A 69,029-nucleotide genomic window follows, 5' to 3' on the forward strand; every position below is an offset into this window, starting at 1 on the left:
AATGAGAGATGTAAAATTGCCATTAAGGAAGGAAAGCATAGAAGCCTTGTACCTATGCTTCGCAGTGGGCTATGCCTTTCGAAACCCAGTATGCCTTTCGAAACCTAGTATGCCTTTGAAAACACTTGGTTGGTTTATGAAACGCTACCAGGAACACCTAATGGGCGTTCTTGTGTCATGACGGAAAGACTACACGCGCACACTAACTCTTCTCAAACTATTCATTTTAATGGGCCCCTTTCTCTGCACGACGGAGATAAAGATGGGACTTAATGTGTATATCCTATTTTGCACACTCTTTCTTGATTTCGAAGATATTTATGTGAAGCAAAGTCTGTTAAGGTGTCATATATTGCACAATGGTTACTGAGAATATGCACAACTAATGAAAGTCCTTTCATTTGCAGTTTCATGAACGTGCGGACAGGACATCAGTGGACACACCATTTGACTCCTTGGTCAAATTAAAGTACTCAACGCCGAAGGTGTCGCCAACGAGAACCAAACGGACGTATTTAGAGACGCGACTTTATGCGTCCTTTCCTAGAAAATGACAACTTAAAGGGGAACTAGGAACGTATTTGGCCAGTTCTTCGTTGTTTTCTTGGTTTGCGCTCGCATTGAGCTCCCCCTACAGTTTCGGAGGCGATATTTTTCAACACTGTCGTAACAACTGAAAAGAGAAAACTTAATTTTTTTTAGTACATGAACTTGAATATTCCCTTTTTCCGCCAAGATGCGCTAGGGGCAGGGGTGCATTCTCATGCGTGTATGTGCACATGTATACATACTAGAGCTGTCAAGCGATTAAAATATTTAATCGTGATTAATCGCATTAATGTCATAGTTAACTCACGATTAATCGTGATTAATCGCAAATTATTTTTCTATGCTAAATATCCCTTGATTTTTTTGTCCCATAATTCTTCTCATTTTAATTCTCCTATCAACATGGTGAATTGCATCGGCTTGCCTTGTGCAAATGATTTTTTATTGATAACAACATTGGCATATACTGATCAAAACAGGACGATACCAAAAAATAGCCTATAGTGCAATTAAACGACTGCTTTGAACAAATGTCATTTGAACATAGAAAAATAAACATGAATTTCTTCTTCTTTTTTTTTATAAAATAATTGCGTTAATCGCATTATAGTTAATATTTATTTTTTCAATTCTCTATTTATGGTTTCATAATGACTGAGTCACCGTTAAAAAAATGAATTTCAGCTCTAATGCTGCTGTCTGTAATATGTTTCTATTTAGATTATTTGTCAGGATATTTAGTAATTATTGCCGAGTCTGGTTTTAACTAATGCTGGGCTTATGCCAAAAGTTTTTCACAGTCACAGACTAAAAACTGCAAGAGAGAATTTAGCGTTGGATCAAGTGTGATATTTAACGGGTTAAAGTTTTTTTTAGATCTGTAGATATGGGGGGTGGAGATGCAGCGACCACAGGAGGTCTGTTAAAGGGACACTGTGTAATATTTTCAGTCATTTATTACCTCAAATCAACGTATCCATTCATAAATAAGTCCTCATTGGTGTAAAATTGTCTCTGCCAAAAATCTCACTTATCCTCCTGAGCGAAGAATAATTAATATGTAGTTACATAGGACGGGTAAGCTTCATGGAGGCTTCCATGTTCTTCCGGTCTATGAACTGCCGAGAGGGACAAAAAGCACTACGTGGTACAGGAAATGCAAACGCGTTTTCACTCTGAGCCAGCGTGAATGATGACTGAAATACTTCACTATCTTGCTCGAGGAATAATTACTCATACATCATTAGCTTACACTAATGATTCAATGCAGTTTGAAATTTGTTTGAAATAACGAACCTCATCATCACTCGAATGACTCGATGAGGTAGCATTGGATGTCATGACACAGCTTCTTGGCACATAGGCCTACTGCCCAGCTGAGCTTTTGAACAAGCGCGCACTATTAGTATGAATGCAATATACAATTGTACCACTAGATGGGAGTAATTATTACACAGTGTCCGTTTAACTTCCTGTTCGGGTTTCACGCCTGTCTTGTCAGCAGCACCAGAGACACAAACTTGAAAAACAAAAACAAAAAAAAGCAACAACTTCTATTTAAAGTGCTGTACTATTATTCGGATGCATGTACTTGATCAAATTGTTTTAATCTAGTACATGCAGGGTTCTTCCCGTTCATCTCATCCCACCCCTAGTGCTCAGTGGGCTGGTCTGGACAGAAAATGCCAGGGCTGAATTTCTGTCCCAGTCCACCCCTGGCTAGGGGAAGTCGAAACAGCGACCAATCGACCCAAAAAGTGTTATAGAACCATCACACTAGCCGCGTTTACATGGCACATCTGATCCGCATAGATTTCTATGCGGAATAGATCTGTTCCTAAAATGTGATCCGAATGTACTGTATACATGGCAGTAACAAAAGTGTCCATTATGTCTCTCGCGCACACCTGACACATCTCTGGACCGGCGGCGACATAATGGACGTCTTATCACTATTTGGCATTGGGAATTTGATTTTAATGAAAGCACAGCAGGAGAGAGCTTTTCTCTGCCTGCTCCTTCAATTAAGAAGGAGGAGGACAGCAAAAAGTCAATTTCTCGTCCGATCTTTATATTTACCCCCACCTCCAAGCGGACATTTGTCTCCTCGAAGGTCCAGTTGCGAACTAATGCAGCTTCCATCTCTCTAAGTTAAGAAGTATTTTAACGTTCAGCCTGCAAAAGTACTAGTAATAGCTTACTAATTTACAGTTATCTCGGACGCACGCGGACACTACGATACGCAAACACGTCATTAATAAACACACAGTCCCGTCGCTAAGTAACCGGACACGCTTACCTGACTACTTACGGAGTGGTAACAAAGACGTGAATCAGGCAATAAATCCACTTTCCTTGACAGTGGTCAAGTTCGGTGTGCATAAAAATACAGACGGAGTGGTCCAGTGCACCAATTGCGAACTACTGCAGCTGCTCTAAGTTAAACCCCAATCTATTCGGAATAAGTGTATAGGCCTACATGTCGATTAAAACGGACTACACCACCTCTTCTATTCGGCATAGAATTCTATGCCGAACAGATAATTGTGTTCCGAATGAGGCGTATATGTGATCATTTTCTGTTCCGCATAGAAATCTATGCGTATCCGATGTGTCCATGTAAACGCGGCTACTGACTCTTAACCTGTTATATTAAGGTAAACTAAGCCGGAAAAGTTGCATAGTTCCCCTTTAAACCCCATCACTTGCCCTTTTAGTCAAATTGTGGTCCCGTGAATGACTACGAAGTTATGGAACATTTCTAGAAACTTTGGTGACAAGAGTCGCATTGTGGAGCCACAAGGAAACGATAAATACAAATCGAGCGTTGTTTGTGTGACCGGGGAAGTGACAAGAAGAAAAGTATCAGTTGTTTGTGCTGTGAGAGGATCTATGTGGATTGTGACATCATTTACAGTTCCCAGAGGGGCTTCATCCATCTTTGGATGGATGAAGACTACTTACAGACTGACTGTCAGCTGAGGGAATGGTACCCGCTAGTAGGCCGACAATAACTCCCAATTTAACTGGATCGTAGAAGCGCTCAAACAGTGGATATCAAGGGCTTCAATTTATGGAAGACCGGAATAAGGGGGGGGGGGGGGGTGCTAGGTGCTACAATGGGGATTAAACAATCGTTTCTCTGTTCGACGCAAATAATAGCTAGAGACTACGAACGCCCCGCAGCTGTGTTGCTGTGCCCGGTTGTCATCAAGCGTTAAACCAGTAAAATGAGGACATCTAGCGACGTGTAGAGGAAGTGATTGAAATATCAAAAAGGACAACTTTCTATTTCTATTTGTAGTTTAATCAAAAATATAAATATATAAAAGCAAAGTCAGTGTGTAAAGACACCTGTTCATCTTTTTTTTTCATCATTCTCACACAAATGGGTACACCCAACATCAAAAAATAAATTGGACACAAACCACTACAAGAATTGACTATGAGGAAGGATCAAATTAATTATGATACCACAAATTGAGTGTCACAATATAACAAAAATGTTGGGAATAAAACATATTCCGGCCATAAAAGAAAAACGCCTATAGACATGGAAGATACATAGACTATGGATTGGAAGCTATGGTCTGACCCATGACGACATGTATCATTAGTTGACCAGTAGGAGGCGATATATACACATTAGTCTACCTCGATAGGCCAATAGTTAGAAATGCAAGAAATAACCTAGAAACTTCGCAAAACATATTGTGTGAACAAAAGAGTGAGATATTAAACAATATACAAAAAAATACATGAATGTTTTGTAGCAAACATCCAATTGGGATTACTACTGAAGGCACTCTATTGTGTCGGTGTTTTGCATAGAAGAGCCGACCAGAAAATGTCAGTCAAAGGGCTTTTGCCAAACTATACCCTAGCTCCCACCGTTACTGTTGTCTTTCCAGCGTCCACCTGTGTAACAGCGAGCATCCAGGGGGGAGAGAGGGTGTGTTGATTGAGCAGCAGTGCAGATAAATTATGAATGTAGGGAGGATTAAAGGAGAACTTTATCCCAACACCACTTGTATATGGGTTTACATTAGATGAATCCTTTGGAAGACTCCCTCTATAGGTTAAAACACGCTATTGCATGCATGCTCAACCTCTGATGGCCTGATGCGACACACTTGACCTCTCCTGGGGGCTCGCCTGTCAACGGCATCCTTTAATTCGATTTCCTATCTGATGACAGGTGTGCCGTATTGATGCGTAATCAGCAGATGACCGGATAACCAAATGCATGTTTAACCTGGGCTGAGAGATGGTCATGAAGTGTAGCGTTAGTGTCTACCGCAATGCAATTTCAAATTGCATAGGAACAAATATGATTCTTTTTGACAAAGGATTTGACAAAGCATTATACGAAACGTGTAACAAAAACAGATTTGTCTCTCTATCAGTATCCCTCCCAGTCTCTCACCCCCGCCACTGAACCATTAAAACTGAAATTCACCTTCTCTCCCTCATTGCTAATCCTTGGAAAATGACTGCCCTATTGCTAACAATGTCATTGAAAGTCCCGCCCCCTCTCTCTCTCGGCAAAGACGCAGATTTGGAGTCAGGAGATGAGAATGTCAGGGAACGATTAAGTTAGTTTGACCAACAGAGGGCGCCATCTACAATGCAAACCGAGGTACAAGTGATGGTTTCTCCATGAAGCACAGATGGGGACGGCCGGGGGTGGGCGCTGAGCGTGGGGTCTCCACCTCAAATCATGAAGGACTGGGTGTGTTTGTAGTTCTTGGGCTGTGAGAGAAGCGAGGAGAGACGGTACGATCGGTGAATCATTTCCTGTAATAAGTAATCCCAGGCCATTGTTGTGTACTGCTTATCATCAAAAACACAACCGACAACCACTGATAAACGTCCGGGTCCAGAGCATGCGGTATCTGAAGCGCGTTTGATCACTCACGTTGCGGGCTGGAGGCGGTGGGGGGGGGAGGCTGTAGGGCTTCAGACTGTAGAGAGGAGGAGGAACAGTTATGGACACCCCGGCTCACATGGTTTAAAGCGACAAATGCAAGCAATACACAGTTCGGGGCTGCAACACTTACCACTTTTCCTGCTTTTCTCCTGTTTGAACATAAATGGCAAAAAAAAGAAAAGAAAAGACAGGATTATTTTCGAGATACTTCAAACACGTGTGTGTACTTGTTACTATTCATCAGTATGATAGAGAGACCATCCTACTCCCTCGCTCACACATATCCAGAGAAACACAACCACAAGGTAATGTTAACGCAAAAAACATTAGCAAACATTGCCAACAACACAACATACACAAATGCATGCATAAATCTCCCGCACCCACTCGGACACACACACAGTAAATACAGCAGCACACACACACGCACGCACGCACGCACACACACGCGCACACACACGCACACACACACACACGCACACACACACACACACACACACACACACACACACACACACACACACACACACACACACACACACACACACACACACACCATTCTGTATCTCCCCCTCTGTCAAGCACAAACACACAGCCCCAGTGTCCATGCAGCAGCAGTTGTCTACTTACTCCTGCAGCAGCCGCGCTGGCGGCGACACAGACACACACACAGACAGGACATGAAGAGGAGCAGAAGCAGGCCCACCCCCCCGGCCGCCAGCGTGGTCACACTCAGCTTGTCTGGAGCGCACAGGGAAACACGGCGTTAACACCAGTCCAACGGTAGGTAAACACATGGGTATAGACACAGGGAAACACATCATAGACCATAGGTAAAACAAGAAGGTAAACACATGGGTATAGACACAGGACACCCATCACACACCAAAGGGTAAAACAAGTAGGTAGAACACACAGGGAAACACAGGATTAACATCGATACAACAAGTAGGTAAACATATAGGTAAAGACACAGGAAACACATCACAAACATAGGGAAAACACATTACAAACCACAGGGAAACACTTACCAACGATAGGTTCAACGAGTATGTAAAACACATCACAGACCATCAGCAAAACAAACACACACCCCTACATTTACATGTTCAATAATACTTAAACCCTATTTATACGCCTTGATACAGCAAAACGAACCCCCTGGCAAATAAAGATTCATCTTTATAAAAGGTCCAAAAGTCACAGTTTCCTTCAAGATCAATAAAGAAATCTTAATTAAACTAATCTCAGAATCTCAAAGCCCCTCAGTTCTAATGTCTATGTATTGCTTGCTCTGTTAGTGACGCGCTCGGGGCTCGTCCTTCCATTAGCACCCGACAGTAAACGTGTGAGGAAATTCCCCTGTCCCCCTGCCCCCCTGCCCCCCTGCCCCAGGCCGGTGAACTCACACTCGACGACGGCCAGGTGCTGAGCCACGCAGCTCTTGGGCGAGCCCACGCTGTTGGACGACTCACAGCGGTACATGCCGGCATCTGAGATGGACACGCTGTTGAACTTCTGCTCCGGGAAAATCACAAAGAGAGGGAGAGGGAGGGTGTAAGTATGTTCTGTAGTTTGTGGTGTTTGTGAAAGTGTACTTGTGTGTGTGTGTGTGTGTGTGTGTACTCCCATTGTTTTCAACATGTAAGTCTGTCATGTGTGTGCTCACATTAATGCCAACGTTTGCCTATGTATGAGCACATGTGTGTGTTCTTTAGCATTCTACAACAGTGTGCGTGCATGAACTTGTGCAAGTGTGTGTGTGTGTGTGTGTGTGTTGGACTCACCAGTGTGCATGTGTGTTTTGTCTACCAATGTGCGTGTGTTATGCTCAGCAGCGCTTGCGTGCGCGCGTGCGTGCGTGCGCGCGTGCGTGCGTGCGCGCGTGCGTGCGTGCGTGCGTGTGTGTGTTTGTGTGTGTGTGTGTGTGTGTAACTCACCAGCGTGCCCTTCTTGATGTCGGCGCTGTAGGCGGAGTCTGTGGAGTCAGCCAGGACCTTGTTGTCCTTGTACCAGCGGTAGGTCGCCGGGGGAACGCTCAGCGCGTCCTTACACACCAGCTCCAGGTCCGAGCCAGCGAACACTGTGCTGGGCACCTCGCAGGACGGGACGTGGGGAGGAACTACCAGGGGGGGAGGGGTGGAGTTAAGTGGTGGACGTCGACGGGGCGGAGCGTGTGGATCTCTAGCATATCAGGAGAGATCTGATGACATCAGAGGTTCAAACATGAAGGGTGCACGTGTTTTTGATGCACCCATTCCTGACCACACACACGCACACACACACACACACACACACACACACACACACACACACACACACACACACACACACACACACACACACACACACACACACACACACACACACACACACACCGCAACTGGCATTGATAACCACACACACACACATGAACCTTGTGAACACTTAAGCACACATATAATCCCACACACTCACTCGTCCTACCGAGCACGTTCAGGGCCACGGTGGTCTCCCCCAGGTTGACGTGGTCCTGGCTGGCGGTGACCTCACAGCGGTATTCCCCCGAGTCCTTCTGGGTGATGGAGTGGATGGTGAGCGTGGCCCCCTCCATGCTGGCGCGGCCCGCGTACGACCCTGAGGGGCACGGAGAGAGGCAAAGTGTGTGTGAAGCCCGCTCCGAACCCCCGGAGGTCCGCGGGGGAGAGGAGCAAGTCAGGGAGGGGGGGGGGGGGGGGGGGGGAGAGGAGGATATGAAGGGTTTTAAGGGGAAGGGGGGGAGGGGGTTTCGAAGACGAAGGAATCTTTAAACAAGGAGGGCAGATAACGGAAAGATCCTTGGAAAGTGTGGCGGGGTTTGGGGGGTCAGAACGGCCGGCTCACCGCTGAAACTCCCGTCAAAGTAGACGAAGGTGACACCCTTCCCCTTCTTCTTCCACTCGATGCGGGGGTTCTGATCCTTCTCCGTCTTGAACTCGCAGGCCAGCACCGCATCTACAAGGGGGAGCAAAGGAGAGGGGAACACCGCGGTGCTTGGTTTAGGAGACACAGCCAAACCTTATTAAGGGTTAGTTACGGTTCCACGTCGACGCAACGCAAGGGGGTTTATGGACCCATTACGTCCTTGCGGACCCTCTTCGCGTCCACCGCAAGTGGCTGACGTGCGCCTACCAAATGTTATCGAAGCGTCTGCACGGTCATTGCGTTGCGTCGATGTGGAACCATAACCGAGCCTTTGGTCTCAATTATGAAAGTTATGAAAAAACATTAACAGTTTATGGGTTATGAATAACGCAAGGACAAGATTACTAGATTGAAAAGAGGGTTGTTTAATTAGCAATTTAATAAAATAATATTTCAATAATTAACAAATAGCAATAAAAACAACCTAATAATGCCGGGGGCGATGTATGATGATAATATTGTAAATGACCCTACTTTATGACAGTCCTTATTTTATCATCATCATCATCATGAAAATAATAATATATTAGAATAATACCAAAAATCAAGCAATTGACCCCACTATTTTTCAACCCTGGCTACAGACTTGGTGCCCAGTGCTCACCTGTGTGCTCGTGGACGTCCACCTTGGGCTTGCTGCTGGTCACCGTCACCGACCGGGTCGTGGGGGCTGGGGGAGGGGCAGAAGGGTGGGAGCATTACATTACAATGCTGTTCAACCCACTACAATGCATAATATAGTAAGAACCAAGAACTCCTTCAAACACACAATCAATCGTTTCTTTTGCATCGATCATTAGCATATTTATCTGTAAAAAAAAGGAAAACGAATTAAGTATACAATTAATGATTGAGTCTTTAATGTTTTGTGTTAATTCAAAAAGAGCCATCCAATCCCAGTACTTTACGAGAGACATTTGTTTTATTTTCTACTCTCCTTTTCTTCTTTATTTCCCGATGGTTAACCTCAGTGTGGCTCTACACGTTCCAGAGGGCTTAGCAGTGAGATAAGGCCGACAGGGCAGACAGGGCCTGCATCCAGGGGTCATGAGAACAAGGCTCCCTGGCACGCTGACGTACAGCTTTACAACCCGCTCGGATAGAAGCTCTCCCAGAAAGATCGGAGGAGAATGCTGTTGTGAGTGCATTGCACACACACACATACACACATACGCACACACTTACGCACGCACACACGCTGGTGGTACCAGGAGCGGTGGTGCGTGATGGATGGACACAAAGCTAGTTTATCCTGACCTGATAACCTCAGCTTGGGATCACTCATTTAGACACATACAGGCACACACATGCTCACACACATACACACCAGCCCTGCACAAGCCCATTTAAAACAGATTTCTGTTAACGGCTGGAGGAACATTGAGGCTGGGAACAGGGGATGGGATAAACTGTGAACATTTACTCCGGTTTAATGAAAAATGCATTGAGAAATTAAAAGAAGAAGAAGAAGATAATGTTTAAATGAAATGTGTTTGTTTGAATGCATGTATGTATGTGTGCATATGTGCATGTGTACGTGTGTGTACGTGTGTGCCCGTGTGTGGGGGTGTAAGTGTGTCTGTGCGCGTGTGTGCTTGTAGAATCCTGCAGACCTACAGAGCTCCTTTATCACACAGTAACCCTATCCCCCTCAGCTGGCGCAAAAGATTTCCAACATAATCACACGTGTTCATATGCTGTCAACCCATCTCTCTCACACGTTGACACACGCTCTCTCACTCACACACACACACACACACACACACACACACACACACACACACACACACACACACACACACACACACACACACACACGCGCGCGCGCGCGCGCGCGCACGCACACGCACACACACGCACACACACACAAGACACACACGCTTACAGAATCGCTTACATGCACCCCCTGCAACAGTTGTGCCATGTAAGCTGCATGTCATTATTGTTACAACACATGCTTACGGTTGCCTCCTGCTCTTCAAACGCACTTTTAAGATAATACTGCAGTTAGATTTTCATCTGCCGGTTCTCAACCACTACCCGCCCGCGCAGGGTCAGGCACAGGCTATCTCCTCTACTACAGTTAAAAGATCTCCTGCCTCAGAGTCGTAAGCTCTCCGCCAGGGACGGCGGGTGATTCATCGCATCGTGTTTTGGATCTTGGTTCACGCACAGCAACAAGCATCAGAGTGGATCCCAGTGTAAACATCCGCACCCCCCGTCCTTTTCATCCTTCACTAGACCTCCCCTGACATCACACACACCAAGGCATCAAACTCATACAGATAAAGTCACCAACGGACGTGATTCCAGCAGGTCCAGCAGCTACACTCGTTTAACGATGTTCATTTTGCATAATTATAGTGAAATATTTCCACTGTTGTAATCCAATAATGCAAAATGTCACTCTTTCCATGTATTCATGCAAAGCCTATAATAGGCTTATATAATTATACTGATTATGTGCATTAATTATAGGCCTTCTGATAAGAAAGCCTTGACCAATCATCACTTAGGCAATTAAGCGTCTGCTGCTTTTAATCTGATATGTATACACATTTCTAGAGTAGTAGAAGTAACTTAATGGGCATGATGCGTCAATTTTCGTTGATGCAATATAGAACATTATCTTCATTACGACTATTGTAAAATAAATGTATTAGTGGTCCGATATCTCATTATATATCTTACTCTGCAGCAGCGTGATGAGAAGCGGTATGGCCAAAATCTTCATGGCATCCATATTAAATACGTCCACGAGTTAGGGAGAAGTTGAGCACAATCCAACTGTTGAGAGGATGAGTGCGCTTCGACCGCGATGATGCAACCAGTGGGATTCAACTGGAGTAGTGGTCCTGCTGGAGCCGCGACGGGCTCTTAAAACTAGGTACTGATTGGAAGCGCGTCCATGTGGGACGGCGCGCCTCGGGAGGTCGGAATTGTTCTCAAGTGGCAGCCGGAGTGACCTATTGGCCCGGTCAGGGGAGGGCGGGCATGTTGACGTTATCCTGTTCCTCAAGCATGAACGCTATGGATAAACAAGCAAGGTATTCGTTATTTGACATATGAACACCTGGGTTTGTTTTTTGCTCTAAACATTGCATTGAAGTTTTCATATAATTTTATTCATGAGAATGAGCATTATTCCGGGAAGCGATATTAACTGATTTCTAATCATCTTTGGGTTAATTTAGAAAGACAGGGATAAAAGATGGCATTTCAGACTAGCTATCAGCACTTAAGACTCAGATACATAAACTAAAAAGGTATTTTAGTTCTAGATTCGATGTTAGGAAACAAGCAAATTAGAAACCATTCAAATAGCATAATTTGACCCCAAATGTCTATGTGTGCCAGAAACGCCTTTTCAATGAGCGCATATGGAGGAATAAAAGAAAATACACCTCTGTTATTGACAATTCAGTAGGCAACACATGGCTATTGTTCTTTTGGGAACAAACTGTTAGGTTGTAACTGGAGGCCGTTTGAGGCTGGGGGGGGGGGGATTAGAAGCGGGCAGCTGGGCAAGCTACTGTTCCCTTTGCTTTTTCAATATTGTGGCTATTAGCTTTTCCATCATAGTGTCCCCCCCAAACACAAGCGCACATTGTCCCTGCAGGGCTTGAGTGCAGCGCAATTGTGGCCCCACGCACAGGCCCACGATGCATATGTCCCCCTGCGGTATAGGCTGTTGGACGCTACACTTGTGCAAACGGGACACACGGGCTGACAGGAGGGCATAACAGACCTTTAATCAGAGGCACCTGTCGAAGAGCCAGCTGCAACGAACAGTACCCCCGTTGTAACATATCATATGCACGCATGTGCTCACTCGCGTACGGACACTTACGAGAACAGACGTTTAGCATGGACACACACACATACACATTCAAGCATGAACACACACACACACACACACAAATACACACATGGACACACAAATACACACTCAAACAAACACACACACACACACACACACACACACACACACACACACACACACACACACACACACACACACACACACACACACGCGAACTGAAAACTACTTTTCCACAGCACAGGTCAATTGTATTTTCTTGCACTAAAATCGGTTTTATAAAAAGGGGTCCGAGGGTCGAGTCATCTTTCATAACGACACAAGGCTAAGGACGGCAAATGCGAGATATGTGACAAGAATGTCGACGTCTGAAACACATCCGTGTCACTGCTCTATCTGAGTGTAAGCTGTTTAACTGAACAGAAGGGTCGAATTGGAAATGTGGATTGATGTTCTTTCTAATTTCAGGGTTTTGATTGGCATTGTGAAATTGTATTTTTTGGAATTCGGAACAGGAGTGGTCACATGTTTTTTACTTTCATTGGGATTGAGAAGAACATGTTCAAAAACAATCTCTACATGTTATAATTGTTCTTAATGATATTCTGAACGTGCATAATTAAAAAGATTCACAGGCTACAAAAATAATAAGAAATTCACCAAAATCGCCACATCAAATCTTTAGACCAAGCCTCACAAAGATCCTCAAACAGAATTAGTTTTATTTAGTTCCATTTGAGAAATATTGGCCAATAAAGTTGGAGCAGTTATCCCATTTTTCTTATTTGACCATTTTGTTATTGTATTAAAAAAACATACGATTATATAGGTGGATACCATGGGTGGATACCAATACCCAACAAACCCAAATTGTGGTTGGCTACTGCACCCAAAGGTGGCGCTATTTAAAATTTGTTAGTTAAAATTTGGCACCATACAAGTTCGCCTTAAGGTCCCACAATATTGAGTTTCAACAAAAAGAGATGGTACAATTCTTTAAGGTTGGTTTCTACATATTCATTGACCCATATGATATATAAAAATGATTTGTAATATTCGATTTTTGCCACAAGATGGCTCTCTTGCACTGGTATTTATTGGAAATGCGCTGATGGACCGGCAAATGAAATGTAGGCTACTTCTGGGAGTAGTTGGACATTTAAACCCAATTCTACATTTAAACAACAGCGGCTACTTCATAGGAATCCCGATAGGCCTACATTGTATTCGAAAAGTATTTTTTTTTTATAAAAAAAATAGCTTAAAAATGCAAATGAGCGCGTGCGTGTGTGTGTGTGTGTGTGTGTGTGTGTGTGTGTGTGTGTGTGTGTGTGTGTGTGTGTGTGTGTGTGTGTGTGTGTGTGTGTGTGTGTGTGTGCGCGCGCGCGTGCGTGCGTGTGTGTGCGCGCGTTAGTGAAAGATATGAGTGGGTGCAACCATGCTTCTCCTATCCCCACTGGTTGGATCCTACCAGCGCCAAAGCTTTTCACAGAGGCGCTGTTATAGGATAAGCACACGTGTAGCTCATAACACCAACTATGGGTCTGAATATGGCCCGGGTCGTACGATGACATTTGGTCATGACATGAGAGAGTACGATAGCCAGTGGACATGTCCTGCTGCTGTGATTCTGCAGTTCTTACTCAGATTTAGTCTTTGGTCATTTAACCCATTTAGCTGATTTATTTGAGCACCAAATTAAGGCAAATCTTTAACTTTACACTAAAAAAAACACTTTCACACTCACTTGAAAGCCAGTTTGATTTTGTGATTTGAAGTGTCGTGTGTGATATATGTGATGTGCGGAGGCCTGTCAACTATTGTGAGGCTTCAAGTAAATCTGAATTTCAGGGAGTGAATGTGATTTGAACCATGTGACAATTGGTCACAACGAAGCAACTTCCAAACGCCGTGATGGAGATGTGTGTGGAGAAACAAGCAATGTCAACCTTTCCCCAATTAGATTCAGATGAACATTGTTTTGGAACAATTGACCACCACAACAAATTAAAAACTGCAAATTATACATTTCTATCTGGATGAGAATGAAACACTACAAAATCTGTAGTGTCAAAGTCTCTTGTTATTGTTTTATTCATCTCTCTTTATGCCTCATTTACAATTGTATTGTCTGTCTTTATGTTTACATTTAAAGGAACACCGAATAACTATACCCAATCACATTGTTTATATCCCTTGTGTTATGCAATGTTTAATATTGTTAAATTAAAACCAATTAATTAAAACTATGTACCTGTGCGCTCTGTCCAGTGGGTTCCTAAAGCACTACAACATAGAAACCCCACAGAAAATGAGCCCCACCAGCTGGGTACAAAGGGCCTGCCTGAATCAGTTGGGACCGGTTTGGTCTGGTTTGTTACAAAGTTAGTCTTACAATAGAATCCCCTCAATATTCTCAATGGGGATACATCATTTTCCTGTGTGGTTGACCAAATCACAAATGGATTTCTGTTAGTTAGTCCTAGGCTAGGCACATTTATGGTGAATCCCTTAGATAAGTATTAATGAATATAAGTTAGCATTTTAACTGTAATGTTTCTTCTTGTATTACATCTGGCTGGTTTGGACTGTGACGGCGGCCCTGCGATCCTCTGCCGTCCTCAGCGAGAGTCTGTGTTCGGCTCTGGACCGTCATGTTGAAGGGGAGACAACAGGGACACAGTCCTGGGCCGAGACACTCCAAAATGAGGTTGCAGTGAGGCACGCGGCCCCCGTGCATACCGTTCACTCCACCAATCACCCGGGGCTCCCCGGCAGCTTGCCTGTCATCCCCGGGATGACAGAACGCGCCTTCCATCCAAAGTACTTAACTGTCTATTCCCTACTCTATTCCATTGGTCACTTGTGTTTACCCCCGTTGTATTTCAGTGTTCATTGTTGACCTGCTGCCTAGTTTCCTTTTGTGTCCTGGTGCAGTTCTGTGTACCTCTGTAAACACGGCGATGATGGCCGCTGGATTGCAATCGTCCCCCGTGCTTTCCCATTAGCAGGGATTAACGGCCATCGAGTTGCGCATTAACACACGTTGGCCACGCGCCGCCGCCACCGCCAGATCCTATCTGGACCCAGGGATGACTCACTTTCCACTAGCCCTAAATCGAGTCCTTTTACGACTCTCTTGAATAGCAGGAATAGGATTATCGATTCCAATTGTACTATTTCTTAAACCAGACAGATACCCGCATTCATACTCACACATCAATACACATATTACAGGACTACAGAGATGCACAAATTCACTCACTCACTCTCACACACACACACACACACACACACACACACACACACACACACACACACACACACACACACACACACACACACACACACACACACACACACACACACACACATATATATGCATACACAAACACACTCACACACACATTCAGGTGATTACTCAACCCCACACACGCCAACGTATGTATTATGTATACAAAACGCATATGTCATAAGGCATCGACACCGACAGACATGCATAACACTCACTCTAAAAGGTCAACTGATACTATGCATACTAACCCTATAACTCATATGTAGCGAGCATAACCAGTGCACAGACACACTGTAAACACTGGCCAATGACTTGGCAAAGAAAACATCCCAAATAAACACTTTGTGGTTATATTAGGACACACTAGGATTTGGGAGATCGAATGCCCAAGCTATTATTAACGATGGACCAGCTTAAATGTGTATGACATAGATACTATTGAATGTTATTAATAGATTGGCCCAGTAAATAGATACGGTAATATCTAAATCAGGTTAATACAGTAGAACCATCTGGTAAGCTGCTCACCTTTCTGTGTGCGTGCGTGCGTGGGTGTGTGAGTGTGTGTGTTTTTGTATGTGTGCGTATTTGTCTTTTTGCATGTGTGTGTACGGGTGCATGTGTGTGTGTTTTGTGAGCATTTAAAATACACACCTGTTTGAGAGTGTTTTCGAGTGAGTGAGTCCCACAGCTGAGCCCATAGACATACGTAATATGCGCTCATAAAATGGAATACCTCTGTACATTCTAGGTATCATAACGTTTTTCTGCTGCATGACTGCATTGGTTAAAGTGTGTGGACCCAGTTGTCTTTCAGAAGTGATTATTCACACAGTACATGTCATTTTGGGATGTTGTAGTGAACCACTAATACAAATATAGTGCATGCCCGGAACCAGAAACAACTAATTTGTGTGTTTGTGTCCGCATGTGCATGTGTGGGAAGGATGGAATAACTTGGATGGAATAGGTCCATCTTCATTGTCATTGTCATCATTGTCCATGGCCAGTTGTCTCTCTGTCTCTCTAAGCCTCCAGAGCCCTGGCCGCTTGTGGGGTGTGTCACTAACAATGCAGCGTCCATAAAACAAAGAGAGAGGAAGACCACAGAGGGGAGCAGAAAGAGCAGAGAAGACCATCACACACCATCAGCATCACGTCCTCCTTAAGGGTATGTACCACATTGCTCTAAATGTAACGGCTTGTTTCGAAACTAATCCAATCCTATGTTTATAAAATGATGTGAATGTTTCTTTACTGATTTCATTATTACTAATGTTAGACCATAGAATGTAATCATGGATTTTGTGGAGATAATGTAGAATGTAAAATTACTCCTTGAAGTTAATGCACCTACTACAAATTCCAAAAAACCTTAGAAACCTTTTTCTTTTTACAAAAATTTCTCAATATCTTGATTCCTTCACGAATACTTAATGACCACTTGGAATGGATCAATCTACTTCATAGATACGGTTGGCAAACAAAACAAGAGTGGTGGGACCTACCTTTTGACGGCATCTTAGTTGTCATGGAGAGGGCTCCCCCTGCCATGCGAGCTGCCCGACTCCAGCCCTACCTGGAGACCGGACCCCCTCAGGAGCAGCGCTCTGTGCTGGAGACCGGCGCGTTGGAGGAAGGTGATGTGGACACTACCAGCCATATTGAAGTAATATCTCACTCAAAAATCTCCCAGAACTCTTCTGCTGCTATGGACACGCTGCCGGCAATAAACACCAACATGCCAGTGTGCGGGACCAGTGTCAGTTTTGGGCCGTTTTGGGGCTGTTTGTGCAAGCACCTTAAGGTGACATAATTTACCACCAGGTGTAAGTGTGATTAACAATTACAAGCCGTTTGATAGTTTATTGGCTAATCACACTCACACCTGGCGGTATAATAGGTCACCTTTTAAGGGATCTTCCGCCTCACTTCCACAGCGAAGGAGGACTGCGAGCGGATGTCGGGCGAGGCGATGGACCGCAGGAAGGTGTGGGAGCCCAGTGTTTACTACTCGCTCGGGAAGGAGTCCTTCCACTTTGCCGGGCATGACATCAGCATCCGGGAGTCCATGGACACGTATGGCGCTCTGATCTGGCCCGGGGTGAGTTCAGCTGCTGCGCTACTCTCGGTTCCACCCCTGCGCTCCGGTTTGTTCATCTCCCATTGAGGAGGGCGTGGTGGTACTCATGATGGGGATGGTTTTTGTTCTGTGCAGGCGGTAGCTTTGTGCCAGTTCCTGGAGAACAACCAGCAACAAGTGTGTATCATGGATAAAGCGGTGCTGGAAATCGGGGCAGGGACTGGCTTGCTGTCCATCGTGGCCAGTCTACTGGGTAAGTCTGCTGTTAGTTCGACCATACATTGGGTGGACCACTATATTTGTATGTTCGGGTGGAATGGTCTTTTGCCGTTATTTTTTGTTCTTCTTCAGGAGTTCACTTTGTAGTCACTTTGGTGTTCACCTTTGGTTAGGGTCTTAGGTATTTACCTCTCCTCATCTGCTCTGTCTTGACAAAGGAGTGCGTGTTTCACATGAATTAACATAACTCTCAGATTGCCTAACAGATTGCCTAACAGATGGTTTGCCTCTCGTGTGCGCGGTTCTCCAGGGGCCTGGGTCACGGCCACCGACCTGCCCGACATCCTCTCCAACCTGACCTTTAACCTCACACGGAACACCAGGGGCCGCGCCCGGTACACACCGCAGGTGGCGGCCCTCACCTGGGGCCAACACCTGGACCGGGACTTCCCTCGCAACGGCTGTCGCTATGACTACATCCTGGCAGCGGATGTGGTCTATCACCATGAATGCCTGGAAGAGCTCCTGGCCACGATTCGTCACTTCTGCCACCCAGGAAGTACGACCACACTGCTGTGGGCCAATAAGATCCGCTTCCAGTCCGACCTGTGGTTCATAGAGCACCTAAAGAGCAGCTACAACACCAAAATGATCTGCGAGTTACCACAGCAGGAGGTGAAGATATACCAGGCCACGGCAAAGGAGTGACTGGGAGGACGGACACGGAATCCGTCCACGATGCATCAACGGATTGAACGATCATCGATTAATGGGTCGACGGATGGGACACCGAATGGATGGATAACAGACGAATAGGATAGATGGAGCAATGATCAAATGATTGGGCAAATGAGAGATTGGGTGGGTGGATGGATCCACATGAATAGGTAGCAAAGCAAGATGTTTAAAACATATCAGGTAGGCAGTCTGTGTACATGATTGGGGATCAATCATTGGTTTGATCAACTCTGATTCAAGGTCTACATGGTTGTAGCATCAAAAGAGGTGCTGAACCTCAATGAGACCAATCGGAATAAATAAAGGTTGAATAAAAAAAAAAAAAACATGGGTTGGTGATATGAGCAGGGTTTTGCTGAAGCAGGAAGTGAACACTTTTATTGATATATACATTGAAACTTTTTCATACAATTTAAGTTTTTGTTTTTTTAAGGTTTTTCTTCATACAATTTTGCACTCAACTGCTTCATTTTATAAATAAATTGCTTGGCTGGAAGAAAAAATATTTTTACATTTAGCTTATAATACAATTCACTCAATATACTGCAAATTGTAACATAGTTGTTAAAATATTATTTAAAAACTGGCATAAAGTATTAATTTCACACAGAAATAAAAACATAATGAAAAGTACTGTATTTGTGGTCTTTGGTCGATGTTTCTCAGTGGTTTTAAGAAACTGAAGTTAAAGCTAACAGTCATTACTTCTTACATTCACCATAACCATTGGTAAGTCACCTCATCTACAAGCCACACCTAAAATTAAGGAACTTAAAAGCATCACAATATATACAGCTCTAAAAGCGATATCTTCACAACCTGGTCGAGTGGAGGGAACAGAAGAGATAATCTCCTACACCAAGACCTCCTCTAAACAATTTCCATGACCTAAAACTGCAAAAGAAAAAGAAATCCATCTTGGAAGCAATCCGGCCTATCCTTTGAAATGTCTTCAGCAGAAACCATCCTACTTTCAAGGTCAAATCACCACAAAACCGAGGTCGAAAGAGCCTTCTGGAGTTCTGGGGGTGTTGAAAGGCTCAGTGATGCAGGCTCGCCCCCTCGTGGGGACCCTTACGCCACAGAGCAAGTGGAGGACTTTGGGGGTTGTTCTAAGATGGACTCCCTGCGGAGGTCGTTGGGAAGAGCCCCGTCCACGCCCCAGACGTTGAGCTCACCGTAGAGGCCTGTCTCGATCATCTCCTCCTGCCAGGGGATGGAGATGTTCCCCGAGGAGAACTCGTCGAAGAAGGTCTTGTCCGGTTCGTCCAGGGCCACGCCCTTCACGGAGGAGAAAGCCCCCACGTCATCCAGGCTCTTGGCGTACACCACCTTGGGGTCCGGGACAAAGGGAGGGGAGAGTAGACCTGGAATCAGGAGAAGCACAGGTTTAACATCGCCACCATCGTCATAAGATGAGGGGTTTTGATGCCCCTATGGCTGGGGTCCAAAATGAACACCTAGGTTACATACTAAGAAATCTGGCTGGCTGGTCAATGTTTAGACTTTAGACAAAAAATAAAAGAAAAGGCACAGTAGGTCAAATCTAGTGGCATCTAGCAGAAAGGACTTGGCAGGAATGGATTGTAATATTACATTTTTTGTTTTACAGACTAAAAAACTGAATCCATTTCATGAATCATTCAAGGAAGCTGACTTGGCTACTTGATTCTATAGTAGACCAAGACATCATTTTGCGAGTATCTAGTGGCCTCTTACAGGCCTGTTTAGGCCACCCTAGCTTCTCAGGTGGCCTAAAGTTGGTTGCAGTATGCAACCTCACGGCTAGATGCCACTAAATCCTAAACAGTGCACCTTTCATTTTGGACCCTGAGACATAGAGAGACGAGTTCTTAGAATGGCCCTTGTGTCCGTACCCTCGTTCAGCTTCCTCCAATTGATTTCGCTAAAGAAAGGGTGACCCCTGAGCTCGTCACAGTTGTTGTCCTTGAAACCCAGCCTCTTTTCCACCTCTTTGGCCATCAGTGCATCGCACAGGGACTTGGAATTCTCACTGAAGGTTTCTGGATAAGTCACAACCCTGTTCAGAATGCGTTCCTTCATCGTGTCGCGGTCAACCTGAGTAGAGACAAAATGGAGATTGAACCGATTCATGGGAAGAGCCAGGCAGACTGAGAAAGACAACCTTTTACAGATGGGACTAATGACAGTTAGTGGCACAAGGATTGGATATGAGAGAAGACAAGATAAGGTACACTATAGTAATCCCAAAAAGGGCAACTGGGAGCCACCACATATTGACCACAAGCGAGACGGAAACTCACAGGCAAATACATCTCAAAGTAGAAACAAGACACAGGGATGTACGGCACTATTTAAAAGCATTAGTGGATGAACTCCTGTAATGACTCCATTCAGACATCTCAAAATGAATACCTTCTCTCCTCTCTCCCTGAATGGATTCTTGGCCGCCAAAAACTCAAACAGCGTCACACCGAGGGTAAAGTAGTCCACAGAGGTGTCATACTTCTCCCCCTTCAGCATCTCTGGAGACATGTACCCTGAAGGGAACGATGGGGTATAAAAGATCTTTTTAAAAGGCTGACGGCCAACACTTTTCAGGGATGAATGGTCCAACGAGTGAAGCCAGAAAAGGGATGTGTGTTATGGAGTGGCTGGATATCTGCGTGGGTTGGACAGAGACAGACCTGGTGTTCCAGCGTAGCCTTTTGTCTTTGTCTTGCCTTCTTTCAACTCCACAGCGAGACCCAGGTCGGATATGCGCACGTTCCCTGGCAAAAGACGCACATATTCCAATATTTAGACGTTTATGTGTAGAATACTATGTTACAGACACACACAGATGCAAACTTGGAGCAGTACCTTCGTTGTCTAGCAGAACATTTTCAGGTTTGAGGTCTCTGTAGATTATTCTCTTCTGGTGGAGGTGCTCCAGGCCTTGGATGATCTGGGCGAGGTAGAAACAAGCTCTGGTCTCGCAGAAGCCTGGGTTGTTATCATCCACCAGGTAGATGTGGTACCTGCCCCATTGCGAGAGAGGGAGATTGAAGTTATGTCATTTTGTGCTACACACATAGGCCCAAACATCTAATAGATATTAAGACAATAATATGAAGAGTTGTATGTTGCTTTACGCTGCAATAAATGAATTAACTCAAACCAAACTGTCATTAATATTCCTATGTAAATGCTTGACCTAAAAACATGGCGACTGTCACAAAAACAACAAAATGGATGGATTTACTGATTGAAGCTATAGTGTTATTGTAATGCATAGAAGGGTAATTATATTGTGCTGAATACAGTTAATATATCACTTAAACTGGCTGTATATATACACATTCTACCATTTGAGTTGAATGGTAGTTCACAGCTTTTTGTGGAGGCGTATGCATATTCAGCTTTTTTTTTTTTCTTTTTTTCATTGCGTGCAACAGAATATAATAGAAAATTCAAATGGATTTTAGTGCCATTCAGAATAGCACATTAATAAAACTGCGGAGGGAAATTCATTAAACGTTTTTTGGAGCACCTGTCGATCCTACGATGTGGTTGTTGATTTGTGTTTGATTTAGGCTTGGTTTGCTTTAGTTATGACGTACTTGAGGTCTCCTCCGTTCATGATGGTCATGACCAGACAAAGTTCGTCCTTTGTTTGGAATGCGTAGGCCAAGGACACAATGAAGCGACTGTGGACCCTGGCAAGAATTCTCTTCTCCACCATTGCCCCCTAGAGTTGAAACAAAGTAATAAAGATAATTGATTACAATACTTTTAAACATTTAAAACATTTTTGAATGTTTGTCTGTTTAAGAAGGCATGGTTTTATAAAATACACTTTTTTTAAATGTATTTATTCCCAGTGGTTTAGGTGCTGAAAGTATAGTGCTAAGGGTGCTGTTAGTACTACTAATTGGATGGGTGAAATTATATTGGCAATAATAAATATATATTTGGTTACATTTCTGAGTGTCCGCTTTTGTTAGCAATATCTAGTCCTATTACACATTTCAGCATTCTTTCTATGCGGTAGCATTGGCCTTGGAGGGGTCTCTAACATTATACCAAAAGGGAAAATGTATTCAAAATCTAGTAGGCCTATCTAAATTCAATCGAATTGGCTACTCTTACAATATGTTTAAATTAAATAGGAACAAATCGATTGTAGCATGTTTAATTGGAAATGGAACACAGCCATATTGGGCGATATGTGTCGTAAGTGTTGCTTTAACGCAACAGTTTGGAAATGTCCTAAATGTTTGCAACTTAAATTGGCATAAGCTAAGCAGCTTTTTTGGGGGGGATGCAGTATGGGGTGAGATGCAATCGATAACTTTTCATTGTTGATTAATTCGGACACAGCATATTTATCCTCGCACATATCATTTTAAATGGGGCCCGTGCGTAAGGGACTTCAATTAGATAAGAAGGCCTATATATTGTTTATAATTACATTGCAACGTGAAAGCATGTGCATTTACGCTAATATGCGCTTGCATCATCCGCACAGCACCCTTCGAAAGAAATACGTTCCCCCGCGCATGCCCAGTGGGTTGATATTCTATTAAGTATAAATTAAGTTGGATAAGACTGCGGCGCGTGTCTTAAACCCCAAGTCAAGGGCAAGAGCGAACATGGCCAGACTATTAGTTACAGTCAGAAGGGCTTTCCTCTAAGCCCTCAGTATTAAATCTGTTTAATACCACGGGCTAAGGCCCCCAGAGATATAGCCAGGGACAAAGATGATTATCACAGGACAATTGATTATTGGAAATTGTTTCAGAGCCGTAGCCGGCCGTTTGATGGTTTGATGACGTTTAAGAAGAAGAGAACGTTTAAGCGTCTTAGGGTACCGAGAAAAGCGCTACATAAAACCTAGGTATTATTAAGATTGCGAGACGTTTTGCCTACATTTTAGAAAAAAATCATTCTGACGTACATTCCACTTTTATTGTGTTTTTATTTAAATGTCTGATGAGATAGGACTCCAACTTTGAATAAAATGATAAATGCATTCATTAGAATATTAAAACGCTAGAGGTCATTAATTAAATGGAAAGACTAATGTTTAATGCAGCTGGCCACACCACTTAAATAGGCTATTTAAAAGTGCGTTCATCTCTTCAGTCGAAAATATCCCTGAACCACCTCAAATGCCCCAATTCTCTTCATCAATCATGTCATAGTAGCATACAACTTGGTCACTAGGCTACAACTTGTTTCAGGTCAAGGGTATGCACCACTCGGGACAATGAGGGTACTTATAAAATGAAAGCCTGATACGGCATTGGATGATTGCAGTCAAGTATGAAAAGAGAAACAGCAGCTGATTTTTGAGTACATCACCTCATTGCCTTTACGTTTCTTCAATCGTTTCTTGTTCAGCTTCTTACAGGCATAAAGTTTCCCAGTGGCTTTCATCTGACAGGCGGAAACTTCCCCAAAACCGCCTTTCCCCAGCACACGGAAATCCAGGAACCAGTCATCGTCCATTGGCTGCATCTCGAGCCACTTCCACTGCAGGAACCTCTTCAGGTACATGCTCTCCAGGAAGAAGATGTAAGGGACCTCACGGAGGAAGTTCATCACGCAGGCCAGAGCTGGGGCGAACAACCCGTCCCCGGCCTCCTGTTGACCCTCTTTCACTTTAGCTACGATTTCCTCCGAGAGAATGGGGCAGTAGTGCTTGGCAGAGGGTTCCATGTACCTCGTGACGATCTTGGCGGCCTTCTGGCTGAGGTCACCCTCGTCTGCCAAGTCGTACGCCTCGATGTCTTTCCACAGACGCAACGGGCCATTGTATTCTAGGGTGGCACTCAGGAATTCCCTGAAGAGGCGTCTGCCTATGGGCTGTTCGATGCACACGAAGTCAAACGTCAAGTCGAGCGTGTCCCTCAGGTCCTCGCACACGGTGATGTGGGGGAGCTTGAGACGCGAGTGGTACTTCTTGTCCCGCGCAGCCGCCGCGGAACCGTCGATGCTGCCACGGGCGTTGATGTAGGCAGAATTTGCCACCACCGTGGTGAGGGCTCCAAAATCCATGTTGTTGGCCGGTTACTGTGAAGCAACTCTGAGGACGGACATACCTACGCAAAAATAATGTTGGAAGGAGGGGGGATTGGTCATCTAATTCGCTGGGGTGCAAGGATGAAAAAGCAGGTGAGGCGGCCAGCGATGCAGATTACAAAGAAATGACAGAGCATACGAGGAGTGCATGCGGAGAAAAGGGAGGTCCGCGTCTGAAATAGACCAATGTACTTGACAGGGACACACTTCAGCATCCACATCCACATAGAAGGGACACACACAATCACACACACCCCTGCGTCAACACCTTTCAGTAATCCATTAACACCCTAATGCCCTCGACAAAATGCGCGAGCTCGACCTAGGGAAGTGGTGATACAATACATGCCTGGATACCTGGATTATGACTGGTCAGCCAAGCGGCACAACATGTAACAGCGACATTACGTTGGTCACTCAACTGATCTTTCTCAACCGCGTTTAGTGCAGAGGAGGCACTTTCTGTAAGTAGGCCGAATGAAAAAAACTCAAAACACATGAAATTGAATGCCTTAAGTCCTAGAAAGTTACAATACAATGTTTACAAATTTGTGTGATAAATTGTTTTGGTATACAATACTTTTAAGACATATTTGATAAAGGCTGCCCTTATGGCAAGTTATTATTCATTTGTAACAGTTCATAATTCAATACTTTGTTGTAAATCGCCTGGTATTCCATCTGGTGCCTCAAGACAAAATCATTAACATTCTTCCTTAAAATAAAATAAAGCCTTCCCAAACCGGTCATTAAAGTTTGAGTGCATGCATAATATATTTAAATCCCATTCGAGCTTCAGCATGAATCATAACCCACCGTTGAGTTATGAGCAACGGTTGGCACTTTTATCTAGTTTATACAAGGCGACAACAAAATGCATGGATGCAAAGTTATTAAAACAATCTATATTTAATTTCAAACTTATATTAGATTACAGAAAAAGGTATTTGGAAGAGTCCGTACATGTGTTGCTCAGCTTTAAAAATGAGATCTTTTAGGAGAGTACATAAAGCCGTCACAAACACATATTCCATACATCGGTAGTTTCCAGGTCTACCTTTGACCACTGGCCTCTAGAGGATACTATAAGCTACAATCATCATAGGGTCCATTTACGTAATAACAAACAAAGCTTATCGTCCTATAGGGAGCCTGGGTTTCGGAGGTCGGTACCTTGCTGGTGTCGTTTGTATGTAAACACTAACAAGGTGTGACGGGGCGGTGAAGAGAACTCATCATCTCCAGTATACAAAAGTAAACAAGCAACAAACTGAAAAAAATAAACTCATGAAAGCAGCTGCCTACAGAACAGAGGGAAGTCAGCCCACCACAGTGGGGTTCGGGATGAAGAAACTGCTGGAGATAATTCGTCCAAAAAGAAAAAAACACTAAACAAAATCGAAACTGAAAGTATTCAACACGGGCAATGGATTTGGGTCCTATCGTAGGACACCATGGCAACAATTGAGGCTGGATCCACGGAGTTGTGCTGACACGGCAGGTCTACACCGACACTTTGGCAGCCATCGTGGAACACTGAATCACCCTGCCCCTAACGTCTGCCAAAATGCGATCACAACAAAACAAGATAACTATTTCACACGGTACACTATACATTCTCCAACAGCAGTGGGTTTGAAGAAGGAAGTTGGGGGGGGGATGGGGGGGGCTTTTTGCTTGTCTTTATTTTTGAACTGGGATGGCTTATTGAGTAGTTGATTAGATATACAAGGACATATCTAAAAGGCTTCTGCACAGTGCTGCTGCCATGCACGAGAGTGCCCCCAGAGCTATGCTGCAGGTGCCTGTGTGATTCAGCAGCCACATACACACACAGAGGGAACGACGCACCCAGTGTTCACCTCCTGTTTGTTCTACACCCCTGAGAAAGCCAGGCCGAGCGAATACAGGAACAGGGAAAAAGAGAAGGTGGATGGACACACACACACACACACACACACACACACACACACACACACACACACACACACACACACACACACACACACACACACACACACACACACACACACACACACACACACACACACACACACACACACACACACACACACACACACACAATAGTGGGCTTGAATCCCATGGTGATGTGGTTAGAAAGACTGTGCTTGTTGGAGAGGCGTGGACACGGAGAGCCAGGCTAGTCTTCATCGTCGTTCTCATCGTAGTCGTCCTCCTCGTCATCGTCGCCCATGTAAGACACTGGAGTTTCCACACGAGACCCGCTGTAGTGCGAGTCGTTAGAGCTGGAGGCCATGGTGCCGTCCGCGCCGCCGTCACTGTCAACAAACAAGGTCAAGGGTTGGTCAATAAAAGGGGGCCCCCGAAGGCTGCGGGCCAGAATTAACCCTCTTTGTTTGTCTTTTAGCACAAGCCACTGGCCAGTGATGGCTCATGCCCGTGGTGGACATTTGTGTTCCTAAATAAATTATTAAGAATGTCGAGTAACAAAAAAGGTCTTTGGTTTTATGTTCCAGCCCTGATCGCAACAACTTGAGATGAGGGCCATTAAAGATTGTTGTGGGGCCGTTATGTTTTGGAAGAAAAACGTTTCAAGGTTGAACCCTGAAGCGCTTTGGTGAGGCTACAATGTAAACATTGTATGTGAATAATTTGCAGCCTCCCGTTACTGTACGCGTTATTGACTGTAGTCGGCCCCTCACCTGCCCACAGGATACCGTGCTCCGTTTGAGGAAGATCCCCCGGTAATGTAGACATTACTGATTGGACCCTTCGCCATCTCTACAAAGAAAACCAAGTAACAATGTAATAGTCATTCAGCCCACATAAAATGATATAAAAGATATGCAATTATGTTAACAGGTTATGTCAATTAAGACGAGACGGTAGTGAAAACACAATGTAGCTCATCGAGAGGTTACTTTTCAATATCCTTCTCTTGCTCTGACCTGTGACATAAGGCTCCAGGGCCTTTGGCACCAGACTGCGGGCGATCTTCAGGTCTTCTGGAGAGCACTTGCCCACCTCCAAACCACAGGCCATGCCCATACGTTTCAGTACCTCAATGTCGTCATGGATCTCAAACATGCTGTCAAAGTTGAAAAGGTACTCGAACCTGAATCAGAGGAAAAATAATCATATTAGAGCATAACACACCAAATACATTGCCTAAATGTCTAATCGAACAATGCAAGACTAATTTTAAAGACAAATAGAATTTACTTTCATTTTCTCTTTGGGCATTCTGGAAGAGGGTGAGGCAATGGACTTTATAACCCCCATATATTTCACGTGGGGTTGGGCACACACTTTATCAACAGCACACTGACCCCGCCTTGGCCAGTGCCCGCACTACCAATGCAATTTAACACCACCAATGTCAAGTACATGACAATATATTGCCTCAACAATCAGTGATGTCACCATCATTGACCGCCAACCAGGCCAAGTTAATGAGCACCTTTTCCATTTGTATTATCGTTGATTGTTAAGCTTAGCTTCCCGCCCTGTTGCACAGAATATACCCCAACATTTACCTAACCCAGTTAAATGTCGAGAAGAGACAAACCACCTTCAAAATGGTAAATCGTTTTCAGACCTTTTGAACATCTATACAATATTGTTGCTACACACCACAAACAATATACCCTTTGAAAAAACTGATTTTGCTGACAAAAGAGGCAAGGCTGAGCAGATGACACGTTTCTCTGATTACACAAAAGCCTAAATCATGTTTAGTTTTGAAGAAAGTTCTTTAAACAACACAACTCTTGAAATCAATTTTCCAGACTAGTACCCAACGCCTCGTAATGTTGTGCCCATGTTGTCGACTTCTTGGTAGCTACAAGTACTCGTCGACAATTGTGGACAAACAATGTTTGTTCAGATACCAATAAGACAACAGGTAGACAGTTTTCAGGGGAAATCAATTACAATGAAGCGTGGGTGACGAAAAAATGGAGGCATCTGGAATAAAGGAGAGACATACTTGTCATTGGAGATGCTACAGTCGATGACTGTCTTCTTGCTGGTGTTGACAATAATGAAGGGCAGGTGGATGACAGAGTTGGGAGGAGGGGGTCTGTTCGTCTGCTGCTCTGACTGCCTGTTCCGTTGAACCAGGTTTTTGAAGGCGATTTGCTGCAGGGAGTAAAATCATTTGTTATCCAATATCCTATCCACTTTATAAAATGTATATATACATGAAAGAAATTTTCTTACAGCGGGTCCGACAACAAATAAAAATGTATTCCCACTTGGGGAGACCTAGTTTTAGGCATACCTGCAATATGAGTTCTTGTAGCTGTGACTGTTTCTGCTTGATTCTCTCCAGCCGCCTTTGTCTCTCCACCTATGGTTGACACAAAAGATCTATCGTCAGGAGAAAAGAGGAAAACCTAACATTCAATGGCAGATTATCCTTTAGACCACTAGTCTAAATATTTTCTGGGTGCACCTCTAGGTTTTGGCACTCCTGGGCGGAGTTGGTAGGCAGGCCGATCCATTTGATCTCCTTCTTCTCCTTGGAGATGATGTTCATGGCCATGAGCACATTAAGAGCATCATATACGCGACGCCTGATGTTCTTCTGGTCATACACATGCTGCATGGGAAAATAAGGAAAAATGATACTTATTGCAGATATCTGCAATTGGGAACCACACCCATTAAACGATCCTGCACTTATTAAAGTATAAGAAAATGTCAAGAAAAAAAACTGAACAGGACAAAAACCTTCAATTGTATCTTGTTGATTGGGAAACAATTGACAGTTTTTGATCTGTTCCGATTTTTTTCTTTCTGGAGGGCCATTTGCGGTGCGGCAACGGATCTTACCGAGTCATTAGGCGACATGTGGTTGTCTGCGGAGCTGAACTCTGCCACCAGCTCATCGGCCACCTCATTGTAGGTGGTAACGCCCTTCTTCTGTACCTTCTCACACACCTTCATGGAGAAATGCCTCAACCCCTTCCCGTTTTTCTCACCTTTCTTTCCACGTTTTCTAAGGACAATAAATAAATAAATAGAGCAACAACAAGGATATCAATCCTTTACAATTACAATTAGGGCATTTAGCAGACGCTTTTATCCAAAGCGACTTACATCGGTTAATACACACATTGACACACCGACGGTAGAGTCAACCATGCAAGGCGACAGCCAGCTCGTCAGGAGCAGTTAGGGTTAAGCGTCTCGCTCAGGGACATATCAACACTTGTACCTCTGTATAAACCCTTTCCAGTTAGGTTAACCACTAAATATGAAGTCCATCTCTATTAACATTCTGACATGGTTCGGCCACATCACAACAGAAATCTATGGTTTCAATATAATCAGGTGCACATTGAAAAATAGTCTTTTACTTTTTTAAGTTTGGTCCTCCAAACTGTGAGGGGCCATATTAACAGTGTATTGGTGTCAGAGTGAAGTTTATCAAGAGGAAGAACTGCATTAAATAATGATGGCTTGGCTGAGCACTCGGGATGCACCGAAATGAAAATCCTTGGCCGAAACCGAAAACCAAAAATTAGGAAACCAAGGCCGAAAACCGAAACACTGAAAGAAATTATTATGACAATTATTAGTACCATTTAGGGTTGCCGCGGTAGCCTATACGGTATTAGGTTTAAAAGGTTAAAAGTTCGGCAGTTTGTCTTTGCACTGTTTTATTTATGTGTTTTTTCATATAAAAAAAAAATATATGCAAACCTAATAGATAGGCTACATAATATAGCGTTGGAACGTGCAAGACCGGTAACCATAGCAACGGCAGTGAACAAACCCCGCGAAGCCCAATCCCTACGAGAGCTCCCCGCGCTACGGCCATCCGGAGGCGCACAGAGCTTTTGGCCGTGATATTTTATATTATTTTTATTATACTTATATATATAGAACGTTATAAGACGCTGTCACCGAGAATTGGCGCACTGCCTGACGCTGTCACCGAGTGTGAGAGGAGAGTTGACGGAGAAGATGGCGGTTGACCTAGTTTCAAAGTTTATAGCGTTTATACTCGATAATACAACCCTAGTACCATTGCCTTTATGGCTATGACTGTGTACTAACTTCATTAAAATCAAGGCATTGCAATTTTTGCAAATCGCTGTACGTGGGTCTTTCTCAGAAACATTGAAAAACGTCCACACCGCAGACATATTGGCGCTTATCCAGACAAGCGTGTGATGACCGCATTTTTTGTTTGCGTCATCACAAATTTCAGTTTTGTCCGTGTTGTTTCGGTGATAAAAGTATTTTGGCCGAAAACCAAAAATGCGCTTTTGGGCCATTTTCGGCTGAAAATATTTGGTGGCCGAAAATTCGGTGCATCCCTACGGAACACGTCAAGGCATTTGACCCGTGGAAGGAGGGTGGCAGCATACCCTGAGGACCATGGTGAGGCGTCAGGCTGTTGGCTCTGTGTGAGGAACTGGGAGCTGGGCGTGTGTGGGCTGTTGACCAGTATGGTATTGGAAACGGTAGGTCTTTGGGGTGTTCCAATCACCTGGACAAAGAGGGGCAAGGGGGAACAAAGATACAAATCAACATTTCAGTCTAAACAAGGCTGCTAAAAACACAACATGCTAGGTAACTTTGAGAGAGGCTATACATGATGTATTCCTTTACACAGATTATGATTAAGAAGGTTGCTGGTCTGGGTAAAGATTCTATGTTCATAATGGGATGATGGGAGTAATCCTGCTGACTATAGAGTTTGACCAGCTTAGTGTCAGCCCCTTCCCCCCACCCTACACACCCGGTCATTGCACAATGATAATGGGAGAGCCTTACACATCCATAACATACCTGGAGGAGGAGCTCCTTTAGATAATATGCAAATTAGTGGTGACAAATGAAGAGCGGGTGGCATCATTTGAGGAGGTGTTTTCCTTACAGAGCTGATCAACAAGTGAAGACTGTAAAACCACATCACTCACCATGTGGGGCATGTGTTGCATGTGTGGAGCGATATTGACGTTGGAGGGCCCTAGGGTTTTGGGCAATAGCTGTTTGGCCACTGGAAGAGCCGTGGGCTGAACAGTAACCAGAGACAGGACTAGTGACGAGGGCAGAAGAGAACACACACCAATTAGACTGGAAATTTAAACAGTGACACTAGGTTGCCACCCATTGTCAGGTTACAGCTATATAATGGCACAACTGGTGGCGAGAGCAGACACGCATCACCTTTCAAATAACACACATTTATATTAAATTTTCCGCACTATTTACCTTTACTTGGGCTCAGATTCTGATCGATAAAAACCTTCAACTCTCCGTTTGTTTCAATCAGACCAGCCTGCGGAGAACCGGATCACAGGTGTTGAATAAAATTGGGCTCAAAGAGGTGACATTTAAATGATCATCATAAAATGCACAACTATAATAAATAAAAATAAAATGCAGTCCAACAAGATTGTAACCTATAAAAGTTAACTAAATACTTACATCTTTAGCCATGATCCAAAAGGACCGGGGAAGTAAAGCTTCAGTCTAAAAGGAAAATCTTCCTCTCTCTTTTCAGGCAAAACCCCTGAAACAGAAACGGAACAGATATTTTATTTGAGTCAATATAGTCTGGAACTGCTCACAGCATCTAAACATTTTACATAACAATAGTTACTTGTTTTATGTATGTTAAAAAAAACGGCATTAAGTAAATTAAAGCAATATCAACAGAAGTTAGGGTAATTTACATTAAAGATAAAAAAAAAAAAACTAACTTTATGTTAAAGCAGCAAGCACATTGTTTGAGGCTGGCTACACTACTCTAGTTAGCTTAACTAGCCGGGCATTGTGCCGAGGACAAGACAAGATAAACTGCATGAAACGAAACAAATCGCGATCTCGGTGGTATTAACACGAACGATTGTTTTAACATTCAAACGCACGTCTCGGAACCCCAAGAAGTTGAACTCTCAATTAAAAGAGTTGCAGTAGGACAGATACACAAGCAGGCCTACTTTAGTTATTCACCACGTCCGGGGACGATTATACACGAACTTCAGCTACAGGTCAACGCACACATGATCACTTTAGCATTTCGTGCTGAAAATATCCTGGATGGTCTAGACCATAACATAACCTAAACATGAAAGCTACTACTGAGAAGTGAACAGCATCAGCACTTCACATGGGTACTGGTGCAGCGAGGCTTTTGTTGAGTTGGAGCTAGCTGCTGCTAACACTTTGGTGGAGGTGGCTGACGTTAGCTAGCGAGTTAGCTGCTGCTGCACGTTTTAAAATGGCTCAGACCCATTATAACGCTGGTTCATTGAACCATTATAGAATCAAGCAAGTGTCTAAAGTCAGTCTTCTGTTCAATATATGTGCGTGCATTTATGAGCAAAAGTAAAATGTAAAAAGCGGTTTCTGTGCACTTACGAGTGCACTCTGGTTTGGTTTCCTCGACGGCTGTTTTTGTTGGCAATAGAGAATGGAGGAAGAGGAGGTCTGAAGCCCTACCGCCAAACAGGAAACTAAACTATGCAATATTCAAGTAGTTTCTCATTAATTTACTATTTGTAAGTGAATGGCCGAATGTCCAAAATGTGACAACTTCGATGTGGCTATAAAGTTACCTTAAAAATGGTTTATTTGGCACTCAACTGACGTTATCAGAACAGCAAGTTTTTGTTGCGAGCTTAGTATAGATCGTCACAAATAAACCTTCAGATAAATAGCATTTTCTGGTGAAAATGACAGCAAGGACCTATGAGTTCCCTTGTAAAGTAACTGGGCATTTGGGTTCCGATCTGACCAGAACTGAACTGACAGACACTGGACACTTTGTACCAACATAGTCACATCATAATAACATAAGGCCAAATCAGTGATGCGTCGGGACCCACTCATCTAATCATAAATGAGCTTCATTGTGTGGGTTTTGATTGGGGCTTCTCATGGGCGCTGAATGCAACTAAAAGGACGAAATTAAAATATTCACAACCAGGCCTCAAAATAGTTCGCGACTGCCTGAACCCAGTTTCTACAAAGCATTTACAAGCCAAACCATCATTATATTGTGTTAAGAACTTAACCCCCCTCCGATCACTCTCCACTTCTGTGTTCCTAAGGATTACAATGACACATGTGAAGTATAAAATAGGTTATGTCGTGGATTTGCCGTGTTTATGGAGTTCCCGAAAGCGCTTGATAATCACTTCATATTGTACTCATTAGTGTTTGTATAGTAATTAACTAACTGGATGTAAATAGTTCAAATTGCCCTAATTTAAAAGCGCCGAAGAGCTGATTTTGACAAGTAGAACATCCAGCCTCCGTCCGATAGTTTACTAATGAAGGGGTACTCTAATATCTGCGTTTAATCAATGAGCTAAAAGGCTAACGTGGCTAAAACAAACCCTAGCCAGCTAACAAATGAGAAGTTACTCGACAGCGTGTTGTTAGCAAAGTAGCTTTAGCCTACTAGCTGCTGGGCTAATCCATAGCTGTCACCGACAGCCCCGTCGGGATGAACCACAACATTGGTCCAAACGCTGATACTTTTCCCAAAACCGGTCAAACCATAGCCCAAAGTACAACTCTATACTTATATGTTATTACATGAAGGTTAATTGCTACCATAATAATTTCGGAACCAGCAACAGTTTGACGAGAGAGTCTTACCGGTTCGGCTTACAAGTTAGCAATTTGCGTTAGCCTTTTCAATGCAATCTCTCGCTAGCCCGCTGTACTGGTGCGTCTCTCAATCTGATCTTGGCGGTGTCTAGCAACGGCCACAGCAGATTGGATAGTGTAGGTATGACGATGGTAAACTAGCTCACGACTGCCACGCCCATAAGTCTGTCTGATTGGCTGGCTCGTTTCAGAGTCTGTATGGCACGGTCTACCATTGGATATTGATGTTTTCGAGTCTTCCTGTAAAATAATATTAAAATGCCTAATATTAATAATCATATAAAATGTAACATTGAACAACTAAGATAGATAGATAGATAGAGAGAGAGAGAGAGAGAGAGAGAGAGAGAGAGAGAGAGAGAGAGAGAGAGAGAGAGAGAGAGAGAGAGAGAGAGAGAGAGAGAGAGAGAGAGAGAGAGAGTCTGAGAGAGAGAGAGAGAGAGAGAGAGAGAGAGAGAGAGAGAGAGAGAGAGAGAGAGAGAGAGAGAGAGAGAGAGAGAGAGAGAGAGAGAGAGAGAGAGAGAGACGGAGACGGAGACAGAGACAGAGAGCGAGAGATGGTTGCTTTCTTTTCTTGATGAATATGAGTAATACTTTAAGAGGGCCCAGAGCTAAACAAATAACTTTTTCAGTTTCATGAATGTGCTGTGTGGAGGAAGTCGGAAAAGGAATCTGTTACAGAAAGATAATGTGCAAAAAACTGAACAGAACATCCTATCCCTCTGAAGGGTGTAGACTTTCTTCAATTTATAGATAACAGATACTATTTTAGCCACCTATCTGTTTATTTTCTGTCTTCTGAACCCCAGTTCCACAGAGCCATGGTTATATCCTGAGGACAGGTTGTGTTTGGTTCTGTTTGTAATGTTTCCCAAAATAATTACTGAAACAGTGAGTGACTATTCAATAATGTCAATGACATTATATTAAAGATAAATATTCTTATATCTGAATAATAATGATATAGTTAATACATTCTGACTCAACTTCAATGATAGGTCTACCCTGGCAGCTTTACTGACTCAATGGCTGTTTTCAAAGATAAAGGCTCATTGGAAGAACAGATACTGTAATCGTGACGCCCCTTTATTTTGTATATTCTTTTTCCACAACACGAGTCAATTAAATACATTTGTGTTTTTTTATTGTATATCGTACAAGTGTAGTTTAAAGTTATGCTTCCAAATCCAACATTACAGCCGCAGCCATCTACCAAATACTTCCGCGCAAGCGCACAATAAACGTCAGGCTATCAAATTGGTCCAACAGCGGGTGTGAAAATGGTAGGTAACCAAAAGAAACATAAACCATCGGATTGTTATTTTGCTGGTAAGGATCGATCCTACGATAACGACAGTGTTATACAACGTAGAGGTACCTGGGTATTTGTTTTCAGGCTACAACACTATTTACCTCAGTATTTAGCCACCAGAAATGGAAGGTCAGTAGCTGATATTTGGAGACCAGTTAGCTAGCTAGGTTCAGATCTCTCTCTGGTAGCTTCGTAACTTCGACTGAGATCACGTATGCTGCTTGGCGTAAAGCAGGCTGAGACCGTAATAGTAGGTGATGTTAGTAGGATAGTTTTACGATCGTACGGATGGTCTTCATTCGGCTGTTGTAGGAAGATGAGCATTGCCACACACACAGTCAACTCGGCTAACAACAGCAGCCACGACACTCCTCCTTTCTAAAGATAATGCCACTATATGTCCTGGTATGTATTGATGATGTCAAACACTATTGCCCGATTCATCGATTCAAGATTTGTGTTGTTACAGAATGTAGATGATTTTATTTAGAAAAGCGCTAAGTAAGCAAGTGTTTGACCCTCGCCTAAGCTAATGAGAGTTTGCCTGCTTGCATGATTCAGAATTTCCATTATTTTTTGAGTAATGCTGGCACGGTACTGGTTTAACTTTGCACCTTAAGATCTCCTAGATGGCTTCCCCCTTCTCAAGTTACCTCTATGACCATACTTATTTGGGAGTTCAGCACGTGCTTTCATAATACTCGGTAGTAAGCCTCAGAATAGCTCAATGTTGGCTATGCTCAGGACATAATTACCAAAGATCCTTCCCTCTGCCCTCTTCACTCACCTCCTGATGTTTACCTGTTTAACAACTAACTTTCGATCGCTTACGGTAGTATAGTTGTCCGAATGCCTGTTGGGGTGTGCGTCCCGCTATTTGTTGTTGTGTGTATCTTGGTCTGCGTATGTCTCTTGCTCCCGTCGGTGCCTGACAGTCCATGTCCTGTACTTGTGCAGCATAAGCTGAAGTCATCGCAGCGGGACAAGGTTCGGCAGTTCATGTCGTTCACCCAGGCAGGGGAGAAGACGGCCGTGTACTGCCTCACTCAGAATGACTGGAAACTAGAGGTTGCTACAGACAACTACTTCCAGAACCCTGATCTCTACTGTAAGGAGTCAATGAAATCCTCTGTGGACAGGAAAAAGTTGGAACACCTCTACAACCGGTACAAAGGCAAGTGTTCAACCCCTCACAGGCTTTATAAAGTGTGTGTGTGTGTGTGTGTGTGTGTGTGTGTGTGTGTGTGTGTGTGTGTGTGTGTGTGTGTGTGTGTGTGTGTGTGTGTGTGTGTGTGTGTGTGTGTGTGTGTGTGTGTGTGTGTTCAGCTGCATAATTGACAACATGATTCTGCCCCATGTCTTGTTTGTGATAGATCCCCAGGACGAAAACAAGATCGGGATAGACGGCATTCAGCAGTTTTGCGATGACCTCTCTCTCGACCCCGCCAGCATCACGGTGCTGGTCGTGGCATGGAAGTTCCGGGCCGCCACCCAGTGCGAGTTTAGCAAGAAAGAGTTCATGGATGGCATGTCGGAGCTTGGGTGAGCAGCACCATCGCCTGATTCCTCCCGGTTCTTTCATGTTCAGCAGTTAACCCTTGATTTATAACCAGCTTACCGTGGTGTTTATTTACTGGTGTTTCTCTGTGGCTCGCTGGGTAAACTGTATTTTTATAGATCTACCACTCCACTGCCTAAGGACGTTATTTTGTTCATGTCTGACAGCAGAAGTTATGGAGTTCTTTTTTACCATGTCAGCTGACGTGCTTCAGGTTGTATTTCAACAACACTTGGACTTGTGGAACAACAACAACTGTGTTTTTAGGGGCATGTTATCGGGGTGCAATGTGTAATTATACGTACACAATGAATGTTTACAGCGTTTGTGTGTGTTTTTCTCTCCAGGTGTGACAGCCCAGAGAAGTTGAAGGCCCTTTTGCCAAGACTGGAACAGGAACTTAAAGACTGTGGAAAGTTTAAGGACTTCTACCAGTTCACTTTTAACTTCGCTAAAAATCCTGGCCAAAAGGGACTAGGTAAGCTAGATTGGACATTGGAGTTTGAAAGTGGATTGAACACAACATTGCATGGCTACTTGCCTTGATTTGACACCCATGACCTCTGTTTCAGATTTGGAGATGGCTGTGGCTTACTGGAACCTGGTTCTAACGGGGCGTTTTAAGTTCTTGGACCTATGGAATAGATTCCTGTTGGTAAGTTAGTCCAAGGGATTACATTCATATTAAGCAGTTACATGTATATTACTCCGTTTTTACTTGAAAAAAACTTTTCTTTTTAGGAACACCATAAAAGATCAATCCCCAAGGACACGTGGAACTTATTATTGGACTTTGGAAACATGATTTCAGACGACATGTCAAATTATGATGAGGAGGGTAAGTTTGGAAGTTATTGAGGATGTTACGAAAATAAGCTATGTTACAAGATATTTTAATTTAGAAGAGAAATTATGCATACTGTGCCTTGTAAATATAATGTAGTTATTTAGACGCCTTCAACCAAAGACCTTGAATATCCTTACGACAACCAAGAAGTTATGTTTTGCATAAACTTTCCCCATTCATTGTCTGTCTTTCAGGAGCGTGGCCGGTACTCATAGACGATTTTGTGGAATTTGCACGACCTATTGTGACGGGATCAAAGCGTAAAACTCTCTAAAACTCCGATATTCAAATATTGTGGAATACCTGAACTTTTTTCTCTCTCAAGTGACTTCATAGTAGTTTTTTTTTTTTTTTACTTGTTTAATAAAAAAAAGGTAGACTTCAGAGAGTGAGAGAAAGAAACGAAAGACAGCCGAAGCACTTGGAACTCTTAAGAACACCGCCTAGCCGGTAGCTGAGCAATAACAACAACAACAGGCTTCATTGCTCTTCTGACAACGATTGAGGTGTCAAATTGACAATTGCCATTTTGCCTCTGCCACTCCCATCGGAGCTGCTCTTTCTGGGACACCTTTCCCCCCCCCTCCCCCCCGCCCAAAATCGCCCTCCAAGAGGAGCGCAGTTCCGCCAGGCACAGCCTCGACCTCAGAGGGGGTGGGGGCTGACAGAGGAGGAGTAGGAGGAAGAGGAGGAGGAGCAGCACTAAGGAGGACTCCACTGGCCACCTCTGTACATAGAACGGACTGGAGAGGAGGAGCATTCGCTGTGTTTTGAGGTCTGCGTTGGGTTTTGTCTGGCTGTACAGTTTTAAGTGCTGTGGATCATGATCCCTGTGTGTTCTAAGCTCACACGTCCCCGCGGGGGGGGAAGAGTGCTCGCTACACCAGCACCAACACAACTGATGTGTAAATACTGTACCTACGGAGACAGTTTACAAAGAATTATATGAAGAATAATATAAATATGTTACATTTATAAACGCAAGGGAGGATTGATTTGTGTACAGCGTGTGCTCTCTTGCCGGACGCCTCCAGTATCACCTGAATGATATGATGGTATAGCTGTCAGCTTGGGTCTTTCAATTTCATGAAATAGTTGAGCGGATTATCGAAAGCATGAGAAACAACATTATTGGTTAAATTATGTTGGGTTTCAATAATAAATTTGTAATTTAAGTAAAGCTTGTGCTTCGATTTAAAGAATTTTGTTCACAGGATTTCAAAAAGTACCAATTGATTACTTTGCTGTGATCTTGATAATTATCACTGAGTGTATTCTGCTCTTATCCGATTGTATATTTATGTGCGTATATTTCAAATGAAATGATTATTAAAAAAAATGATAAGATAATATCCATTTACAAAACCTGTCCCTCGTTTACTATTGAGGTACAACATTTAGGAAGGCAAAGTCTTTTAATGTAATGTCTATAGTCGTTCAACTTCAACTTGCATCTGCTCCTCTTATTAACTTTCTAATTTTTGGTTAAGAATGCTGCATTGCTTAGACTCCCTCCAAAACAATTAAATAAAAACAACCTGCATCGAGTATCCGTTGTGGAAAGAGGATGAAACAAAAACTCCTAATACGTACACATTTGTTACGATGCTACCACTAAGGAGTTCATAGTGTTGGTATCTTACAGCAGATGATTAACCGCAGACGGGTGACAAAATATGCCTTCTGAATGGATAGGTCTACTCCGATTATCATGGGACTTTCATGTTCTTAAATTCAATGTTACAACATTGTTCATTATTGTTGGTCATTGAAATAGGTCATTTTGTTTAGAATATTAAAAAAGGGATTAAATAAAGCATGACATGTTTCCATTATCAAACATGTATTTACTTTCCTTTCTGAAAGAAATCCTATCTTATGTTATATGTTTATGGACTTCCTTCTTTATATGTTTCATTTCAAGGTAAATTCCCATCCATTATGTTGAATTCCTTTCAAAAGGCCTTCAAATTGTAAAAACTAAATAAAAAGGTTTATGTTATATCTGAGTAGCCTAGGGCTAAATAATACCCAAGTATTTGCAACTTTTTTAAATGCACCCAAATGATGGGCTACCTGTGGCTTACCTGGGCATTTAAATTGGGTCCGCCCCCTTGTGCTGCAGCAAGGGTGACGTTTGAATTTTAGATCGCTCTCTCCCGTAAGATAATATTTGTCCCTAGAGCGTTGTTTTGTTAAGGCTTAACATTGGCCGACGCTTACTTTAACAACGTACTTTTTGAAAGTACGCTGCCCTCATGGACATGGAATCAAATGGGAAGGGTACGTCTCTTCCCAACGACGGGTAAGCGGTGTACAGTTCTGTTGATTGACTTGCCGCATCTTTCCGTGACTTTTATTCGTTGCAAGGGCTCCATAGGTGTTGGTATCTGTTAGGTTTGGGTCGTTATGCGTCGAGAGATCTTACAATGACCGTAGGCCATACACTGCATATTGTTAAACACTATTATTTATAGGTCAATACTACGCAACACTGTGGGCATTAACCGTGGATCAATTTAACTTTGAAGACTTTAGACACTTGCTACTCTAGGTTGATTCAACACATTGACTTGCATCATCCACTATTCTAATCTACACGCATTACCATTCTCTTCTTTAGGGAGCTTGTATTTTGGTGATTATGCCTTGTGTGGCTAAAGGTAATGTAATGCCGACTGAGCAACTGTCATTCGATATTCTAGCAAGAGTAACCTTACCCGGCATAGTTCATTGTAGTTCTAGTCACCAGGGAATATAACATAAGGCTAGAAAAGAAGAAGGCCTGTGTTGAACTGTTCTAGCCATGAACATGAGTGATCAACCGTTTATGTAATAAGTTTATGTAATTATGTACATTTGTTTTTAAAACACCATTAGAGTGGATTCATATGGGTTCTCAATACCTCAGGCCTGGGAATCCTACGAAGAGGCCATGAATGAGTATGGAGTGGTTCTCAACAGAAGATCCATGAAATGGTCCAAACTTCTTCAGGGGAAAGCTCCCATTGAGAAAAATCAGACAGGTAGATTTTGGTATCCGCTTCAGCTTTTCTCTTCACACGTTAACGATATGTGAATATGATGTGATCTGTATTTGTTGTTGTACCTCGAAGTGAAAAGGTATGTGCGTAAAGGCATACCCAATGAGCATCGGAGTACGATCTGGATGGTGTCCAGTGGGGCCCAAGAACAGCTTCAGTCCCACCCAGGTTTCTACCAATCTCTGCTGGCCATGGAGCACGACCCCAAGCTGGAAGAGGTCATCCATATTGGTCAGCGGCCCTCGCAATGCAATACCTTTGTTCTCCTTGAGTTCACATGAAGTGGACCTATTGTTCAAGGAATTCACATATTTCCAGATATGTGTGTGTTCTATTGTAAGGCTATCAGGCAGTTATGCGCGACTTCTTTGATAGTGTTGAACCTTGGATTGGAGTGGAGTTATATCTGTGTGCCACTTGATTCCAACCTGGTGATTCACTTCATCTCCTCTGTCCATGGTAGACATGCACAGGACATTCCCTGACAACGTCCTCTTCCAGAGCTCCGCAGAGCCCAGCCAGAGGACGGCGCTGTACAATGTGCTGCTGGCCTACGGACACCACAACAAGGCGGTTGGTTACTGTCAGGTAGAACGCACAGACTTAAGGAAAAATATTGTCCTTGTTTGATTTCCTCCACCTCTGTTTGTCTTTAAGAACAAGGCCAGCCAGTTTTCATTCAGGACTTTCCCTAAGATGTATACGTTTAGATATCTGACTCCACGTTACGTTTTTAAAGTGTGGATGCGAATAGAATGTATTTATTTACGTATTACAATCAAAAATGTGTATCTTTTATAACATACCACACACAGAAGTATCCCAGTGCTTGAACCTCCACTGCAGGCCGTTCATAGCCCAGATCACACTAAGTTAATTATGAATGGATCCGATCCTGTCTGATCAGCACCCTCTCGTCATTTCAGGGCATGAACTTCATCGCGGGTTACCTCCTCATCATCACTAAGGACGAAGAGAAATCATTCTGGTTGATGGACGCATTGATAGGCAGAATATTGCCAGGTATGCCTATAGCAGGTTACTGTCTTCGGCATTTTCCGTTTCTAACTCTCTCAATGGTTCTCTTTAGTCCTCCTATTCCCATACACACACAGCGGTGAAATAATCACATTAAGGCGTGTTGTAGACTACTACAGCCCAGCCATGCTGGGGCTGAAGACCGACCAGGAGGTGCTGGGGGATCTGGTGAAGGCCAAAGCCCCTGCAGTGGGCCAGCTGATGACCCAGTTCCCCGGCATATGGACCCTGGTGGTGTCGCGGTGGTTCATCTGCCTCTACATCGACGTGCTTCCTGTAGAGGTAGGTTCGGGCGCGGCGTGAGATTGCGTGAGCGGGGTAGGCATCATTATGACGGTTTGTTTGTTCGTGGCCACAGACTGGGTGTTGTTTGATTAGATCACCTCTGTTTAAATATGTTTAGATGAATCCAATTCTGATTCAGGACACGAACCGGACAATGTCCGGCTCACTCGCATTAAAACCAATACACATTGTTTTGCACTTGATACACCAGACATCCAAGTAGAGCAGTGTGTTGACGTGGAAAATAACGTTTTGTTTAGAATATTAATAACAATGGGGAATTAAGGAAGTTTGTATTTCTCTTTTACGCTCAGACGGTTCTGCGGATATGGGACTGTCTTTTCTATGAGGGTTCCAAAGTGCTTTTCCGCGTGGCCTTGACCCTCATCAGACACAACCAGCCAGAGATCCTGATGGCTCGCTCTCTCATGGACGTGTGTGAGTGCTTCAAAAGCATCACCAAGGGACCCTTCACCCAGGACTGCCACCACTTTATGCAGGTGGGACAATTTATTTTTAAATCCACTGCTCTGAACGCATGATGACGTCCCAATACAGCCTCAACAATGTATTCCTAGCGAGTGGAGCGCTGTAGCCCAAACTAGCATTGGCGATACCCTGGCCGTAGCGGGCAGCTCGAATTGTCCAATTAGATCACTTGACACAGTGTACAAAGATCACACATTTCAACTTTGATCCTGATTGACGCTGACCTCCCCAAGTGTGTCTAATCAGAATATGGCTTTGCCTTACGTTCTAATACCAAACGCTGAACTATATTCTAAATGCCCAACCAGGCGTCCAGCTGTTAGTTTACATTGTGTGATACACTATTCATTTAATCTTGAAATACAACAGTCCTTTTCTTCTTCTATGATGGTTTCAGAAAATCTTTGCTGAGCCAGGAAGTCTGTCTATGGCAACCATTACCAAGATGAGGGAATCGTGTCGACAACGCATCATCATGGAGGAGACCAGATAACCAAGAGGACCTGGATTCCATACCATGCTAGCCCTCTCCAATCACCTGTAACTATCACACCACAGTCACTATGGCAAATTATATACAAGTCTTCCTAAGAAATCCCACTGTAGCACTTTCTTATTGCAATGTAATCCATATTAGAACTTGAATCCGTATTCCTGGTCCTTAAATTCAATTTAATTCCAACATGTGGAAACCTATACCCTTTGGTTTGGACCCTTTCAAGTAGCATGTATAAGACTGACAAAATGCAGATGTCTCTCTATGCCTAGTAAAAGTAATTTAAATATGGCGTTTGGTGTTAGGCGTAAACACATTAATGGTAGGCATGGTCAACATGCCCACCCGTTGCTAGTTCGGTGGGAGCCCCAGCAGGGTCAATCAGTCAATGTCGGAGTACAGACGGTCTTGAGACGAACAAATACAGGCATGCTTGGAATTGCATCCCTTTCTAAAAACGTATTTTTGAATGACTATTTTTGGAAGATCCTTTTCTGTGTGCATTTGACCAGTCCAACTTTACTTCCTTGTTTCTGGTTAATCATGAATTGATTTGTTGTTACCTTTTGAAATGCTTTCAAACTACTATTCTATTCAAATAGTAGAAAAACTTTTCTGAAGTTCACATACACGTAAGTTGGGTCTCGGATGTGTGTAATGTGTTCCACACGCATTACATTTGCATCCCTGCCAGGGATGTTGTAGTGTGCCGCTCTCTCTGTAAACTAGTGCAGGCTGGCACACCTACGCAGGAGGAAATCCCACACAGTCTACAGTATCTACGGCTACAAAAACACCAGGAAGATGCATAGTATTTATGATACAAATCACTTTTCAAAACTCTGTACAATTGTGAATGTAATAAATTGTACATGAGGCAAAACCATAGTACAACATTTCCTTGTTTTGTCTCTTTAATTACGCTCTTCAAAAAAAGAAAAAAATCAAACATTCCAAATTTAAAACCATATTAAATCGCTACATGGATACACTTCTAGATGAAGAAATATTACTTTTTGTACTTTCCCCTCTCACGTCAAACCATGCATCATTGAGGAGAATAATGAAAGTACAGTTTGGCCACTTTATGATTAAGACAACAAAGGAAATGTCTCAAATGGCAGCGAGCACTGCTTCCAGTTGGGTGAGTACCTTGTGAATTGGCATTAACCACTAGTTATATATCCTACTCATGTCATGGGCGGGAAGGCACTGAATAAAAACTGAAATTATGTTTTGGCCTTTTTTCTTCTTTTAAAGACAAGTTCACCACTGGATGTCCTTGGTGCATTTCCCTTTGCCATATGCAACATGGACAAACTATGTAGGTCTTCCCTGGTACCGAACGTCCGGGCTCCGACCGAGAGAAACATCCTCCATATAACACGTCAGAACCTCTTGGTAACAGTCACTACGTTACCAAGCAATCCTGAGAATCCATTCAATTCCGCCATCACAAAATCGGTCAACTTCCACGACGACAGTATGTCGTTGAGGGACGCCACAATGACATCCGATGTTATGTGCATAATTCACCTAATTGCCATTTGACCTTTCAACATGGAAGACTCCAACCGAATCACTAATAATGTAGTTATAGAATCCACACACAGTAGATAATGGGGTATGGCTGAGGCTCAGGCCAGAGCATGGCACAGCAACAAAAACCAACTTAAGTCACATCATCATGATGTTATTTATGGGGGGGGGGGGGCTTTTTTCTTCTCCAGCAGCTCCATCAAGGAGTTTCTGCGGGAAAGTAAAGCTAAACATGCGTACGGGTTGTCCAGAGTAGAACTGGACACCTTTCTTTTAAAAAGAGGGTTGAGTTAAGCTGCCAATCCATTACATTCCCTTTACATTGAAACTACAACAGCTCCCAAAGCATTCCCCTCAGAATCCGTTTTTTCCAAGAATCAATAAATATTACACGATTCGAAAACCTAAACGCTGCATTGGAAGGCAAGAGAAGGCTGTGGAAGATTTAACGCTTTAAATTAAGTGGACCCAACCAACTCTGTCATATTTGTGACACCGAACTATGTCTCTATGCAGGGAAGATTCCTATTCTCCCTTCCTCCACGATCTCTCAAAGTCCTAACTGACGCATAAGAGCACTTCAGTTAAGAAAGCACAACCTTAATAAAACCCAAAATTACTCATGACATTTGCAAATGTAAAAAGTACCAAAAGAAAAGTAGCCAAAAACTGGGTTGGAAAAAATAACTCCCGTCCAGAAAGTAGAGTGCCAGGTAGAACAATAAGAGGTATTTAAAGTAGCGGGTTCTACTGTGTTGCATGTATGTGCGCACGTGTCTGTGTGTGTGTGTGTGTGTAAAAACGAACACTTGTGTGGTCTGCATGTGCATGCGAACGGGGCATGAATATGGGTAAAATAGTGGTCAAGTTGAGGAAAGCGATAGAGCCGGCTGTCTTAGATGGTCTGGTAACCAGCGTGGCTCCTCTTCCTGCCGATCAGGTAGGCCACAAGGACGATGAGGACCAGGCCGGCCAAGGCAGCTCCCACTATGATGGGGATCAGCATGTCATCCATGTCCAGCTGACACTCCTCAGCTGCAACAGATAAGACGTTGGGGACGAGAACAACCATTGGTCAGGTGGCCTGGGACAGAGGTAGAGATCCTGCACAATAGGGATTCACTTTAAATTTCAAAACCTACACACCTGGTCCGAACTCTCGGTTGTAGCCAAAGGGCTGCACATGCAGCTGGTAAGTGTGGATGGAGAAGCCTTGGGTCACGGTCAGCGTCTGCTGGTCGCGACACATGTACGAGTGGTCCAGGGTCCCTGGCAGGTAGTTCAGGGTGGGGTTACCGACCAACAAGGGGGGATCTGAGGGAGGCAACAATCAGAACTTCAAATTATCCTCTTGAATGATGAACGTTTGATTTTAAACGTTTTGGCAACACTTTACAGTAAGGGTCCATTCATATACCATTACTAAACCTTAGTTCATGCAGTAATAAACATTACTTTATAGCATCAGCGTAGGGGTTAGTACATGACTAGCCCATTAGTTAGCAGTTGATAGCTGTTAATGCTTATAATTGCATTAATCAATGTATAAAGTAGTTCATTTATGTACCCTTATTAAGGGTTGACAATTTGAAAATTTAAAAAGGAAAGAATACAAGTAGTATGTCAATTCAAACGTCACGTTTCATAGGAGCGATGAGAGTTTAGGAAAGGACTGAGGGTGACAGAGGAAGGCAACGGTCTGGTTTATAGGTAGGGCCCGGTTGCGTACACACCCTTCATGTCGAGCAACACAGCCGACAAATTCACACCACTCAAGTGGTATTTCTTTGAAGTAGTGTTCTGGAAAAAGAATGGAGGAAAAGAAGATTAAAACCCACTCAATTCAGTCAATACAATCATTCTGTAGTCAGCACCAGGTGTGGTTCAAAAGCATCATCATGTTGGATGGTGGTAGTTCCCATCCCTTCGCCGTGTTGCCAGATTTCTGCTTTTTGTATAAAACGCCCCTATACAAATTTAAAAAATTGTATTGGGACAGATTTGTCCCAGATGTGATATCGATAGGACCTTGAATTAAAGAGCAGGCCATACATCATCTTAACCAATAAAATACATGAATGCAAGGATGGGTGGAAATAGACAATTAGGTTGTTTGATTTAGGGCCCAAGCTTCATGGCATCTGAACTGTGTTTACTGCAATCTTTGTATCGGGAACAATGAAATTAAATTGTATTTGTATAGCCCTCAATCATAATAACCCTCAATCCAATAGCCCTCAATCATCTCAACGAGCTCAGCAAGCTATCAACAGGCCACGTTAACCCTTACAGTAAGAAGGACAAGATGGAAATTCATCTTCCTGGGACATCGGACATGCCCGCAGATAAATCTCATACAATTTACACTCTTCAGACGCCATCTAGTGGTCAACTATATGCAGCACATGAAAGTGCAGACCAGAAGCATCTAAAAAGAGGAAAGGACTTTCAGGGCACATGACCAAGACTTTCATCCCACCAAGGAGAAGACGAAAGTCAAGTTTGTCTTCTGCCCGTCGGCCCAATCACTGGAAAGAATCAGGGTGGCGGTCTCCGTTTCACAGTCGCCGGACGCGGAGGTCGTGTTGGGCTGAAGGTTGATCACTGATGCCACAGTCTGGGAACACAGAGAAGCACGGCCAGGGCGACGTGTGAAGGCATGCGTTACATAGACAGGCCTCAAGGTATTGATATTGCATGGTTCAATAGTGAGCTCAACGGTATCTCACCGCACCCATGTCTGGGCACAGGTTGCACAGCAGGAGTTCAACAATGTTTGACGAGAGAACAACTCAATTCAAAAATCACAGTGGTAATGTTTTCCCAGTAGTTATTGTTATATCCCGCTAGGGCTGCATAATTAATTGAAAATCAAATCAAAATCACAATTTTGTCCCCTGAAATTAATTCAGAGATAATCAAGTGTGCGTGTAATAATCAAGTAAAGTTACAAATTGTAATTTTAATCGGTCATATCATAAAGCCCTTCCTCCAGGCACCAACGCCTAGTTTTTCAGTCTACAACAGAGAAGAGGACTCGTCACTACAAAAAGTTCTGTATTATGCAACATAGAGACCCGGTCTGTCCAACACCACAGTGTGAGGAAGTGTGCGTCACCTTATTATCGGAGGCCGAGTGGTAGGAGACGTTGAGCTGCAGGCCCATGACGGCCATCAGACAGATGGATCCATTGCTGTTGGTAACATTGTAGCTACCCCATGCTGGAGTGCCGGCAGTGTTGGCATCAGCGGCTACACTCTGGTGCAGAACAGCAGCTGTTAGGGTATGAAGATGGAGGCATTAGCACAGTGAAGCGGCGATTCCCATTAAACCACCTAAATGGGAAACATTACAATACATTTTGCCATAGAAATACCCCAGAACCCGTTATCTAAAGCCTGCTGAGCAAAACACTATTATACAGGGAATAAATAATTTGTTTTGTGTAAGTGATAGGTGAACAAACGAACATATGTTGATCAAACCCCTGCATATCCAAAGCAAAGTCTGGAAATATTTAGAAACTGTTAACATGCATCTGTTCAAGTAGATATAGTATAGATAGATAGATAGATAGATAGATAGATAGATAGATAGATAGATAGATAGATAGATAGATAGATAGATAGATAGATAGATAGATAGATAGATAGATAGATAGATAGATAGATAGATAGATAGATAGATAGATCCAACTCGAAGTTAACAAGTGTTGAATATAGCAAATCAGACTCTACCCAGACAATACTAATACATTCCTACTGTCAGTGGCATGTCTCATGGCCATATTGTATTCCATTAGCCGTTAGCCACTATTGCCTCCTACCTGGTCGTCCAACATACACATGACAGGAGTCGAGCAGTACAATCCTAATGAAATGTACCCCACATGATTGATAACTAATGAAGATTCTAAATATCAATAATACCCTAATCTAGCCCACGTTTTGAACATCCGTCTGATCTAGAATTAGAGTAAAAACATTTTAGATTTCATAAAGAGCGAATTCAACTATGGCAAGATGTAGGCAGTTATTAAACATATCGGTAATTTCCAATAATAACCACGTGATTGTCAACTCTTGCACAAACAAACAGAAGAACGCGCATGCGCACACGGACCACAGCCCGCATTGAAATTGCGATCTGCATTGTTGTTCTGATTAAAATCAGAAGCCTTCAACGAAACCTACATTGCAATTCCAGCAAACTTGTTTACGATTATTCCTTAATAAAATGTGTCTAATGACGCAAAAATCTTTCCAAAGACCAGTGATTCGATCGAAATTTAAAAAAGAACTTCGAAGCATTAATAATAAATTACACGTTTCTGACGTTTGTCACTGAAATTGAAAGACGGTTAGGCAAATCAATGTCTCAGTAAAGAATTGTTGCTTTGAGCAGCTGAAACGCAGCACGACCTGCGGCAGCTCATCTGGACTTTATTTGGACACCTTGAAGAGAACTTTTCCATCGGTAGCATCATGTATGATAAACTCTGCTACGCACAGGGGTGGTCAGCTTAATAAGTGTCAAAATACTTACCCAAAAGTCCAATGAAAAGTGCGGACAATACAAAAGTAAACCGCATCATGTTGGTTTCAGATCGCTCAGTGCTAGCAGACAAAACGAGAATCGGCTAGCAGGCAATAACGCACAGGTAAATTGACCAGATTTTAAGCCAAACAACCTCTTCGTAGCAACAACCACCTATCTTATGGACATTAAGATAAACCAAACGGAGATTGCTACTGCAAAATTGTCCGCGCTGAAAATCACAGCGCCGATATAATATTGTCTTCCTAGTGGTGGTTGCTCTACCAGCAGCTAAAGGACTCCTGAATCACGTGACGAAGGATATAACAAACGCTCAGATAGGTCACGTGACGGAGGGTATAAAACCGCCCAGACAGGTCACGTGAAGGAGCATGTAAGGAACGCCCACACAGCTCATGTGACGTATCTTTTTTCATCATCGTTTTTTAGTTCGATACTGTTCAATTTAATTCGTCCACCTAGTTGTGCGTTCATAATACGATAATAATAATAATGTAAGCAAAGGAAAAAAGTTATACTCAATAATCGAGCCTAATGCTTATCGTTAGTTTGCTCTACGCTTTTCTAGAACCGGCCTGCTTCACTTCATGGCACTGAGGTCAGCGAAAATGACCCTAAGAATTTGACGTCTGCCTACTTTTTGACATGGGCCTACTATTGTCAAGATGTCTTCTCTTATCCGTTCAACTTCTTTTTCCATTTAATGACTTACCCCTGTTCTATTTCTATCACTTTACACAAATATGGCAGTGAAAAAAATGAGAAAATAATTGACAATTAACATCAATGAGACGTTTATATTATATATATTTATAATTATATTTATCTTTCTCATTTTAACAATTTGTATTATATAAACATAGGCCTACACAAACTAGTCACCTTACAAGAAAATCAATTAAAATGTAGATATTAATTACCATTATTCTTCTGAATATTTGTGTTTCTCACCAACCTAAAATTTAGTTACGAGTTGGAATAAAAAAGTATTCAAAATAAACAATCTAAGAGAAGTAGAAGAAGAGTCAAAATAAGTAGTTATTGGCCTGTTACACACAGTAAACCAGCTATGTAGGCCTAATGGTTTGGGCGTAACGGAGGATCCTTGTAACGCTTTTGTTGAAAGGAGACTATATTCATTGATATGCTTGTTAAGCCTGCTGTATGGTTGGGTGCAAACCAGCTTAGAACTGAACTTGCATGTTTTCTGTTTTTCTGATGTGCCATGTTGGGCAATCACAAATGCACCTGTGAATGATTTCAACATGCTTGGGCGATGGAAACAGAACAAGACATCCGTCCATAACGGCAGGTATTTTGGTGCCAGTGCAGCCTCTTCCTGTGATCAAAGTGAAGGGAAACACTAGACTGTGTCACAACGCTACATGGGTGCACCACAAAGTCTTCAACATCGTATAGGGGAGAAAGACATTATCGTAGCCTGCTTGTTAAGATAGCAACATGACAAACACACAGAGGAGATATATGATGGGGCTTTTCGTTGTGTTGATGCTCATCTATTCAACAGGTAGGTGCACCTTTTTTTAAATTAAATAATATGTTTCCAATGCATATTTCTGTTGAGTTAGTTTGCAGTTTTGCGTACAGGATTTATAATGATCATAATAATAATACATTGTATTTGTATAGCGCTTTTCTCGCACTCAAAAGAGCTTCAATGTATGAATATATTTATGAATATATTTAATTAATTTATGAATTAAATATACAATGAACTAACGATTTTTTTTGCTGCGTGCGTATATGTCTTGGCGGTTAGACACATGAATATCTAGTAAACTTAATCTGGATTTCCTTTCAGTGTACTGAATTTCACATCACTTAACCGTTTCCTCCTATATAAATGACATATAACAAAAATCCATCGATCGACAAAAGATGATCAGAGCTGAGGGCATGCATACAATCAATAATAAATAATAAATTGAAATCATGTAGGATATGTATAACAGGATAAAACTTTAAAATAGATGTTTTATATATTATTGTTTGTTAGATTAATCTGAATGATCAAAGACACACTCAAAACCTCTGTGCATGTAATTGAATAACATTCCCCTATAATGATGTGAGTAGCAATATGCTATAGCGGACTGCATGTCAAATTTTAAAGAAGAGAAATCTGAACAAAATCAAAACTTATATATGGCTAATATTCTACATTTTCTGGAAAATTGTAATTACTATTGATTATTATTCTGAATAAGGGTATAAAACCATTAATAACCTAGCAATAAGTATTAAAGTGTCATAAAGCAACAATAATATATCTATGGACATATCATTTTCAGATAAAATACATCAAATATAGGAACATACAATCTAAATATCTGTAGGTGTCATAAACAAGTTAGAATCTGTAGTTAAAGTCAACACAATTTCATGTTACAAAAAATAGATGGAATTAACCGACACCACCTTTGTGAATTGTTATATAACTTATTTTTGGATGTAATAAAATATGGCCATGGAAATTAAACCCATTTCGAATTATTAAGCACATATTCAGTATCCATGGCCAAGTTGTCACGTAGCAGGCTTCACCACAACGGCCTCAGTGAAATAGCAGGCCATGTAGCCCTTTGTGACAGGAAGTCCTCTTTTTTTAACAGGCAGGTGTGCGTTACTTACTCTTACATTTCCCAAAAGCAAGAGAATTGACATTTACATGCACATACTTATTTTAGCCATAGTTTAAGTATTTCCTTGTGTTTCCATCAGAGGCCTATTTGAATGACCCTGCCGTCTGTTACATGCTGGACGGGATTCTCCTTTTTTACTGCATTATTATGACAGCCCTGTTTTTCAATATCAAGGTGAGATTCAGCACAACTTCAATGTTTCAACTTCTAATTTCATTGGCAATAACCAACAGGCTGAGATAAGAATTAACCAACAGGCTGAGATAAAAAATTTACCCCCCCCCCGGTCAATTTGTTAAAACTGTGAAATGTGCATAGGCCCCACTTGTCAAAATGATTATTTTTTTAAACTTTTTCTGTGAGTTTTCTCATCTAATCAAATGTTCTGAACTTTTTCAGTATTTTCCTAAACAAATGGTAAGTACATTTTTTCTCCAATTACAATTATGGCATTTAGCAGACGCTTTTATCCAAAGCGACTTACATCGGTTAATACACACATTGACGGCAGAGTAAACCATGCAAGGTGACAGCCAGCTCATCAGGAGCAGTCAGGGTTAAGTGTCTTGCTCATGGACACTGTGAGCTCTGGGGATTGAACTAGCAACCTTTGGGTTTCAAGACAACTGCTCTACCTCCTGAGCTAAGCCCGACTCACTCATCTCCACACTTTCAGACCAAAACTTTTCTCCACAACACTAGCTGCTAATCCTGAGTTGAAATGTAGGCCCACATTTATTGTATTTAGTTTTTCATTCTAGATTGGAGTTAGCGATTACATACACCAAATGAGTACAAAACACAAAAAACATTGAAGACAAGAATGCTCAAAGGGCACCTGCGGGCTACATTCTTATCTCAGATATGATTTAATTTTTTTTAATTTCTAGGATCTTCAAAGCGAAGGGGGCACTGTGGGTCAGCCTGTCATTGAATTACAAGAAATGGTAAGTTTATCAAATAAAGTATATGAACATATACCAGTCTCAAACATCTCCTAGGAACCCAAATGATGAAATACAATTTTCTTTCTAGAAACAATCTCGTAAGAAAAAGAAGCGCCAAGTTGATGGGGTAAGCAACAATTCTCATGTTCCAAGTCTCCCCTTGAAGACACCTGAAGGGTATGTGGTGTACAGAGGAAGTAAAATGTTTAGACAAGCAACAACTTTGGTTTGTGGCAATACCCCATTTTTGATTATTCAATCACTTCAGTAGGCTCACACCAGTACAATATGATATATAATAGGTAATATATATACAAGGTTGGTCCATTTCTTGGTAAAAATAAGTGTTCCGACATATTTTTTTTATGATTCCTCAACATGGGTATTTCTCTCCCCAGTCAAATCGCATCAGCACTATGGACGCCTATGAGTCGCTGCCTTCCAGTAGCGCCGCCCCTCAGTTGCATCATCGCTGACGTCTGCAGTTACGCTTGGTTTTAGTTGGACATGCATTTCCAATTGATTTCCCTTTTAATTTAAATGTTCTGTAAAGCTATCCTCTTGAATCTTCTTTCGGCCGTTCCCATGTAGGCCTATACAAACAATACTCCTGCATAAGAACCATTAAAACACGGTACAACATGTTAAAACACTTTGAAAATGGTTTAATGATGTTGACAACAAAAGAGAACTGTACAGTTTACAGTAAAAGATCTTTATATGTGTATAAAAAAAACAAAAAAAATACAGCAGACAAATGCATCAAAATATCGACTACGTATCCTGATTCACATACGGTTTCTACCCAAGCTTCCTTTTCTACGTCTCCGACCCTGAAGGCCTTTTGTGGTCGCATCAGAAGGGGGTCTCCCTCCCTTCTATTTCTGCTGAGCAGGATTCGCATCCGTAGTGACACCGAAAGAGGTTTCAGGTTCACGACGACAGTGTGGGTATTTAGAGTTCTATGGACAGTCAGATTCAGATTTAGAAGAGAAAATGAGAACTGGGAGCCATTCCTTTAGTTTCGGCCCCGACTCACCAACAGAGAACGCAATGCCTTTACAGAATGCCTTCCCCTCCAGATACACAAACAGAAGAAATATGTACATGTTTACCTTATTTTTTTTTCTTTTCTTATACTCTTTTCTTATTCTTTTAACCATGTTCACTTGGGATGGGGACCGATATCACACACGCACGTACACACAACACACCCAAAAACATACAAAAATACTATTTCTTTAACCTACCAAGAGTAAGACAGTTCTGCAATTAGTTCCATGCTGTGACAGAAAAAAGAGATACGACTAACAAGAAGTTGAACAGACATTTTTTAACCCCCACTAGGTTTCTCAGAAATATACCAAAATATACATCTAAGCTTTGGAATTACTGAGGCTATGACAAAAGCCAGTGCTGGGTTTGTCTCTTAATACACAAGCTGTGGGTTGAAGGACCGAGAGAGATCAAGAGACACAGAACAGAGAGTCATCTTTGGTATCTGCATTTGTCAAAAGTTAAATATTTGGATTTTTGCTTTGGGATATCGGCTTGTGAGATCCTGCGACCACACGTGTAACAATAGCTTTGAGATAAAAAAACAACAACAACAACAAAGAAACGGCGTCACCGAAACTCGCCGGTGCCAGAAGTCAGGTGCCCCGTGAGCCAGTAGGACGCAGCTCCGGCAGGGTGCTGCATCGTGATGCATAGTGTCACAGCGGAGCCCCCCCCCCCCCAAGACACAAGAGAGACATGAGGTCAAAAGCGAAGCTTGGACAACAAGCGAGTGAAGCGGTAGAATTCTGAGGGAAACCGACAAGACGTGCACCCCGGGATCACGACGAGCACGCTAGGGAATACAGTGTACGGGGGGGGGGGGGGGGGGGGGGGGGGGGGCACAGACAGACGCAGTGTGTACGGAAGAGGCAGCGACAGAGCATCTACGGGGTAAGGTCTTTAGGAAAGGGACAAAAAGTAACCTATAGCAACAGCGATGAAGACAGACAGATATTAGGTCCTGAGCATTTACAGTGTGCACAGGATTAACCCTCAGTGTGTATTAACAAATATCACGCAGCCATCACCGGATTGGTTTACTTTTGATCTGCTGGAGAAGCCCATGAATACCCACCCTGCCTCCTAACTGTACCACTCCCATGTCAGCAGACACGACTGTCTCTGGGCTCAAAATGCTAAACCAACACCGATGGGCACTTGGGTTGCAATGTGATGTCAAGCAGTGGCCGGAAGCCAGGGAGGGGTAAAGGTACTTCCACATACAATCACTATTAGTCTTTGGTTAATGTTGTTGTTACCACAGAAAAGAGCACTACAAACAGAGCTGTGATATACGAATCACCCAGGGAGACTTATACATGTACCATAACGGAATCAAACAAGAAAGGATTGTCAAATCATAGGAATATATGTTATATAGGGTGGGCGGGGCATAGAAAAGCATTCCACTACTTAAAAACACAAAACATAACCAAAAATATTTTAAGCAAGGCGTGTGGTTTTGCTCTGACGCATATAAAAATAAAATGAATAAATTATATACATATATCTTACAATAAAACATTTTTAAAGACTGCTTGAAAAAATAAATGTAAACCATGAGAGGGTTTACTTGTGACCTCGAGGGGGAGGGGGGGTTAGAAAAAAAAAAGAGCAAGCGATACTGGTATGTACAGTCTCTCCCTGGTGAAGGCATCTCACAACCCCTTTCTATAACTGGCAGGCGCGTGGGCTTCTCCAACGATATCGTATGTTATTTTTAGTTTTTTTCTCTTTTTTTTATAATCACTATTATTACTACAGATTAAAGCAAGTTTGACTCGTTCTTCGTGATAGAAATGAGGTATACAACAGCTCCCTTGCCATACAGGTTTCCCACCTTTTGAACATTAAACCAACGGTAAAGCGGCTAGCTAAGTGGTACCGTCTTGGCCTACTGAAAAGAGACGCAACGATCCATAATTTAGCGTTAGAAAAGTGATCACTGAATTCCCGACCGAATCAAAAAGCATTCAGGCCACGGCGATGTCCGGCGGCTCCTTGCGCGAGACCAAACATTCAGTACAGAGTGGAAACCAAATTAGTAAAAACAAAGAAAAACAGATCTTCACCTATCAAAATAATCTTTTTCTTTGCAACGAATCGAGCCAAAACTTAAAAAGAACTCGGTATGGGAACCCACTGTTTGGTTTAATGAAGACAGGCAGGTTCTCATTTCAGTTGTATAACATCCCTCAAACACATCTTGGAAGATGGGGGGGGGGGGGGGGGGGGGGGGGGGTGCACCATAATGGTTTGCTGGATGCCCTCCCTATTTTCTCTGTAATCCAATCCAAATATGTGCTCCCACACATACACACAAACACACACACCCACACATACACACCTGCTGGAGTTATTAGTAAAGCTTTTACACAGGCATCTGCTGCCTGTTTGGAGTCACACCTATACAACTATAGGTTGCAACGCAATCACGTCAGGACAGCACACAAAATGCCCATCGTACATTGAACTGTTTCAGTGAAAACAATGCACTAGCTGGTCCCTACACCAGATGGGGGCAGCTCCCCCCGCAGACACACATCAACAACAACAATGCTACAATGCGTTTGTCTACTACATAACGATAAGGCATAAATGATAGTTAATATTTTTTTGTTATTTTCAAACGAAGTAAGCCAGTGATCTTGCCCTCACACACAGACACTATACAAAACAATTAAAGGCATAAAGTAATAAAAAATAATAAAAATCGAATGATTGTTAAAGACGACACGGCAAATCAAGTCCACGAGAGCTCAAAAGAACAACTCAAACTATATAAAACTGAGATTAAGAACGAGGATGGTTTGTGAGTCTCCATCTTCCCAACTTCCATGCAGTGCGTCCAATCAGAGCACGGCTTTACTCGCCACTGCCGCTGAAAAGGTTGCACCTATTAACACAGACAGACAGAACTGGCAGCGGCTCCTGTGTGCCCACTGCCCACACAAGCATGTTCTCAAGTCTTCTTGTACTTTCTTTTTTGGTCTAGACAGTTTTCAAAAAAGGTTCTGCTAATTCTGCAATAATAAAAAGGAAGTATTTAGGGGAAGATTTTTTCTTTTTAGTACGAATGATAAACACTACATTCAGTCTTGATAACATACTGGTTCAAATATAAAATATGAATATATCTTACATGTGTTGAATATATATATATTTATATGTATAGAATGAAGAGAAAAAAAAAAAAGAGAAAAGAAATCTAATTCTTACGTCGTTCCTCGGATAAATATTTCAGTAACAACCCAATGGTGACGATGGCTACTGGGTACACCTTGCTAGCGCACTCTTCAAACTCTTGGGTACAAACAACACTAACAGAGGGCCGGTCCTCAGAGCCTACGTTGGTCTGAGGAGCCAGAAACGTGAGCAGCAAGACACCGGCCAGGCTGCGGAGAGAGAGGCTATCACTTTGGCAAGAAGGATCGCAAAATAACAGTTTAACCTGGAAATACCTCATAAATAGTAGTACTAGAAAATAGCAGTAGTAAGTTGTCTTAGTATTTTTTTTAATTATTATTCGTGGTTCACTATCAATTTCGAAATGGCAAGCCAGACAGTGCTTGTACATTCCACACCGCTTCTCCAGCCAAGACATTTCTAGTAAAGAACCTTGCGTCTAAGTGCTGCTGAGGTATATTCAGACAATAGTAATTTGCCCGTAGAAAGAAGGACTTCAATGGACACATTTCACTGCGATCAAGTGTTTTGAATAACCACCGGTGGCTGTTAATTTGACTCCTCTTTAGCAGTAGTAAAATTGTGAGGAGATTCTAGGAAGGGATAGGGAGGAGGAGGTGGGGGCTGAAGGTGCAGCACATTATCCGCACGGCTTCGTCTAACAGGTTGGGTCAGATACTTTGGCATGGTACAAGCGTGGTTTAGCAGGTGTAATCAAGCGAGCTACCGCCGTGTCTCTTTAGGGACACGCACGTTGGGGAATGGGAAGGGGTGGCGCAGGCGGTCTCCAAGAAGACAGGTTTGGAGACTGATCTGCTGCTCCCTGCACTCTCACAGTGGGGGGGGGGGGGGGGGGGGGGGGGCTGGTCCGCTGCACCTGAATTTCCCAGGATGCAACGGTAAAGCTATAGGAGGTCATGCAGGCCTCCCGCCAACAGACGAGGCTTTCATAGACGCTGAAAGCAGCAAGTGGTTAAAGCTAAGTTTTCTTCCTGTGGTCCTTATTAAGCAGCAACAACAACCACCGAAGAACGCAAGTATGAGTGAAAGAGAGGGGTGGTTGACGGAGGCATGGGAGTAACGGTCAACAGTAACATGCGTGCTATCGGAGGCACACCAGCGCATGAAAAAAACCACTTTGGTTTAAGCTTTAGTATTATGGCTAGATTTTCTCTTATTTTTCTTTTGGAAAACTTAAAAATCCAACCGAAAACTGACAAGTTCTCCTAAAAGCGTTATTAGTTCAAAACCGCTACTAAAAATGGCCTAGACCACGTTCACTGTAGGAATCAGAGAACCGAACAAGATTAAAGAGGGCCCAAAATTATAAAACCATTAAAAATTCCCACCCAGGTTATTTATAGAAACTAAGCGGAAGGAAACCGCTTCCTCATGCCCCGACCTGCCAAACCCATATTTGGTAATTTGTGCTGCCAATTAAAAGCTGAGCAAGGAAAAAAACTTAAAAAGTTATCTTTGGAAAATGATCAAAATATTGCATTTCTATAGTTTGCTGATAAATGAGAAATGTTGTATTAATAAATATATCGACTAGGCTATGCTAAACTACACAATTGTTTTAACAAATATTTTTGGTATTTCTTGAAGTAAGCCAGTCAAACGACTGCAACCTAAAAAAGGACCGTTAAAAAAAAAAAAACGCCAACAGATTTTTCACACCTCATACAACAGGCAGACTGCAGCTCAATGATCCAGTTCCTTTTTTTTGGTACAGATACTGTGCACAAGTAGATACGACGGTACGTAAAAAAAACAGGCAACAAAAAAAACAACCCACCTACCCAATGTGTTAGTGTGATGATCGTGGCCCTCCGTGCCGACTGCAGCACAGCCTGTGCCCTCTGGCGACTGGGGGCCCTGTGGGGACCCGGTCACACACACACACCCACTGAAGCCCGACAGTTCAACCACCACGATCATCAACTAAGAATAATAATGATAATAATTCGATAATATTTCTTCGTCGACACCCTCGTTCGGAACGTGCCGCTTGTGTGCGGCGCCGCTTTAAAGCTCTCGACGTGAGGAGTCGAGCCCCGATCAGTCTCTATGGTCGGCGCCCAGACGGCCAGTTTACAAACAGAAGCCAACTGGGTGGCGGTCACGCCACTGCTGCGGCGTGTAGAGCTCAGTGTTTACAGACAGAGTGGACTGAAGGGACATGTCTGCTCCTTCGCACCCTTAAAGCAACAAGCGTCACATCGGCCACTTATTACTCGTTTTTAAAGCCTTATAACCACAGTTAGAAAGTGATATAGGAGTTGAACGATTCATTTTAGGTTGATATTAGATTTAGACGCTTAAAAAAAAAAAGATATATAAAAGAAAAACATAAAAAAAAACTAAATCATACGTCCTAGAAGACATAACTTTGATATGAATTTGGTATGGGTCTGTCCAACAGTACCCGATAGATAAACTATTATTTGGGGGACGCACAAGCCCCCTTTAGTGATGATGAGTATTGTTAATGGTTAACAATTTGGTGGTTAGAAAGTTGAAAAAGAAATAATCATGACTTTTTGGTTAGAAAGTATTCCAGAGCTAATTCTGAATTAGAAAGGATACATAGTATATATCTATATAGATATACATACACAGACACTCACAAAAAAATTAAAGTGAACAAGACAAACAGCTCAGTGGTACCACAGTGGTGACTCTGGGCTTGGAGCGGGAGTCTGTGGTAAAACAGTCTGGCTACGGTGTGTGTGACACTGTAGCAGGAAAACAAAAACGAAAGACAACGACTGTCTCACCTGGGTTAGAGGCGGACTACAATTTTTGGTGGCAGCGAAAACAATGACATTTCAACAGGGGTGGGGGGGTTGGGGGGGGGAGGGGGGTTGGAGGAATGGACGAGTAGAAGAAGGAGGATTGAAAAGCGTGGCTGAAGCGTCGAGCCGATGTCAATCTAACTCTGACTCCCCCCGCTTCCTCCGACTCCCCCAGTGACCGGCCCCACAGCACAGGGCGCGTGGGATGGCCCCGGGGCAGTGCGCGCTACGAGGGGCCTGCGCGGGCAGGCCTCACTGGGCCTTGGAGGCTGTGGTGATGGTGGAGGCGGGCATGCCGGCGGTGGTGGCCTGGTGGTGGGCGTCGCTGGTGAGCTGCAGGGCCCCCCCGCCCGCCCCCCCGGCCGACACCAGGCTCACGGGGTTGCTGGTGAGCAGCGACAGGTTCTGGGGGTTGAGGAAGAGCGGCGCCGTCACCAGGTTGTGCGCGTTGCCCCCCGAGGTGTTGGCGAACAGCAGGTTGCCGTCCAGGGAGGTGATGGGCAGGCTGCCGCCGGAGGTCAGAGCTGTGGGCAGGAGGACAACGGCATGAGAGGGAGCGGCTCAGCGCAGAGGACCTGACGGACTGGAGGCTCATGTTGTTGATGGATGCATTGTGTGTACATTATGGGGGGGGGGGATGTCCGAGTGTCGAATGGAGAGTAATTTAAAGTTACTTGCCACTCCAAACACCTTGCAGTGTGGCCAGGGTGCTGTTGCTCATGAGGGTGGGACCCAGGGCTCCTCCGAGACCACCCGGGCCGAGACTGAGCAGCGCCCCCCTGTGGACACAGAAACAGTCAGCACACAGCGAGAAGACCGCGTCAACACAGCACTCACCTGGAGCCGGCTGATTCATATCATAGTCACATGACACCTGCTCCTACACGGCATAACATACAGGAAATAATGGCAACGATAAAATACCAGGGATGGAGGGATAGCCTTACACTAAGCTGCATCATCCTCTCTGCAGCTCCATAACGGACCTTCAGTGTGTACATTATCATGTGTACACAAGACGATTTAGGAGGTTTTATTTGAAATGCCTTCCCGTCTGCCGATAAAAGATGAAATGCTCTGGGGAATATCCGTTTGCGGTTGCCTGCCTCTGAATGGAGACGTTTAAGACCACTCCAGAATAATGACTGACCGATCAGGACATCTGTGCCCTGATTTGGTTGAGGAATCTATCTTCCCTGTCAATCAATGGTGGGTGAATGGGACACCTCTCGACAGCTTAGGAGGAAGAGAGCAAGGGAGCGGAAGGGAGGGAGGGGCCCTTTTTGGATTCTTTTTCTAAAACGTGCCCTCTTCGTCTCTCTTTCCAACCCTGAAATCTTAGCTAATGCACATTTGCAGAAAGCTTAAGGGAACGCTGCGTGTGAGGCACGGCGTGTCACGTACCCCGAAGCAAACTGGGAGGACGCCATGAGCCCCGGGTTGAGTCCGGCTGCGGCGGCAATGGCGGCGAAGTTGTTGGGTAACTGGGCGGCGTTCTGCAGGGCGGCCGACAGCCCGGACGCAGACACCATCACTTGGCCGCCGCCGCTGAACGTGGCGGCGAGGGACGTGGGCGTGATGACCATGTGCTCGTGGCCGCTGGCCTTGCTCGCCTCCGAGTGAAGGCTCACCACTGACGGGCTGAGCACCGGCGAGCTGGCCATGGTGGTCACCATGGGCGTGGTCGAGATGACCGAGGCCGTGTTGGTCATGCCCATGGTGGTGCCTTTGCAGGTAGAGGAGCGGGAGGTATGGAGAGACACAGCAGGTTATTTACAAACGCACACAACACAAGCGCCAATCCAGAATTCCCCATAGAGCCACTTACAATCATAATGGTCATAAAGCTATAATGGCTAGACATGTCTGAGTCAGACCCACACGGAAAAGACACGCACCTGTGAAGACGCTGGTGCTACACAGGGGCATCACTGAGTTTACAGTCAGGGTGGAGGGGGTGGTCAGAGTAGGACTGCTCACAAGGCTTGCTGTGCTGGCCACCTAGGCAGGAGGGGGGAGAGGGACATTACATTCAGAAACAACATTGCGATCAAGGCAGGTTTCCCCGGCATTCCGTGTGTGTGATGCGCAGGCAGGTGTTGCCGACAACCCCAAAGACCTTTTATTCAACCGATTTTTTCAGGGCAAACCGATGGCAACACCCGCAACCAGACACAAAGTGGCAGAAAAGTACCTCCAACTTGTACGTACAGGTGCATAGGAATGTCGGTCGCGATGGTGTTTGGTTGATCGCCAAGTTATTAATTGTGAAATGATTCGACATTATGGGGAGACGTTGTTTGTGTTTGGGACTACCACAATGTTTCTCATGTGAGACACGGCAAAACAAAGTTTTGATTAGCCTGGGCTATGGCATGTTTACTTTTGTTCAGGATGAACTCCCTTCTCAAAATGGGGGCAAAATTGTCCCATGATGCATTCTACTGCACCATACGAGGAGACTGTTCATACCAGAGGGCTGCTGGGGTTGAAGATGGTTTTGATGGGGGTGTGGCCCACAGAGTGGCAGCTGCTGGGGGGGTTAATACGCTTCTCCTTCTGACGGCGGTTGCAGAACCAGACCCGGATCACCTCCTTCTCCATGTTGAGCTGGTCGGCGATCATGGTGATCTCCTCCGATGTAGGCTTTTGGTTTTGCTTGAAGAGGAGAAAGAAGCCAGAGACGCCATGTAAGTCTGGGACCGACAATAAACCTTACGTTGCCAGGCACGCACATACACCCACACAAACGCCATCTGACCAACACACAAATGGAGACATCGCATTTCAGAGAGTTTGTTTAATTAACGGATACATTGTCTGGAACTTAATATGCCAATTACCGACTTATAAAAATCGATGCTGGCTGCCTTTTTAATAAAAATAACTGAGCGGGGCAACGTACATAACTATTAAAGCTCAAGTCTGCAGGTCACATAAAACCCACAGAATGATGGTGTGTAAACCACAGCATCATTCACCAAGTCCCAGCCTGGATGATACTAGTCCTAATTGATTTAAATGAGAAGAAAGCGGTCCAATCTGTTCGAGCAGTAACACATCATTGATGCGTAGAATGTTCTGCCGCATCAGTGCCATCTGCCAAAGGCAATTATAAATACAAAAAGACCCAGGATAGTCCACGAAGGCTGTTCCAAGTCAGATGTGCTCTTCCCCTCTGGCTTATATTCAAGCTCATTTTAGATTGCCTGACTACACTAATCAACATCAAAATATTAAAACACAATATTAAAACACGCAATACAAGTAAAGATGATAAGTAGTAACATTTGAATAAAAAAAAAAAGATTGTATTCACTCAGCTGCTACAGTCCATGCCTACCGAGTCTCTTACCTCCATAAAGCTCTTCTCTAAGGCCACGCGGATGTTGGTCTCAATGCTGGTCCTTTTCTTGCGCCGGCGGTTGAGGCCCTCGATGCCCAGGCCGGGGGAGCCCAGGGCGTTGGGGCTGGACAGGGACTGGTCAGACGATAGGTTCTCTGCACAAACAGCACGGGCACAAGGGACGGAGGGAGAGGTAAAGGACAAGCAGGCAACTGATCCGCCAGGACCTTTCCAGGGCCGGGAAATCTTTCAAGTTATACAGACCTACCAAAGAGCGTGAAACGCCAACTTTGAGGTGCCAATACACACAAGTCTGGCCGTAGTCAACCGATGGTATAGATTGGTTGGGGAGTAGTTGTGGGATAAGAGTGTGAGGGCACAGATTCACGAAACGTAGAGCTTTGACCTCGGTCACCAACCTGCATCGTTGAGCCACTTCTCCAGCAGGGGCTTGAGTTTGCACATGTTCTTAAAGCTCAGGTTCAAGGCCTCGAAGCGGGAGATGGTGGTCTGGCTGAAGTCGTTGCCATAAAGCTTCCCCATGGCCAGGCCCACGTCCCCCTGGTTTGGAGAGAAGGAAAGACAGGCAGTGAGAAATAGCAGATGCACTGAGGGACCTGCTGGCCTCTATGCAAAGTATAATTAGCTCTGTGATAAAAGTGGATCATTTAAACTCATCACTCATACTTGATGCCATCTAGTGGTGAAAATTGATATTTTGCCCGGGGTTTAATAATTGTATTATCAATATGAAGATTCTTAGTGATAGATGCATAGAAATATTCATAGATAAAGCAACTTTGCAAGCCATTAACATTATAGACGGTTTCCAAACAGGCAGAATATGTTTAACAATACGTTTCCATTACAGCTGGCTCCATTATTTCCATTATAGTGAGCTGAATGCCCACAGTCCGTACCTGCGTGAAGCCTAGCTTGATGCGTCTCTGTTTGAAGGTCTTGGCGAACTGCTCTAGCTCCTCCAGGTCACTGGGCTCTTCCAGGATGGGGGTGTCCAGCCGTTTTGGGGGGGTCAGGCTGTGGGGGAGGGACTGGAGAGGGGTGGATGCTATCGTACGGGTTGGTGTTGCAGGCTGAAAGCACAAACCGTTATCGTTATTGTTACGGTCCATGATAACCGTGGACTCACTATGCGTTACATCAATGTCAAAACCACGTAAAGCTAATTCAATCAGTGCAATTTGACACTTATTACGTGTTCTTGATTACTTTAGATCAAGGTGTAAATTCTGTCAGACTTTGTACAATAACAATGTAACATGAATAACATTGTCTTTTGAATAATATTGCCTCTTCACAATATGTCAACCACCTTTCTGCAGTTATTACAATTCTTTTAGCCTACTGAAATGGTGAGGTCATCCCATATTCACATTACTAGATCAGTTATCAAGATGACCTCATGTGCACTGAATAATTAAACACCAGAATGTCAATATTGTGGTATCGCATGAAAAACAGTGTTGCTCATCTCAATATCACACAAGAAAATGCGTACCCCGCATCCTGACGGTACAAAGCTGGGGAACACGGCTTTGACATAAAAGCTTTGAAATGTCTATGGAAATGCCTTTTAGTGAGCCATATCAAAAAGGCAGCGCGATGAAAAGGACTTCAAAGTAGACCTCGGTGACGTTGTTCTCTAAGCTAGCCTATTCCTGACGGGCCGTCTTCAAGGAGAACACAGGCGCCGCTATCGCAGGAGCCGTGGATCACTGGAACAGGCTCGTTGGCGAACCACACATAGGCAACACACTTTGACGGGGGGGGGGGGGGGGGGGGGGGGGGGGGGACAGCAGCCCAGAGGTAGGTACCTGAGTGGTCAGAGAGATGCTCTGTTGAGACGGCAGGAGGTTGGCTTGGCTTTGAGGTAGTTGAGTTAAAAGACTCGTGCCTTGCAAGAGCGCTGCAGAGTCAAAGAAAGGCAGACCTACAAACAGTCAGGATGTGTTCATATATGCATGTGCTCGCTTCTGGTTCCCTACTAGGGGTAAATAAATGAATAAAGTGCAATTTATCTCATGAAAGAGCAATACTTAAAACTTGCATGTAATACTTTACTATATTTACAAAAGGTTTTACAAGTACAGTATTTTAGTATTGCAATGTATCTGATCTTTATTCTAGTTTTACTTCGATATGCATCTTGTATTATGTGCATTTCTCCCGCAATCTTATTTACCTTGAGCTGTTTACCGTGGCAAAAACAAATAGGGCTACATACTTCGAAATGCATCATTATTCCTGTTGATAGCACGTCAGCCACTAGAAGGCGTGCGTTTCCTAGACCCCGGGGGAGTGCTACGTACTCTGCTGGCCCTGCGGCGTCTGTGAGATGATGAACTGTGTGGGCTGCAGTGACGTAGCGATGTGGTGTCCGGGCTGCACCAGGACATACTGGGGCATACCCAGGTTCTGCTGTTGAAGCTGCTGAAGCTGCTGCGGAGACACCAACAATCAGAACCGCCACTAACTCAAATGGCCAGCACCGTTTGACGAGTGAAAAAACACATGCAAGCACATGGATCGTATACTTGAAGGGATGATCGACAATTTGTTTTTCCTACACAGTAATATAAACTGAGCGCTCGTAGACCAATATTGCACTATGCCTCCGTGCATTCATATCGTTGACTTGAATGATGATTCGTGAATGTTTTTAGGAGTTATCGTCAACTCGATGTCCATGGAATTTAAATAAAATGAAGACTTCGTATTGCTCAGTTGATATAACTCCCCCACCCCTCCTCCCACCACTCCCTGGCAATTGGACAATCTTGAAGAACCAGTATAGAGGCGAAAATATAGACGACCGCCAAAACCTATATACATATACATTTAGTACAATTTTGTGAGGTCCAAGTCAAAACATGCAAGTGAATGAGTGAGTGAGTGTGTGCGAGTGGCTCCCTTACCGAGGTGATCTGGATGGGCTGGGACAGCTGGGTAATGGGCGTGGCAGCGGAGGCCGAGATGCTGGCACCCGTGGTGCTGTTCTGCTGGTTGGCTGAGTGCTGCACGGCCGCAGCCAGGAGCTGGGCCTGGGCCTGCTGGATCAGCATCTGCTGCTGCGCTGGACTCAGGGTCAACTAGCGGGAGAAAGGAGGAGAGTTAATGGCTTAACTCATCGCTTTAAGAGTTTCACCACAGAGTTCGGCCGCGAGACAACACACACACACACACACACCATATGGAGACGGGCGGGCTACGCAGAGGTCAGGCTAATGGAAGTGAACCCGGTACGGCTGAGCTTGGAAACACTGGACCACATGCATGAAGAGCGTCATGAGCGTCTACAGAACATGAGTGACAAGACAGGTCGCCTCTCCATCACAGCCACAGAGTCAACCCGAGATCAGAAATGAGGAGGACAGTGATGAAATCCAGACAATGCGGGATGGAGCTTTTGAAGGGACAGCATCAGCGTCCCAGAACGTGGACAGTGTCCATCTTCCGGCCGGTGCCAAGGAGAAGCGCCCCGGACATGGAGTGGGTGATGGGAGAAGACGGCCCTCGCCGGGGAATCGGGGTCAGAGACCGTGTGATCGATCTGAGCCCAGATGCACGGGCGGGGCCTTGCTATTCAAACGACCAGTCAGCATGCGACTTACTCCCGCTATCTGTCCCCCTGCCAGCATTAGCTGGGTCTGAGGCAACGCATTCTGCTGGACGGAGGTCGGAAGAGCTGTGTCTTCTGACATTGACTAGTGGGGGCAGAGCACAGAGTGGAGGACTTAGAGCACAGCCTGCGCACACGCACGCATGTACGTACGTGCGCGCACACACACACACCGAGAGTCAACCCGATAAAGCGGTTAAAGCACTGTTTTGTAGCATCAAACAATAGCATAGGCCTATTAAAATAATCTAATTAAATTGAGGTTTTAATTAAACCACGGGCAGGGGAAATTTAATTGAGAAGGGAGGAATTCTGTGCCACTGTCCCAATAGTATTGGCATTGAGAGATAACGTTAAAGTTATCTCATATTTCCAGTATAACAGTGCTCTCAGCATAAGGCTTTTTTATTTCTGAAGAGAGAAAAGGATTATCATAGTGAGAAAGTGTAGAAAAAAAATATATAAAAAAACGACTGCAGCCTTTTGAGACGGGGGAAGTTGAGATGCTAATTAAAATAACTGTTATGCAGTGCATGTAAATTCTGCATAGATTTGCATATTCTCCGACATCTGTTTCCGAGCAACCGCAAAGCAGCTAATTAGCATACAGGGTTGATTAATCTGCCTTGTTGCCAGGCGACACCCAGAGAGCCAGGCTAATTTCAATAAAGTCTTCCTGGTTGGGCGCATCAGCATGTCCATATTCAAACTTTATACTTTACCTCCAGTGTAACAATTACGCTTCAGTCTAAACCTTGAATGTAGCCTTTATGAAGGCATTTTCTGAGAAGTGGAAAAACAGTCACAGTCTAACCCTGATTCTGTACAAATGATGAAACTATAATAAATGTAATGAATAGTATTATATGTGACGCTCTTGCTAAAGAACCGTGTGGGTGTACACTTGCGTGCGTGCGTGCGTGCGTGCGTGCGTGGCTTACCTGTTGGAGGAGGGCTTGTGCGTGTGCGTTAGTGATTGCACATGTGGTTGGTATGCTCCTCGAATAGTCCAGTCCATTTGTCTGGGCTCCTGAGGACAGAGATTCTGCTCGTTAACGACGATACCGTCAAGTTCAAAAACAACAACAGTGAAATGTGTATCGGGGGTTATAAAAGATCCTGAATTATGTTATGGGGGTAAGAGAGGGAACATTCATGCTGCCTGGACTCTTAGGAATCATGCTACATGTGCCATGTCCTGCTGGCCTTTGCTACGTAGATTGAATTAAACTTAATTGGTTTATCTAAGTATAACTTCATGTCAAATCGAACTCTACTTTGTGTTTACTGGAGAAAAAAAAAAAAGGATGTGCCATGGGTGCATTCACCTGTCAACTGCTTAAGGACAATGAAACCTCCATATCATATCAACAACATGCAATACCATGCAGCTAAATCATTACACAATAATGTATAGTTTGATATAAATGATCCAATCCATGTTCATTAATGGACATTACAGATTTAGTCCACCAGCACCAAAGAGGGGACATTGAATCTGATAACACAGTGACCAAAAGAGGCTCTGTGGTCGAAACATTTAAATTACCAAAAAACGATTGTGTAACAAGTAGGTTGGACGGCTGCCATACTTTTAATTTCCATAATGAGCAAGCACAAGAGAAGTTCAAGTGCACCACACCAAACGGACGGTTTCACTTTTGCTCAAAGAAAATAATGGCCAATTTCAGTTTCCAATTCCCCAACCTGTTGATTAGGCCGTGTAACCGTGTCTGTAACAATTTGTCCACGTAGCGCGAAAAAAAGAAGAAGAGGAGAAAGAGCTGTGATCACTCACCTGTGTTTCCTTCACCACTCGCCATTGCACATTTAGTCGTTTGCGAGTGATTACTCATTTTAGAATCTGCAAGAGGTGAACGAGAGGGATAATGAGCGACCTCGTCACAACACAACACAGAGGCTGCGGGTGTTCAGGCACAGCGGCTTGACCCAAGTCACACACATTCCTCCTGTTGCC

General features: G+C 43.6%; 8 protein-coding genes across 20 annotated transcripts in view; 3 read left to right on the plus strand and 5 right to left on the minus strand.

Annotated features, from left to right (window-relative positions):
* Positions 1-3,852: 3,852 nt before the first annotated feature.
* On the minus strand, positions 3,853-11,323 carry jam2b (junctional adhesion molecule 2b). 2 transcript variants are annotated; one of them, XM_056579754.1, is made up of 10 exons: positions 11,114-11,323; positions 9,027-9,092; positions 8,342-8,452; positions 7,946-8,095; positions 7,420-7,601; positions 6,889-6,997; positions 6,110-6,220; positions 5,610-5,628; positions 5,468-5,513; positions 3,853-5,301 (listed from the first exon to the last, which is right to left on the minus strand). In XM_056579754.1, the coding sequence occupies exons 1-10, from the start codon at positions 11,163-11,165 to the stop codon at positions 5,263-5,265; spliced, it is 885 nt and encodes a 294-aa protein (XP_056435729.1). In that variant the 5' UTR covers positions 11,166-11,323; the 3' UTR covers positions 3,853-5,262. The 2 variants fall into 2 exon arrangements, with proteins under 2 accessions (XP_056435729.1, XP_056435728.1); XM_056579753.1 differs by having other exon boundaries at positions 7,937-8,095.
* Positions 11,324-14,838: 3,515 nt separating this feature from the next.
* mettl21cb (methyltransferase 21C, AARS1 lysine b) lies at positions 14,839-19,191 on the plus strand. Of its 2 annotated transcripts, XM_056579792.1 has the most exons (6): positions 14,839-15,065; positions 16,569-16,708; positions 17,008-17,177; positions 17,478-17,641; positions 17,756-17,873; positions 18,150-19,191. In XM_056579792.1, exons 3-6 carry the CDS (start codon positions 17,069-17,071, stop codon positions 18,545-18,547), a joined length of 789 nt encoding a protein of 262 aa, XP_056435767.1. In that variant the 5' UTR covers positions 14,839-15,065; positions 16,569-16,708; positions 17,008-17,068; the 3' UTR covers positions 18,548-19,191. The 2 variants fall into 2 exon arrangements, with proteins under 2 accessions (XP_056435767.1, XP_056435768.1); XM_056579793.1 differs by lacking the exon at positions 14,839-15,065 and having other exon boundaries at positions 16,553-16,708.
* Positions 18,924-24,844, minus strand: grk1a (G protein-coupled receptor kinase 1 a). Its single transcript, XM_056579788.1, has 7 exons — positions 23,906-24,844; positions 22,162-22,289; positions 21,422-21,579; positions 21,247-21,330; positions 20,975-21,099; positions 20,455-20,656; positions 18,924-19,944 (listed from the first exon to the last, which is right to left on the minus strand). Exons 1-7 carry the CDS (start codon positions 24,599-24,601, stop codon positions 19,652-19,654), a joined length of 1,686 nt encoding a protein of 561 aa, XP_056435763.1. The 5' UTR covers positions 24,602-24,844; the 3' UTR covers positions 18,924-19,651.
* Positions 24,845-25,521: 677 nt separating this feature from the next.
* On the minus strand, positions 25,522-34,357 carry LOC130373357 (transcription factor Dp-1-like). 2 transcript variants are annotated; one of them, XM_056579789.1, is made up of 12 exons: positions 34,235-34,357; positions 32,054-32,138; positions 31,838-31,904; positions 31,543-31,661; positions 30,988-31,109; positions 29,444-29,609; positions 29,064-29,210; positions 28,890-28,958; positions 28,596-28,747; positions 27,556-27,722; positions 27,310-27,388; positions 25,522-26,925 (listed from the first exon to the last, which is right to left on the minus strand). In XM_056579789.1, the coding sequence occupies exons 2-12, from the start codon at positions 32,063-32,065 to the stop codon at positions 26,787-26,789; spliced, it is 1,239 nt and encodes a 412-aa protein (XP_056435764.1). In that variant the 5' UTR covers positions 32,066-32,138; positions 34,235-34,357; the 3' UTR covers positions 25,522-26,786. The 2 variants fall into 2 exon arrangements, with proteins under 2 accessions (XP_056435764.1, XP_056435766.1); XM_056579791.1 differs by lacking the exon at positions 34,235-34,357 and adding an exon at positions 32,990-34,215.
* A 1,049-nt stretch (positions 34,358-35,406) lies between these two features.
* On the plus strand, positions 35,407-39,775 carry dcun1d2a (DCN1, defective in cullin neddylation 1, domain containing 2a). 4 transcript variants are annotated; one of them, XM_056579625.1, is made up of 7 exons: positions 35,407-35,529; positions 36,516-36,732; positions 36,932-37,100; positions 37,464-37,594; positions 37,689-37,771; positions 37,858-37,954; positions 38,158-39,775. In XM_056579625.1, the coding sequence occupies exons 1-7, from the start codon at positions 35,527-35,529 to the stop codon at positions 38,235-38,237; spliced, it is 780 nt and encodes a 259-aa protein (XP_056435600.1). In that variant the 5' UTR covers positions 35,407-35,526; the 3' UTR covers positions 38,238-39,775. The 4 variants fall into 4 exon arrangements, with proteins under 4 accessions (XP_056435600.1, XP_056435601.1, XP_056435599.1 ...); XM_056579626.1 differs by having other exon boundaries at positions 35,485-35,575; XM_056579624.1 differs by lacking the exon at positions 35,407-35,529 and adding an exon at positions 35,587-35,963.
* A 146-nt stretch (positions 39,776-39,921) lies between these two features.
* LOC130373255 (growth hormone-regulated TBC protein 1-A-like) lies at positions 39,922-44,797 on the plus strand. Of its 3 annotated transcripts, none has more exons than XM_056579619.1 (8): positions 39,922-40,268; positions 40,844-40,989; positions 41,080-41,238; positions 41,471-41,595; positions 41,934-42,030; positions 42,098-42,327; positions 42,645-42,830; positions 43,217-44,797. In XM_056579619.1, exons 1-8 carry the CDS (start codon positions 40,222-40,224, stop codon positions 43,310-43,312), a joined length of 1,086 nt encoding a protein of 361 aa, XP_056435594.1. In that variant the 5' UTR covers positions 39,922-40,221; the 3' UTR covers positions 43,313-44,797. The 3 variants fall into 3 exon arrangements, with proteins under 3 accessions (XP_056435594.1, XP_056435595.1, XP_056435596.1); XM_056579620.1 differs by having other exon boundaries at positions 42,155-42,327; XM_056579621.1 differs by having other exon boundaries at positions 40,201-40,268; positions 40,875-40,989.
* Positions 44,544-49,711, minus strand: lamp1b (lysosomal associated membrane protein 1b). The gene is made up of 6 exons (XM_056579627.1): positions 49,401-49,711; positions 47,973-48,130; positions 47,334-47,471; positions 46,588-46,654; positions 46,001-46,168; positions 44,544-45,889 (listed from the first exon to the last, which is right to left on the minus strand). The coding sequence occupies exons 1-6, from the start codon at positions 49,447-49,449 to the stop codon at positions 45,750-45,752; spliced, it is 720 nt and encodes a 239-aa protein (XP_056435602.1). The 5' UTR covers positions 49,450-49,711; the 3' UTR covers positions 44,544-45,749.
* Positions 49,712-60,137: 10,426 nt separating this feature from the next.
* pou2f1b (POU class 2 homeobox 1b) overlaps positions 60,138-69,029 on the minus strand; it is a 14,029-nt gene continuing 5,137 nt past the window's right edge. Inside the window, exons 2-14 of one of the 5 annotated variants that reach the window (XM_056579499.1) lie at positions 68,850-68,915; positions 67,993-68,081; positions 66,348-66,521; positions 65,742-65,868; positions 65,247-65,362; positions 64,332-64,505; positions 63,831-63,972; positions 63,421-63,575; positions 62,538-62,723; positions 61,964-62,066; positions 61,470-61,791; positions 60,744-60,844; positions 60,138-60,589 (exon numbers count right to left, since the gene is read on the minus strand). In XM_056579499.1, coding sequence (XP_056435474.1) covers positions 60,318-60,589; positions 60,744-60,844; positions 61,470-61,791; positions 61,964-62,066; positions 62,538-62,723; positions 63,421-63,575; positions 63,831-63,972; positions 64,332-64,505; positions 65,247-65,362; positions 65,742-65,868; positions 66,348-66,521; positions 67,993-68,081; positions 68,850-68,915 — 2,027 coding nt within the window. In that variant the 3' untranslated portion in view covers positions 60,138-60,317. Of the gene's footprint in view, positions 60,590-60,743; positions 60,845-61,469; positions 61,792-61,963; positions 62,067-62,537; positions 62,724-63,420; positions 63,576-63,830; positions 63,973-64,331; positions 64,506-65,246; positions 65,363-65,741; positions 65,872-66,347; positions 66,522-67,992; positions 68,082-68,849; positions 68,916-69,029 lie in introns of all 5 variants that reach the window. The other 4 variants (XM_056579502.1, XM_056579501.1, XM_056579500.1 and 1 more) reach the window with 4 other exon arrangements.

The sequence above is a fragment of the Gadus chalcogrammus genome, chromosome 20 (genome assembly GCF_026213295.1).
Source record: "Gadus chalcogrammus isolate NIFS_2021 chromosome 20, NIFS_Gcha_1.0, whole genome shotgun sequence".
Classification (NCBI taxonomy): Eukaryota; Metazoa; Chordata; class Actinopteri; order Gadiformes; family Gadidae; genus Gadus; species Gadus chalcogrammus.

Coding starts and splice junctions, on each gene's coding strand:
- mettl21cb (XM_056579792.1), top strand. CDS start 17,069: ATGGAGAGGGCTCCCCCTGCCATGCGAGCTGCCCGACTCCAGCCCTAC. Junction 17,178..17,477: donor GACCGGCGCGTTGGAGGAAG/GTGATGTGGACA, acceptor TCACTTCCACAG/CGAAGGAGGACTGCGAGCGG. Junction 17,874..18,149: donor CATCGTGGCCAGTCTACTGG/GTAAGTCTGCTG, acceptor GCGGTTCTCCAG/GGGCCTGGGTCACGGCCACC.
- grk1a (XM_056579788.1), bottom strand. CDS start 24,601: ATGGATTTTGGAGCCCTCACCACGGTGGTGGCAAATTCTGCCTACATC. Junction 21,580..22,161: donor ATGAACGGAGGAGACCTCAA/GTACGTCATAAC, acceptor GCAATGGGGCAG/GTACCACATCTACCTGGTGG. Junction 19,945..20,454: donor TTGGAGGAAGCTGAACGAGG/GTACGGACACAA, acceptor TCCTGATTCCAG/GTCTACTCTCCCCTCCCTTT.
- lamp1b (XM_056579627.1), bottom strand. CDS start 49,449: ATGATGCGGTTTACTTTTGTATTGTCCGCACTTTTCATTGGACTTTTG. Junction 48,131..49,400: donor ACTTTTCATTGGACTTTTGG/GTAAGTATTTTG, acceptor ATACCCTAACAG/CTGCTGTTCTGCACCAGAGT. Junction 47,472..47,972: donor ACTCGGCCTCCGATAATAAG/GTGACGCACACT, acceptor CTGTGTTCCCAG/ACTGTGGCATCAGTGATCAA.
- LOC130373357 (XM_056579789.1), bottom strand. Junction 31,662..31,837: donor GAATCTGAGCCCAAGTAAAG/GTAAATAGTGCG, acceptor CCTCGTCACTAG/TCCTGTCTCTGGTTACTGTT. Junction 28,959..29,063: donor AGGAGTGCCAAAACCTAGAG/GTGCACCCAGAA, acceptor TGTCAACCATAG/GTGGAGAGACAAAGGCGGCT.
- dcun1d2a (XM_056579623.1), top strand. CDS start 36,408: ATGCCTGTTGGGGTGTGCGTCCCGCTATTTGTTGTTGTGTGTATCTTG. Junction 36,733..36,931: donor CCTCTACAACCGGTACAAAG/GCAAGTGTTCAA, acceptor TGTTTGTGATAG/ATCCCCAGGACGAAAACAAG. Junction 37,955..38,157: donor GTCAAATTATGATGAGGAGG/GTAAGTTTGGAA, acceptor TCTGTCTTTCAG/GAGCGTGGCCGGTACTCATA.
- jam2b (XM_056579753.1), bottom strand. CDS start 11,165: ATGGATGCCATGAAGATTTTGGCCATACCGCTTCTCATCACGCTGCTG. Junction 9,093..11,113: donor TCTCATCACGCTGCTGCAGA/GTAAGATATATA, acceptor CCCCTCCCCCAG/CCCCCACGACCCGGTCGGTG. Junction 8,453..9,026: donor GGACGTCCACGAGCACACAG/GTGAGCACTGGG, acceptor TCCCCCTTGTAG/ATGCGGTGCTGGCCTGCGAG.
- LOC130373255 (XM_056579619.1), top strand. CDS start 40,222: ATGGACATGGAATCAAATGGGAAGGGTACGTCTCTTCCCAACGACGG. Junction 40,990..41,079: donor CATTGAGAAAAATCAGACAG/GTAGATTTTGGT, acceptor TGTACCTCGAAG/TGAAAAGGTATGTGCGTAAA. Junction 41,596..41,933: donor AGGCGGTTGGTTACTGTCAG/GTAGAACGCACA, acceptor TCGTCATTTCAG/GGCATGAACTTCATCGCGGG.